Genomic DNA, 72,089 nt, shown 5'->3' with positions numbered 1-72,089 from the left:
AAAATATTAACATCATTTTAAGAATAATTTGGGACAAACACTTATACACATAACAAATAGGAATTAAGTAAACTACTGGGATCTGTTTTCTTTTGGCTCTACAAGAATTTGTCGATATTACTAATTTATATTATTATTCATAGATGGGTTATAGGGAGAAATTAATATTTCCTTCTTCTACAAAGAAAGGATTATTCCAATAGGAATAATGGCACCAAAAATAATATTGTTTACGTAAAATAGAGATCCAGAAACAGGTTCACGAATACCATCAATATTCACTGGAAGATCGGACTTACTAGCTAAGTTAGATCTAACAAATAGTCAATTTTGTAAGAAATTATTGTAAACCTCCTTTAGATATGAATTTATCTGATTCAGTGGGGAGAACTTACAGCAATATCTCGCCTGCCCGTTCCACTTTTGTGCCGAAGGAAATGGAATTCGAACGCATGATACAATCTTCTTGTATGTCGATTTAGCATACTAAGCATCTACTATATGGAGATATTTATACTTCTTTTCACATACAAAAATATGAAACTCAGACTTATGTGACAAGCTACAACCTAAAAGAATCACTAATGAAATACCACATCTCAAAGCCTACCTACTTTGAAATTTAGACAAAAATAGAATTGTGATGCAGTTTCATTTACTATTTTCATTTTTCCCTTAATAAATAAATAAATCATAAAATTGTATAAATTCATGTGACTAGTTAAATTTTTAGTGAAACTCACTATTCATATGAGAGGGGGAATACACATTTATTCTGCTCCCAAAACACTGAATTATTACACCTTGTTTAGGGTAAAAACCATCTTTTATTTTCAAAAGGGATAATATTACAAACATTTGATTCTTTTTTTTTTTTTTTTTTTTTTGATAATTTAATAGTTGGGGTGGATGAATTTGAATCCTAGAGGTCTCCATTAGATACACTAGGGAATATCATATGAGTTACAAGGCTTTTGAAATTACTAACATTTTATTCCATGCAAGATTTACACATCTCTAAAATTGAGTAACAATTCAGGGCTTGGTCCAAAAAATCTCAAAATGACGGTCTTCATACATTCAAAAGCACTAATTGAAACTAGTATGTAACTTGTGCTACTGCATGGGAATGGTTAATTGTAGTGATGCTATTGGTATTTTTTTTTGGGGGGGGGGGGGTGATAGAATTAGATAAAACAATGAAAAAAATATTGCATTTTATTATTTAAGTGATGCTGTTAGAATTTTTTTTTGGTTTATCACTTGAAGGATGGCATTAGATAAAACAATGAATAAAAAAAACAAAATATTGCATTTTATTATTTAAGTCATGCTACAATGAAAAAAAAGAGAGAGAGAGAGAGAGAGAGAGAGAATTAAAAGAACCTATTAACCAACTTAAACATTTTAAGGTCGATTGAGCATCTGCTTACGCACAGGAATGGTCAATTGTAGTAGTATTATTGATATTAGCCTGGGTTATTAAACATACAGGAGAGAGAGAGAGAGAGAGAGAGAGAGAGAGAGAGAGAGAGAGAGAGAGAGAGAGAGAGTATTAATGTCCACGTTACTTATTAAATCATAGCAACCCAACTACCCTTCTTAGCAACCAAACATTAAGCTAAATTAGATACCTTAAACCTTTAATTCATTATTTTGATGAATTAGTTGATTTATCACTCAAGAATCATATACAATCAGTTCAAAACAATATAAAACACCAAAAAGAAAAGAAAAAAAATACAAAATTGCACATATACAAAGCTACCCACCAGGCTAGAGATGGTAGCAAATCTAGACACCAAAGGAGGAAAAAAAAAAGGATTTGTACAACATAAACACAACTCTAAATTGTGAGATATACTTTCAAAAATACAACTATACAAAAATTCAATTCTTTGAAGGGCCTGAAACAACACAACACTAAACACCACAAAAAAAAAAATCCATCACTTATTCACTTGAAATTGGAATTCCCCATAGATAGTAAACTATCGTGTTGCAAAGGTACGTGCGCAAGATTTTAAAAATATATTTCAATTTAACCAAAAAAAAAAAAGACCATGTTATAAGAGTAAAATCATGTTGCCAAGGTACATGCACAATATTTTAAAAATATATTTCACATTTAACAATAACAAAAATAAATCTCAATGAATGGTGACTTTCATTTTAACCACATGTAAATGAAAGTATGAGTTAACAACACAATATTTTTGCATGGAGAAAAATATTTAACAAATTTTTGAGTTTGTTTGCTGTTCAGAAATGTGGAAAGGAAAATGCAAAACGATCGATATCCATTACTATATATCCTTTAATAGTGATAGTTGCCAAAAAAAATTTTATGGCATGTTTGGATCTAAAAAATTTTCAATTTCAAACACTTTTGAGAACAAAAGAAATCTAATACTCAAGCATGACACTTTCTTCCCCCTTCTGGGTTATGTCGCCTTACATAAAATGATTAGATTTTAGATATCATTTCAAATTCATAATATCGCAAGTGTTTTTGGCTGAACAAAATCACCTAACAATTATTCAAACAACTATTCTTAAAACCCTTGTTTTAAATCCTCAAACCTAAATGCAACCTAAATAATGCAAATTTAACACCCACAAGAATCATTTGTTCCGTAAAAAATAGTGAAAATACATTACAATAACAGAAACCACCAAGAAATGAACTCTCTACTTTCTCAAAAAGAGGCACATACCCAATTCCCTCAATTTATTCACCTGAGTCACTAACTTAAGAATCATTGCATTCATATACCATCATTAAACACCAAAAACAAATACATCAAAAATCACATTTTTTATTAAAAAAAAAAAAAAACACAAATCAAAAGCAAATGCCAATCTAAGCAATATATCTGTAGAATTTGGCAAAACATAAACTAATTACTGACCTTAATTATTTTTCAAATTTAATTAAACTCCTTCCCACATGGAATGATTGAAATGCCTCAACAAATTCAACAAAACAGTAAGGTTCATTTTGACATGCCCAATATTGCTTTTGGTCTTTATGTGATGTCACCTATAAACATTTTATTATGCATATGGATTAATGAGAGTCTCCATGTGATGCTCACCTTTCAGAGATCAAGCATTTCTATTGGAACATATTAAAGAAAAAGACCTATATCTACACTTGCATCTTAAAAAAAGTTGGCCAAACTTTTCCTTGCAAGACATTTAAAGCCCATGGATTCAAAAAATCAAGCTCGAGTTTGCAAGGAACTTGGTTCACAATCTGGCCATCAAAGGCAAGAATAATATCATCAAAAACATCAAAGTCTATTGTACTGTTGGCTGAAGGAGGTGAGATGACAGGAGTTCAATGGAGAATGTGAATACATTATTTAAGCAAATTCACTATTAGAAAAGTTATCAAGCAATCCAAATCAATAGATATCTCATCCATAAATAGTGCTTTTACTGGTCCAACCAGCATCTCAACTTTCACTTTTTTTTTTTTTTATTAGCAATAGACCTCGTCTTTCATTTAATTATCAAAGACATAATTATTGCAATTAACAAAAGTTAAGGTAAATTGGTGTTCTTAATCTAATTTACCTGCTATAACACACTTTCTTTGTCCTCCTGAGGTTGAGATACCCTTTAACATTTGATCTCCAACTATGGTAACAGTGTATACTTCAAATCCCAATACCTTTAATGAAGTGAACTCAAATAAATGATAAATCGGGCAAAACTGTTATGGAACTTTGACCCAAGAAATATCCTGCAGGAAGCTAAAATCAGGTAATTATTTTATATAATGGGCTTTTTCTTTGAAAACAATTCTTACCCGTTGTTACTCTTACAAAATACTATCAAAATGAGATCACCTGCAAGAATTGCACCCAAAAAAAAAAAAAAAAATCACCAATTCAACTATAAAATATTCATCCTATTTTAATTTCTCCATTTTTTAGGCAACAAATAGGAATTTAACCAAAATAAGAAAGCACAAATATCACCCAAATAAAAAAAATATAAAAGTTCCATTTTTATTTCATCCTATTTTCTCGACAACCAAACAATGTTTAAACAAAAGAAAATTCTTTGGTTCTTGGCAACCAAACAAAACTTAAGCAAAAAAAAATAGCCAAGAAAGAGTGTACCTTCCATGGAAGCGGAGCAGTGGAGAGATTGAACTGTAGAGGAGAAGTTAAGAGGTCGGTAACTGAACATAGGAGGAGGAGTGGAAGAAGAAGCAGGAAAGGTTCTAGAAAGATACGGCGAAGAATAAAAAATCCTAGACCTAAGAGAAGAAGAAGCTTTGGAACTCTGTTGGTGGTGTTGTTTATGGGGGAAGGGGAATTTTTTTCGTTCTTGATACTGAAGTCGATTTCATCTTCCTTCTTCTGCTTCTTTTTTTGGGAAAAAATAAAAAAGAGAGAACTCTAACCTGAGATTTAGCGAAGGTGAGAGGCTCGTTCTAGAGTGATTGAGATTAATGTGAAAAAAGAAAAAACAGAAACGTGAAGAGCCAAGAGACAAAGAGAGTCGTCAAAGACTCATTCTTGATTTGAGGAAATCTTAACATGTATTTATGGTGTGGTCCCGGTTTGACACCTAAATTTAGAAAAATTTATTGATACATATGGTGCAAATTTTTTTTTTTTTTTTTTGAGGGGAAACATCGAAATTTTTATTAAAATACGCCTCTTAAATCAGCTTGAACAACTGAATAAAGATGTGGTGGAACATCCTCCATCCATACTAGAAAATTTGGTATGCCAATGGCATGTCTAGCTAGACCATGAGCTAAAGAATTACCTTCTCTTAATGTATGAGAATAAAGCAATTTAACAAATTGTGAGGATAAAATTTTCACCTCATCTATGAATAAACCAAATGGAGCTAAAGAAACCGAATCATCCTTTTGAGCCTTAAAAACTTCCAGTGAGTCTCCTTCTAAAATAGCTTGCTGAACTCCTATGTCTGATGCCAAGGAAAGAGCTGTAACAGCTGCCATTGCTTCAACCTCTCTACTGCTATAGGCTTGATGCAACAGTTTCGAGCAAGCTATTTTAGAACTCCATTTGACGCTTAATTTTGCTATGGTGCAAAATTAGAACTCCATTTGACGCTTAATTTTAGTTTCTTTCGGATTCACCTACTACTACTACTATTATTATTATTATTATTATTATTATTATTATATTATAGGTAATATTATATTTAGAGAAACATTTAAGAGAGAGAGAGAGATGAGCTTAAGAGTCTACATAGAAGTGTTCAGGTGAAATGTTCTTATTTAGGTTATTTTTGTGATCTTCTTGGTTTTTGTATTAGGTGTTAATATATTATCTATTTTGGCACAAAAATTTTAAAATTTTAGATTGGACACATGATGGAAAATTGAGAATCCAATTAACTCACTTGACCCAAGAAAAAAAAGACACATGGCGCAAAATTGAGAATTCAATTGAAATCTAATTGGATTTTCTCTCAGTTTCACATATATATATATATATATATATATATATATATATATTAAATCTCACTTGAAAACTTACATATATATCAATAATACTTGCAAAAATTTAGGAATATTTGTCTACAAACGTATCATCACATGATTTGGCCCTCCTTTGAGGATAGAGCTCTATTCCTTTATGTGTATGTGTGTGTGTTTTCCCCCATAATTTGGTATATGTGCTAATATCTATATATATCTAAAAATTAAAGTGTAACATTTATTGTTGCTATACTCTTATTAGGGAAATTATTGGGGAATTCTAGCCTTTTGCCTTTAATTTTTAAAAAATTTAGCAATATGCCCCTATTTCAAAACTATATAGGGATATGCCCCTGTTTCGATACTCGATTATTCTAAAATCGAGTTTCAATGAAATACTCGATTCATAGAAAATCGAGTTATGCCCAATAAAACTAAAACTATAAAAAAAAAAAAAAAAAAAAAAAAAAAAAAGAAAAAAAGCATGGAACTCGATTTTAGGGAAGTCGAGTTCCAAAACACCGCTATAGGGCTTAAAAACGCCACTATAGGGCAACTTGAAAATGGTATGGGGCGATTACACTTATAAAAAAATTGTCGAAAATGCCGCCATAGGGCTTAAAAAGGTCACTATAGGGTTTAAAAACGCCATTATAGGACTCCCTAAACTTGGTATGGGGCGATCCCACTTATAAAAAAATTTGCAGGAAAACGCCGCTATAGGGCTTTAAAACGTCACTATAGGGCTTAAAAACGTCACTATAAAGCTCCCTAAATATGGGGCAATTGCTCTTATAAAAAAATTTGCAGGAAAAAGCCGCTATAGGTTTTAAAAACGTCACTATATGGCTTAAAAACGCCACTATAGGGCTCCCTGAATATGGGGCGATCACACTTATAAAAATTTTTTTGCATGGAACTCGATTTCAGTAAACTCGAGTTCCATGCAAATTAATTTTTTTTTTTTTTTTTAAGTTTGATCATGCATAACTCGATTTTCTACAAATCGAGTATTTAATTGAACTCGATTTTAGGGTAATCAAGTATTGAAACAGGCGCACGCCCCTATATATTTTGCGAACAGGAGCATATTGACAATTTTTTTAAAAAAAATTGAAAGTTCAAAAACATGTACAAAAACACTTTTGAACGTTTAGACCCCCAAAAACCAACTTAACCAACACAAGCAATATGTCAAACAACTAGTGTGCGGAAACTTAACATATGCTATAATATAAAATTGGTTAAACAACTATCTAAGCCATAACAAAATAAAACCACAGCAGATAATGTAAAGGCAGAGATAGAGAGGAAGGAAGATGCAAACACAGAGATAACACCCGATGTGTTATCGAAGAGGAAACCGAAGACCTCGGCGAAAAACCTCTCCGCCGCCCTCCAAGCGGTAATCAATCCACTAGAAAATACAGTTGGGATACAAGGACAGCAATAGACCCTCCAAGCCTAATCTACCCAGTGCACCTAAGCCCTCCAAGCTTCTTGCTCCAACGAGGTTGCGCCGAACCTTTTTCTTTTCTAGCTTTCCGGATTCCGCTACTAGACCGTAGCATCAACCAATGAAGATTGGCTCCTTCCTAACTGCTTCCCAGAACTCCAAACGACTGTCTCACAGAGATGATAATGGTGAGAACCAGGTTTGGTATAATGCCTCTCAAGGATTTAACAATGGAGAGGAAGAGAGTAAGGGAATTTGAAGAGACTCTAAGGTATAGATTGTGGGTGAAACAATCTGGTTTTTCTTTACGGTTTCTCTCTCAAAATTCTCTCTGGAAGCTCTCTTTCAATCGTAGGTTAAAGGGGTATTTATACTGGAGTGGAGAGGAATGTGAAACGTCAAGTTTTTCCAAAACAGGGGTGGCTCGCGGCTTGACCTCGCGGCTTGACCAAGTCGCGAGATCCAGTCGCGAGTTAACCGTATAGCCAGTTGTCCTGTTTTGTCCTGTAGTGCTCCAGCTAGCATGACTGTTCATCTTCCAGCATGCTTGGCACGTGTGCAGCTTATGGCGGCTTGCAGTCGCGAGTCCACCCGCGAGTCCCAACCGCGACACTCTGTTTTCTTGCACACTCTTGAGCAATCTTCACTCTATCTCACTCACTACCCTTACAACAAACCCACCTAAATACAGGGTTACTAAATGCTGAATTACAAGCAAATTTGGCACGGAATAAAGCCAATTAGATGGTTGAATAAATTCAACCTTACAAAAATTAAGGGTAAAATGCCAGAATCTCGAAAATTATTGTATACTCCCAAAGTACCATAAATGCGTACTCCCTCCTCTCACATGTATGGTGGGTTCCACTAATTAAATTCATAATGAGACCCACCATTCATGTGAGAGGAGGAAGTACGCATTTATGGTACTCCGGGAGTACCTAATAATTTTCCCTCTTATTGAGTCACATCATCCACCCACTTCAAGCATTTTCTCTCTTATTATTAACTCTATTTTTTCCTTATTAATTTCTCAACTTAATATTATACTTTCTCCAACTTTTCCCCTCTCTTTTACCATTTCATCTTCCCACTACTATATATCTTAATATTACTTTTTTTTTTCTTCTATCTCTTCTTCCTTTATTTTTGGTCTTTTTGTATCCCTTCCTCTTACTATAAATTTACAATTCTCTCTCTTTTTCTATACATATTTTTTGACACATAAACGGTTTTTTTTTCCTCAATTTTTTTTAATATTTTGGGGGAATATTTTATTTTTCTTGCATCTCTATTTTGGTTGATGAGTTATTGCATTATTTGGAACTCTACTTTAGGTTGATATGATTAAGGGTTTGTTTGGATACCGCTTATTGCTGAAAACTGAAAACTGAAAACACTATAACACAATAATTTTTAAATGTGTAAATAGTACCATGAGACCTAGTTTTGAAAAAAAAATTGCTGAATTAGACCACTTGTGGGTCCTGTGAATAGTGCACGAGACCCACTGTATTGGTCGCAAATGCACTGAAACTAAGTTTCAACACAATCCAAATGGAGGCTAAGTTATATTTTTAAGATGTTATATTTTTTCTTCTCTTTGATTTTATAGATGTTATACTATTGCATTATAAAGATAGTATATAAAAATATGATGTTATTTTATTACATAATATAACATGACTTGGATAATTTAGTGTTTATAAGTAAATTTTTTATTTTTACTTTTTTCTTCTCATATTATTTTCGATAAATTTCTTACTATCCTCTTTCACATTCTCTCTTTAAAAATTGGTTATTCATCTCTCTCTCTCTCCCCGACCCATATGATCTACTTTGGTCAATTTGGTCATGTTCGGTCCACTTTGTTCTATTACGTCCAATTCACTACAATTTGGTCAATTCCATCCAATTTAGTCAATATGATATACTTCAGTCTATTTGGTCCGCTTAGGTCTATTTGGTCCATTCTATGTACCTACTTAAGAATGGGAAAATACAAATTTGAGTTGAGACTTAAGAGCACTATCAATTATTTGAGTAATATCAATTGTAATTATATGATAAGTTTTAATTATCATAATAATCTCCCTAAGGGAATGAAAATTTGAATAATAATTTTGAAATTTAAAAAATTTAGTTGTACCAAAAGAAACTAGGAAAATATAATACATAATAATAATAGTTAGAAGAATATGGATCATTTCAATATAGCTATATATGTATATATATATATATATATATATCAATCAAAAACACAAAAAATGATAAAATTATATATTTATAAAAATAGAGAGATAGAAATTACTTTTTGAAATTTTTTAATTTTTAGAGAGAACAAATTATCTACAATAAAATTTTGTTTATCATAATAATATCTTTTAAGACAATGAAGAGTTTGAATAATTTATTTAAATAAAAATTATATATATAAATATATATATATATATATATATATATATATATTTATTTTGCTTGAAGGTATAATACACTTTATGCAATTCATTTAAAAGTGATGACTTTAAAACAAATGAGTAACTACCCTAAAGGTTAGATTTGTATATTTATAGTCTTCATGTTTAGAAAAACTTTCACTTAAATTTAATTGGACTGAGTTGGACTGAAATGTTACGTTAATGTTACTCAACAAGAGTGTAGCAACAATAAATATCTATTTTAAGGCTCATATTTCTAATTTCTAATATCTATTTTATTTGTACTATTTTACTCGAAACTAAAGAGTTTAGCCAAATATAATAAAATTTAATACTTTTCAAGAATTTAAAACTAGTTACAGTCTATCACATAAAATAGTGGTAGGAAATATAAAGATTCTAGAATTTAATATGATTGAAATAATTCAGCCTACATGTAAATATTGTATACATGAGATCTATGAATAATTTTGGAAGAAGGGCACCTAGAGCTAGTTGGTTCTCCCTGAAATGCATCAAAATATTGTAGTTAATTGAACATCTAGGTGTAAAGCACTGTTTGAATGCGGGATGCAAAATAATATAAACTTATTTATAATTATTAAAAATAGATCTATAGCAAATTATTTTGTATAATAGCCTATCTTTGAAAATGGCATTTTAAAATGACTTTAAGAATTGTAATTTCAAATTTTGCACTCAAATCTTTTAAAATCATTCTTTGAAAACACGATTTTCAAAGAGAAACTATTCTTAAAAAAAAAAAAAAATCCCCACATCGCTATTTTCTATAATTATAAATAAAATAATACTATTTAAAATAAAAAAATTAGAAGAAAAAAACAAAAAACTAGAATCTATGTTTATGTGAAAGGAGGTATAATACATATGATATATTGAATAATTTCTCCCCGATGGGCTGTCATTAGAGTGATTGCTTTGTAGTTAATGATCTTGTATTGGCTCTTATTATTTCTATAGTTTTATTTCTTATTTTAGATTTATATAGTAATTATTTAATATTTTGAGAGCACAATAAGTAAGTGCTCATTCCTCTCACATAATTGTATGTTTCGAAAATTAAATTTCCGGTGAGACCTACTATTCATATGAGGGGGGGAGAACGCATTTATTATGCTCTTGGAGTATTGAATAATTACACTAATTGATTACTACTTGTAATGTTTATTCCTGTTTATATAATGAATGCTAGTTTCATAAAAAAAAAAAATTTAATGTTGAAGAGTAAGAAATGTTACTTAAAGTTTAAATGTTATAATTTGAGAGTGTAACAAATTATAACATACTAAATCTTAAGGTTTTAAAAAGTACTCAATTAAACCTGTTAGGTTCTAAAGATTTAGGATTAAATATTTAGATTCCTATTTTGTGCATGTTGGCAAACTTAGAACAAAAATATTTCTAGATTAAGTGTTAGACATTGCTTAAGATTGTACAAATCAAGATTCAAGAACATTCAAGCTGCAAAAAGGAGAGCTCAAGTTTTGTGAAGCTCGACGGATCGAAAATTACAAAAAAACAAATTTTGTAGAATTTAAATCAGGCCCAAGCCCGTGAAAACGTTTAGGGTTTCAGTCCAACACTTCTAAGTATAAAAGGAAAACCTTAAATATATTTTGATGACTCTAGGAAAACTTGTGAGTTACTCCTGTAAGTTCTATGAGGTTCTTTAACTTTCTAACTCTACAAGTGTCTACTAAAATGAGATCTACAATCAAGTGCTGGTGGAATCTAGTTGCTACTATAAGATCAACAACTGGTGATCTAAACCTTTTAGTAGGATCTCAAAGTCATATGATTAAGTCGCGTACTAGGATCCGCGCAATTGGTTAGTCACGTACTAGGAGCCATGCATTAAAAATGAGAGATTGTCACTATAAAACAAGTCCAATTAGGTATTAGGGTAAGGGTTCAACTGTAGGTTGGTATAAGGTACTGGGATTCATTTACTTGTAACCGCTTGTTTTGATAAGAGTGGATTCTCGGGAGTAGTGACCTAAAATCATCCAGTAGGGTTTTTGCCGTGTTGGTTTTCCCCATTCGAAAACAAATCACCCGTGTCAAATTTAATTTCTGCTGCATTTAGTTATTTGGTAATTTGTTTGTGCTGCCACGCATATTGTATGTTAATCTAATTAATTAATCAACTTGGCTAATTAATTGGTTAATTCATCACAAGGGGTCAATACATTCTTTGCCTATCATCTTTCATGATGTTTCCTCCTTAGGCCAATCTCCATAGTCAACTCTTGATTCTGATGGGTTAACTTTGCCATGGTGGCTGTCATGGATTGTGTGTTGGACGGTCGACGGTTGCATGTCAGGTGCTGACTGACGATCATGGTGGGGATTACTAGATACGATCATGGTGGGGATTACTAGATGCATCCCTACTCTCTTGGTGGCCTGGACCAGTGGCCTTTGATCTTGTTCGAACCTTGCAGCCTTTTGTTAGAGAAAGATACACTACAAACACAAAATCTTCCCCACAAATGGCGCCAACTGATGATGCACAAAAAATCAATAGGCTGAATGCTCCAGGCTTCAATGATCTAGTAATTGATTTGAAAGCCTGAAAAGGAAAACAAATGATCAAAGGAGACCGAGGCTAACCGACCAAGAACCCTCCGATGCTTAAGTTAGTTTCTCTTGAATTCTAGAGTTCTAACTTTTCGGGAATTGTTTTCACTTACCTTCATTTGTCTTGAATGATTGTTTATATAGCGTGCTCTTGAAGTAGTTACTTGCCATGTAACTTCTCCTATATTTGTGGAAGTTAGAGGGTCCAAGGTTAAATCCCACAATCGCTATAGGAGTAGGAAGTTATAGCGATGAACTAGGATTATACTCATGCCTTGAAATAATAACATGTAGTTCAATTTTACTAGTTCTCGTAAATAAATCTCTATGGAATTTTCCAAGTGTTAGGGGGTCATCCAGGCATTTGCCTCATGGACGACCCATATGCTCTTGGATGACCATTTTGTTGGGTATAGCCATTTTTGCCTTAACTTGCTCGGACAACCCTCATGGATGAATAGGAGTTAAAAACTTTCACTTCACCATCAAAATTAAAATAGAACTTAAAATTCGAGGTTGTCTAGGGTTGTGAGACAAGAAAGCTCAAACACATAATCATGGATTGGAGTCAAAATAGAACTGAAAATCTGTTTTTCATAAACCTCGACAAATACCCTATCTATCGAGCTGTTGTCGAGCCACGGGGCTGAATAGCTCTTTAAGCTCGATAGATGGCTGTCGAGCTAGCTATCGAGTTTTAATGACAGACACTTTTTAGATTGTTTCTTGGATAGACTTGCATAGTTTCAACACTTGATCTTGAAACACAGTTTCTTGAAGTATTAAACACATCCTAGATCTACCCAAATACAAATAAAGTGCGTTTTGTCAAAGGATAAGCCAATTACATAAAATAATGACATATGTTCCTAACAAGTGAATCACATATGTCCTAACAATCTCCCCCTTTGGCAATACATGACAAAACCACAACAAACAAATGAACATATGAGAGAAGTCATAAATCACTCAACTCATATTCACTTGTTAAATACAATAAAATTTATCCTAACACAAACTCTTGACAAACTTTGCAAGAAGAGAGTTTACGACAAGTAGACTTTGACAACCTATACTTCTGAAATACTTTAAACAAAACTCATCAAGGCATCTTTGTGTGAAATAGAAATAATAGATTGCATACAAGTAATAAGAACAATGTGTATAAAAAGAGAAAAGAAACAACCATGTAAGGGTAGGTGAAAGAAAAATACATCAACATATAAATAAAATAAGTACAATGTTTGTCAATAATGGTCACAAGACCCATGTACAAGAATAAATGTATCTAAAATAGAGAAAAGAAAAAAATACATGTAATCCTCACTACATCCCTCAGATAACAACACTCCCTCTAAGAATGACTACTTTTATATCCAAAACTACTCCCCATTTTTGTCACGAGTGACAAAGGGTAAAAGTGTCAAGTACACATCTTATCGGTAGAGCTAGCATCTCCATTATCATCACATCATCGTCATCACCATCATTATCATCCTCATCCTCAAAATCAAAATCCATGGGAGGAGGTGGAGGAGAAGCCTCAAGATCAAAGCCACCAATGATTGCCTGCCGCCATGCAATACGATCGACATGAATGTTCACTTGATACAGCTCTATAGAGAATGTATCAAGGCGAGCATCCATGCGCTGCAGCTGCGCCATAATGTCCCTGAGTGACACATTGCTCGTAGAAGAGGAGGGAGCAGATGTGGATGGAGTAGAATGAGATGGAGCCGAATAGGAGGGAGGAGCTTATGAATCCGACTGCTGTGACCTAAACTGTGCCTCGCTATGTTTAACAATAGCGGCGTCTATGGCACAGAAAAATGGGTGGAAGAGGGAAAAGGAATAGAAAAATGGCATAAAATCTGCATGATAGTTGAAGGGAAAATGAGCTTATCACGGGTAGCCGTATCCCTAAACACATCTATAATAGAAAGAATACAATGTGAAGGAAAATCTATAGTGAGGTGCTCTAACAAAGAAAACAAAACACGATGCTCTGTGATAGAGCTATAGTGAGAGAGAGAGAGAGAGACAATTAGAAAAGTTCCAACACATTTCAAATATAACAAGTATATTGAAAATAGTGCACGTATGCATGGGGAATGCATGAACATGTGACATGCAAAAGAAATTGCATCATGGGCTCAGCCTATGATGCAATTGGCCGGCGCTTCTTTTGGCTTGGTCTAGCCAATCTCTACAGCTTGCCACACTTTCTCATCTAAAGACTACAAGAAAGCTCTCATGTGTACTTTCCAGTATGCATAGTTAGTCCCATCAAATAAATGAGGTATGATTAAAGACTGTCCTCTATCCATGACAAATAGGGGTCAATGGATCAACACAGCAAAGATTAAAACCTAATCAGAGTGTGTCTGCTCTGATACCACTTGATAGGCCAAAAACGTATTGACCCCTTGTGATAAATTAATTTATTAATTAGCCAAATTTATTAATTAATCAAATTAACATGCAAACACATGGTAGCACAAACAAATCACCAATAAACTAAGTATGCAGCGGAAAATAAATTAACACGGTGATTTGTTTACGAATGGGGAAAACCAACACAGCAAAAACCCCACCAAGTGATTTTAAGGCCGCCACTCCTGAAATTCCACTATTATCACAACAAGCGGTTACAAGTAAAGGAATCCCAGTACCTTATATGAACTTATAGTTGAACTCTTACCCCAATACCTAATTGGACTTGTTCTGTAGTGACAATTTCTCCTTTTGATGCATGGCTCTCAGTACGTAACTAACTAATTGTGCAGATCACAGTACACGACTTCAACCAACAACTAAAGAAGGTTATTGACTGCGAAGTTCTTCAGTTCATCCCAATGATGAAGATCCAGAAGATGCTTGGTCACAAAACTCTACGATGCACAAGCACAACAACTTCTTCACAAGAACGATGAACTAGGGCAAATTCTGTCTCTAGTTACAATTTGCTTGAACAAACTTTGCTCAACACTTGTGCAACTTGTGAACACTTTGAGGGCCCTTAAAATAATCCTTTTATATGTCTAGGGTTGTGAGAAAAGAAAACCCAAACACATAATCACGGATTGGAGTCAAAACAGAACTGAAAATCTGTTTTTCATAAACCTCAACAAATTATCTATCTGTCGAGCTGCTATCGAGCCACAGGGCTGAATAGCTCTTTAAGCTCGATAGATGGCTAGCTGTTGAGCTTTAATGATAGGCACTTTTCAGCTTGTTTCTTGGACAGACTTGCATGGTTTCAACAATTGATCTTGAAACACAGTTTCTTGAAGTATTAAACACATCCTAGATCTACCTAAATACAATTAAAGTGCATTTTGTCAAAGGATAAGTCAATTACAAAAAATAATGACATATGTTCTTAACAAGTGAATCACATATGTTCTTGAAAGTTCAAACAGTGTATAAAACACCCTTGAACGTTTAGACCCCTAACAACAAAAATACCAATTCAAGCTTTATGACAAACAATAAGTGTGCGGAAAATGAACATAAGCTATAAACAGAATTGGTAAACAATCTAAGCCAATTAAAATCACATCTACAACAGAAAATAGAAGGCAAAGATTAATGGGAGAGAGATGCAAACATAAGGACAACACAACGATGTATTGTCGAAGAGGAAACCGAAACCCTCGGCATAAAACCTCTCTGCCGCCCTCTAAGCGGTAAGTAATCCATTAGAAAATTTAGTTGGGATAGATGAACAGCAATAGACCCTCCAAGCCTAATCTACCCAGTGTACCTAAACCCTTCAAGCTTCTTGCTCCAACGAGGTTGCGCCGAACCTATTTCTTTTCTAGCTTCCCAGATTCCGCTACTTGACCATAGTATCAACCAATGTGAAATTAGTTCCTTCCCAACTGCTTCCCAAAACACCAAACAACCCTCTCACAGTAATGGATATGGTGAGAAAAGGTTTTGGTAAAAAGGCCTCTCAAGGATTTAACAATGGAGAGGAAGAGAGTAGAGGAATTTGAAGAGTCTCTTATGTGAAGATTGTGGATGAATCAATCTTGTTTTACTCTAGGGTTTCTCTCTCAAAATTCTCTCTGGAAGCTCTCTTTCTTTCGTGGATATAAGGGGTATTTATACTTAAGTGAGAATGGAATGTGAAGAGTCAGGTTTTTCAAAATAGAGTTGGCTCGGGGCTTGGCCTTACGGCTTGATTAAGTCACGAGATTCAACCGCGAGATAACTAAACGGCCAATTGTCCTATTTTGTCCTGTAGTGCTCCAGCTAGCATGACTCTTTAACTTTTGGCATGCCTGGCACGTGTGCAGCTTCTAGCGGCTTGCAGCCGTGAGTCACTCGTGAGGTCCAGTCGTGAGTCTCTGTTTTTCTTGCACACTCTTGAGCATTTCTTCACACTATCTCACTTATTACCCTTACAAAAATCCCATTTAAATACAAGGTTACTAATTTCCAAAATACAAGCAAAATTGGCATGAAATAAAGCCAACAAGATGGTTGATTAAATTCAACCTCACAATCTCCCCCTTTAGCTATTTCGTGACAAAACCCTAAAACAGACTCTAGACTTAACATGTGAGTTAGGAACAGTTGAACATAACTCACTCACACCTAACTCTAGAAACTGTGAAGCTCTTGAATCATATGAACATGAATCTCCTGAAACACAACAATACACCATGATCATTGTATGCAGAAAAGCATGAAATGCATATGAAGCAAGCATGATGTGATCAAGCAAAGATGGAGTTAAGAAACAAATCATGGCTTGATCAAACAATTAATCACTACAAGGTAGTGACCACAATGCTCATTCACACTTGGAATGAACACTTAGACATACAAGCTAACAAGAACAATGTAAGTCACTTGTATGCCTAACACTCAACTAATGCATAATACACTAAGTATATGTATCTAGGAACAATCCTACAAGGGCACAAGAGTGATAGTACTTAACAAGAAAATGCAAAACATTTAGTTAGAAGTATTGATTTAACAAAGTATAAAGGCTGCATAAAGCATGGTACAGACCATAAAACCTACAGATAATGAAAACAAACCCTAAAAGCTTACAAAAACAACATGGGTACAAACATAAAAAGCTGAATAACAACTTAAAGTAAAACATTTAAACCGCTTGCTGAAATCTCCCCCTTAGATAGTTTTCTCCACCTTTGATCAAGCTATCACTCCCCCTTTCATTGTATTCCCCTTATGACATCATCTCCCCCTTTTTGTCATGGAATAGCTACATCTCCTCTTATAGCTTCCTCTGAATCTGATCCAATTGAATTTGTAGGGAGGTAAACTTCATATCCCATCAAGTGCTGTGATGGTGTAAAATAGATGTGAGTCTGGACATCTTGGTACTCAACTCATGGACAGATGTCACAATGTTGTCGAGTTTTTCGCCAAGGGAGAATGTGCTGAAACCACTGTGAGATCTGGAAGTTTCCGGTTTGACTCTCTTCCGACTATGACTAATGCTTGCATTGAATGTACGCAAGTTGATTGGACTCGGTTTTGTGCAGGGAGATTCATCTGCTATTGAGTGAATTCCTTTGAGCTTTAAGATCCTAGAAATGAGACAGCAAAAAGGAACACATATTCGTGACTCAGTTCGTAGAACCGTTTTGCGGAGAACGTGAAAGATATCAGCACAGATGTCAATCTCTACATCAGAGATTAGGTCATGAAGAAACAAGGCACGTCCGAGGTTCATATACCCAGTGCTGGATAAGGGGTACAAGTTGTGAAACATCACTATTATAAGCACTCTCAGTTTCGGAGGAAGAGAGGAAACGCTGACTGAGTTTCCATTGGATGAGAATTCCAAGTCTTGTCCAAGACCATCCTTAAGTAGTTCCTCATCTGGACATAGATCATCATAAACCGGTGAGTTTTTAAGCATTGGCTGGTTGATGTGAAGGATCTCGGCCAAATATGCAGGAAAGACTGAAAAACTTTTTCTCCTAACCCAACACTTGAGTTCTTCGCCTTCCACAATTGCATTGGCATAAAATTCTTTTACCAAATTCTCATAAGCTTCTTCCAGATCGGAGAGAAGGTAATTCCAATCCTTGTGGGCAAACCATTTTGAAATGTCAGTGTCATTAAGTAAGGATTGATCAACAGGTCTTTCCAATAATGGTGTAGCATTTCGGAAATAATTCTCATGAGTCTGAAAGGCAGCATAGGATCCGAACTTGTTGGGATTGAACACCCTTGATGGGGAACGAGTCCTTTTTGTTTTAGGTGAGTAGTCATCGACATCAATGATAGGCTCCTTTCCTTTGGAACTACCTCCTTTCACAGTTGCTTTCTTGAATGGAGACATTTCCAGTCTGCATCATGTAATAGAGGAAAGGAAAGAACACAATCCAAGAGACATTATTAGCAATGGGTTAGTTTCAAAATATGGATAATGAAGAAAACCCTAAAAACTAGATGGGAATGTCCAGAAAATGACAATGAGAGACAATAATGACCCAATGTTGTCACAATATAGAGTAGATCAGAATATAACCACCGAAAAATACACAATGAAGACACCAGACAATCAGATACCCCAACACAGTCAAGAGATATACAAATATCATAGAGAGCATAAAATCCATGAGGAAAAGGAAATAATTGTGAAAAATAAAGAGTAGAGGACAAAACCCATACCTTTCCTTGAAGATTGAGAAAATGGTGACAAAATAGTGAAAGATTTTGGAGTTGACCACGGTGGAGTTGAAATATTGAAAGTGAGACCAGAAAATGAACAGTCACAGGATGCAAGAAAAACACATTAAGGCCCTTTTTGAGAATAGTGTTGAAAAAGAGCTTTTTTTTGCAAACCCTGCGATTTTCGCGACTGAGGTAAGTCGCTAGACAGTTGCCAGTTTCACCCGCCAAAACACTTCAAGCCAAAAGTTTTGAAAAATTTGCTAAGTGTTTTTCGCAACTGGAAGTCTCACTCGCAAGGGAGTCGCGAGCTGAGCTGCGAAAATCTCTGTGTATCCCTCGTGACTGGACTTTCCACTCGCGAACAAGTCGCCAAAACTGACCTGCGAGCTTGCGATTGTGGCATGTGACTTATCTAACCCACAACTGAGTTGCCAAAATAGGGCAATACTGTTTTTGAAATTTTCAGTTTTTGAGAGAACAAAATACTTTCCAAAAACAACTAAAACACTCAAAAATCTTTTTGTGTTTGAATCAACAAAGATTGAGCATGTGAAAACACATTTTATGAAGTACAATCACACAAATGAATATGGCATTCATTGAACATAAACTTGTGTGTTGTGTGTGGATATCAACAATGAGATAGTCCTTAATCTAATGTGAAACTTCAATGATCAATTCAACCAAGGCATACACAATTAGCACTAGATCATGTGATCCATCTCAATTATAGAAGTATGCATATATGACCTCTCACAAGACTTGATTACATAATTTGGAGCTTTACATTTGACTCCGCTTTCAATCATAACATTTAATCTTTTTGATCCTTTTGAAACAATCACCTCTCATTGTGAGAATGATATTTGATATTTCACCTCAATGAGATAGCCTTTGGCATTTTGGAAAAATTATACATCTTATTTTTTGGTCGCTTTCCCTTTTTCCTAGTCGAATTCTAGTATGTGCGACAAGCTTTTGCAGCTCAATATCTCTTTACATTTGGAGATTTACATTTGGTGAGCTCTTTTTAGTAAAAGAAAATAAAGAGTGGGAAGATATATAGATACAAGTCTATGCATGTCTCAAGATCAACATAACCATTCACTAATCATTCATGACAAGTTTGAAGATCTATTTACAATAGTCACATAGATTTCAAGATTTCTTCCACAGTGATAAGAGTGCAAAGGAACAAGCTACGCTCGTAAATGCACAAAGCCATTAGCACAAAGGTACAAGGCAAAACATGTTTTGAGACAAGACTCAACAATGTCAATCAAACTTTTTGATTTTCTACTTTTTACATAGTTTTTGGATTTTTGACATAAAAGAAGAAAAAGATTGATCAAAAGCGACAATGTAAAAACAACAAAAGCAGACAAAGCAATTAACAATCAATAAAATCATGCTATATAGATAGCCAACAAAGTAGTGTGTGCCCCAACAAACAAAATAACACAATATAAATAGGTGAAGCACAAATCACACAAGAGATTCAAGGAATTGTACCAACACCAATGGTCTTACGGAGGGATTAAAACCGTGGACTATCGAGAGGCTTGGTGAAGATGTCCGCCTTTTGATTGTCTGTGTGTATGAATTCAAGACACACAACTTTTTCTTCTACCAAATCTCGAATGAAATGGTAACGTATCTCTATGTGTTTAGATTTTGAATGTTGGATCGGGTTCTTAAAAAGATTGATGGCACTGGTGTTATCATAGAAGACACACATTGTCTCTTGAGGAATTCCATAGTTATGGAGTAACTTCTTCATCCAAAGAAGTTGTGTGCAGCAACTTCCAACGGCTATGTACTCTACTTCAGCAGTAGAGAGAGACACGAAATTTTGTTTCTTGCTCATCCACGAGACAAGATTATTACCAAGGTAGAAGCAGCCTCCTGAAGTACTCTTTCGATCGTCCACACTACCAGCCCAGTCAGCATCTGAATACTCGGCAAGGCAAGCATTTTAGTCTTTTGAATACCACAAACCATAATTTGGAGTTCCATTGATATATCAAATAAGTTGCTTAATCGCAGTTAGGTGTGATTCCTTTGGAGCAGCTTGATATCTAGCACAAACACCAATGCTGAATGCAATGTCCGATCTACTATCTGTAAGATAGAGTAGACTCCCAATGATACTCCTATACAAGGTAGGACTCACTTCCACTCCAAAAGAATCAACATTCAGTTTAGTAGATGAGCTCATGGGAGTGGAAGCATGTTTTTTGGAGTCTAATCCAAACTTCTTGACAATGTTTCTAGCATACTTTTCTTGTGAAATGAATATGCCTTCCTTTTTTTGTTTGGCTTGAAGGCCCAAGAAAAATATGAGTTCCTCTACCATACTCACCTCAAATTCTTTCTTCATATCCTCAGAGAATTCTATAGCCCGATCTTCAATGGTAGCCCCAAACACTATGTCATCAACATATACTTGAGCCACAAGGAGGTAATCTTCATCATTTTTGACAAACAAAGTCTGTCGGCATATCCCCTTTTGAATCATTTATCCAGGAGGTAATGTGTAAGCCGATCATACCAAGCTCTAAGAGCTTGTTTTAAGCCATAAAAGGCTTTCTTGAATCTCAACACATGATCAGGAAAGTGAGGATCCTCAAAGCCTTTGGGTTGTTCAACAAACACTTCTTCATTCAGATATCCATTTAGAAATGCACATTTTACATCCATTTGATAGAGTTTGAAGTTCATAGTGCATGCAATGGACATGAGAATTTGAATAGACTCAATTCTTGCCACAGGAGCGAAGGATTCATCAAAGTCTACTCCTTCTACTTGAGTATATCCTTGAGCTACTAACCGAGATTTATTCCGTATTATCTTTCCATCTTCATCGGTTTTGTTTTTGAATATCCATATTTAGTGCCTATGACATGAACATTTTTAGGCCTTGGAGCAAGTTCTCACAAATCATTTCTCACAAATTGATTCAGCTCTTCATTCGTTGACTCAACCTAATTCTCATCTTGTAGAGCTTCTTCTACCCTTTTTGGCTCAAATTGAGAAAGGTAGCAATGGTATGTTATATGATTGGCCAAAAGGATGTTTCCTTTTCCGAGGCGAAGACCTTCATCTAGAGACCCTATAATGTTGCTATCTGGATGGTTCTTAATCACTCTTGATGATGGCTTCTTTGATGTGGAGACCTCATCATTCCATGAGATGGGAGGATGAACTTCCGGAGGAGTAAGAGGACTTGATGTTTTAGACATTGATTTTGTTTCCATTCTTGGGTTCATGGGAGTTGATTCTTCTTCCGATGTAGATCCTTCAACTTCTATATCTAGAGCTTCGACCTCAACATCGGGTTCTTTGGTGCTTGGCTCTTCTCCATCATCAATCATCTCTACCTTTGTTAAGGCATCATCAATCTTAACATTGATGGACTCCATCACTGTCTTAGTTCTCTTGTTGAAAACCCTATACGCCCGGCTAGTAGTAGAGTACCCAAGGAAAATACCTTCATCACTTTTTGCATTAAATTTCCCAAGGTTCTCCCGATCATTTAGAGTATAACACTTGCTTCTAAACATTTGGAAGTACTTTACTCTGGGCTTCTTTCCATTCCAAATCTCATAGGCGGTCTTCTTTGTTCCCACTCGAAAGAATATTCTATTGCCAATGTGACACGAGGTGTTCACGGCTTCTCCCCAAAACTTTTGAGGTATTTGCTTGTTTAGTAGCATAACTCTTGCCATTTCCTGAATCACCCGATTCTTTCTCTCTACCACTCCATTTTGTTGAGGAGTTTTGGGAGCTGAAAATTCCCTTTTGATTCCATTCTTTTCACAAAATGACTCAAATCTTGCATTCTCAAATTCCTTCCCATGATCACTTCTTATCTTGACAATAGGAACCCCTTTCTCGTTTTGTAGTTTCTTGCAAAGGATTTCCAACTTTTCACATGCTTATGATTTTTCTTTAAGAAATTCAACCTAAGTGTATCTTGAGAAATCATCAACAATGACCATAATGTACCTCTTTCCTCCTAGACTTTCAGTTCTTGTAGGCCCCATTAGATCAACACGAAGTAGCTCTAAACACCGTGAAGTAGCAATCACATACCTTGTGATGGCTTACCTTTGTTTGCTTTCCCATTTGGCATGCATCACAAATAGTCTTCTTCATCTTTCCAAACTTTGGAAGTCCCTTAACTACTTCAAGTTTAGACACTTTAGCTACTTGTTTGAAATTCGCATGCCCAAATCTGTGATGCCAAAGTTCCAACATGTCAACATGAGCACTTCTACACGAAATGGGTGACGTAGGAACTACTCCATAGCAATTATCTGTAGTCCTATTACCCTCCAAGACTTGAATCCCTTCTTCATTGATGATTATGCATCCCTTCTTTGAGAATTGGACCAGGAAATCCTCATCACATATTTGAGTGATGCTCAAAAGATTTTCCTTCAGCCCTTTGATGTATAATACATCTTTCAATAGAGGTAATCCAGGTATCTCAATAGTCCCTTTGCCGAGATCTTAAGCATGACTTCCATCACCAAAAGTCACACAGTCACCAACCTTCTCTTTGAGTGTCTTAAATTGTAATTTATCTCCTGTCATATGACGAGAACACCCATTGTCAAGATACCATAAGCATGAATTGAATACCTTCAATGAGGTATGCACAAATAAGCTCGCATGAGACAAACATTCTTAACCTTCAAACAGAATTTTATCTTCAATTTTCATGCTTCTGTTAGATTGACATTTCTTTTTCAGATTATCAATCTTCTCACACAATATTCTATTTTTTCTTTTGTACTTCTTAATCAAAGATTTAGATTTAGATATGCTATTGTGTAAGATGTGATTCTTATTTTCAAAATATTTCAGCATGTGACCAAATATCTTAGCATGTTTCTTTGTTTTTAATAACTCTAAGAGTTCATTGTTAGGACACCCTTCAGACATACTCATAGAGTCATTATCACAAACGCTTAAACCACAATTCAGCATGGCTTTTTCCATATCAGCATCCATAACAAAGGGGTCTAGGATCGTACTTAGGTAATTAAACCACAGTAAGTGTGCCCGCTCTGATACCAATTGAAAGTTCAAATAGTGTATAAAACATCCTTAAACGTTTAGACCCCCAACAACAAAAATACCAATTCAAGCTTTATGACAAATAATAAGTGTGCGGAAAATGAACACAAGCTATAAACAGAATTAGTAAACAATCTAAAACAATTAAAATCACATCCACAGCAGAAAATAAAAGGCAAAGATTAAGGGAAGAGAGATGCAAACACAAGGACAACACAATAATGTATTATCCAAGAGGAAATCGAAGCCCTCGGCATAAAACCACTCCGCTGCCCTTTAAGCGGTAAGTAATCCACTAGAAAATGTAGTTAGGATACATAAACAACAATAGACCCTCCAAGCCTAATCTACCCAGTGTACCTAAGCCCTCAAAACTTCTTGCTCCAACAAGGTTGCGTCGAACCTATTTCTTTTCTAACTTCCTGGATTTTGCTACTTGACCATAGCATCAACTAATGTGAAATTGGTTCCTTCTCAACTGCTTCCCAGAACACCAAACAGCCCTTTCACAGTAATGGATATGGTGAGAAAAAGTTTTGGTAAAAAAGCCTTTCAAGGATTTAACAATGGAGAAGAAGAGAGTAGAGGAATTTGAAGAGTATCTTATGTGAAGATTTTGGATGAATCAATCTTGTTTTGCTCTAGGGTTTCTCTCTCAAAATTCTCTCTGGAAGCTCTCTTTTTTTCGCGGGTATAAGGGGTATTTATACTTAGGTGAGAATGGAATGTGAAGAGTCAGGTTTTTCAAAACAGGGCTATCTCGTGGCTTGGCCTCGCGGCTTGACTGAGTCGCGAGATCCAGCTGTGAGATAACTGAACGGCCAGTTGTCCTATTTTGTCCTGTAGTGCTCCAGCTAGCATGACTTCTCAACATCTGGCATGCCTGGCATGTGTGCAGCTTCTGGCGGCTTGCAGTCGCGAGTCACCTGCGAGATCCAGTCGCAAGTCTCTGTTTTTCTTGCACACTCTTGAGCATTTCTTCACACTATCTCACTCACTACCCTTACAAAAATCCCACCTAAATATAGGTTTACTAGTTGCTAAAATACAAGCAAATTTGGTACGGAATAAAGCCAACAAGATGGTTGATTAAATTCAACCTTACAGTCCTAACAGTAATCACTTGGCTAAATAACTAGGTTAAACAACTTGTGTTTTATGGGGTCTAAAAACGTACATACCCATTTAAATTTCTCTCCCTCAAATTCACTCTCTCAACTCTTATTCTTCCTCCAACAATCATTGTTTTTTACCTGAATCCTTATGCTTCTTCAGTTCTTCTTGCCTAGACTGTCATATTGTTATGGTTGATGTTGTTTGCTATTTGAACAAAAAAAATCTCCCTCTATTTTTTCTTCTTCTTTGGCTTAGATTTCTCCACTAGTTTGCTAACATCCTCCTCTATTATTTTCTTTCTTCTACTTCGATTTCTCCACCAGCCCACTGTCTCTTTGTTTTCTCAAGAGGTTTTTTACTTTCCCTATATCTACTTTTGAGCTTTTGGTCAAAAAGGTCAAACACACATGTGATTTTTACTATTGTTTTTTGTCCAAGAGTCCTTCTACTCTACACGTTGGATTCACTTCTCCACATTTTTATTTTTCCTACCTTTTATTTATTTTGTTTTTCATATAAATGAGTTGTGATAGAAATCAAAATGTGTCTTGTGCAATATAATATTAAGTTGGATATATGAATTTATGGCTTAAAAATAGATTATATGAATTTACAATTTTAAAAGCTCTTAAAAAAAAAAAAGTGGGGTTCTAATTTATACACAAATCAAATATAATATATATAAAGCAATAACTCTAAAAGGTACATTAGGATTGATTGGTACCCAAATAGATCACTTTTTTTTTTCTTCTCAACTAAACTTAAATGACCTTAGTATGAAATTGACCCTTTGACTTTGGGCCCCCCCTTAAGTTCAAATCCTAGGTCCATCCCTGTTCTCAGATATAAGCCACATTGCTCGATATATATATATATATATATATATATATATTAATGGTTAATTTATTATTTTTTGAAATCTCAAAGTTTAATTTTTTTTTTTGAAAATATAAGATTTAATATGTTAAATTCAAAATTATAAGGTTCAATTTTTTACACCTTTATATTTTAGATTTTAAAATAAATTTAAATTTTAAGATTCTACTAAAAAAAACCTTGTTAGTGACTAGGAATGTATTGGTTATATATATATATATATATATATATATATATATATTTATACATATAAATTTACCAGAAATTTGATCTATTTCATAATAGATGATTTTATGGAACCAATAGATTCAATTCTACCAAATTTGATAGAATATATTGAATTGAATATTGCTACATGCATAACATTATTTTACAAAAAATAGAATTGACAAGTTTTTATCGGTAATTTCCATTTGGAATATACTATTATTATGGGCTTGCTACTTGATAATTATGAACCATTATATATGAACACAACCAAATTCTATTAAACATTGCTAATTAAACTGAAACAACCAAAAAAGAAAAATTAAACATGATCATTTCTTCTTAGCTTAATTATTGAAACAGTATTGGTTTGTGCCACCAAGAAAAGGGTCAAGTCTTGGTACCAAGAATTTTATGATCTTTGGATACAGCAATATCAATCAACATGTTTCCAGTTAAACGACTGGCATAGATATGCCTTCTTAATTTTAGCTTCTCTAAAGCACTAAGGAGGATATAGCTCAGTAATTGAAGCCTCATTTGCTGAGAGTTGGACATAGCTGCCTTTTGAATAATCTGACTTTGAGATTATAGACTTATAGTTCATATGAATGCCTTTCAAAGCCACCAAATATTTTACAATACTGCCTTTATAATGCTCTAACTCTCATTTTTTATTTTTTATTTTTTTGCTAGATAAGGAATACAACATTACTTTGCTTTACAAGTGCAATAAATTACTTATTTGACAATAGATAATCTTTCCTTATAAGTTGAGAAAAACTCATATAGGTAACTAACTCAAGAAATTTGGGGCACTATCCAACGTTTGTGTATGGTTGCAATTTTGAAAATGATCTAAAAAAATCTTCCTTCATTAATTTGACTCGAACAAAAAAATCATTAATATTTAATGTATTTGTAGTAGCGGCTAAGGTGGTGGTGGTGGTGGCGGCGGCGCCACTACAACAAACTTGACTTGTTTCAACCCACTTTTCTCAAGAGTTGACTAAAAAGTGCCGAAACTATCACTAAAAATTGGGGCGTGCTGTTAAGTTTAATTAGCTTTATTCCAAGGGTCATTAAAATCCTCGAAATAAGCCTATACAAACCTTGGAATAATTTATTAAAATTAGGTGGGCTAGTTTTAACACTTCAACGCTAATTTTAGCTCCAAATTTAAACATTTTTCTACGCATCCTATCACAACCTTTGAAAGAAGATATCTCAAAATTTCCAATCCTTGAAATAAAGTCCAAAATTAAAATACAAAAGGGAAATTTCCAATCCTTGAAATAATCCAAAATTAAAATTCTCTCAAAATCGGAGCTCATCTCAGAAAATTCTCTCAAAATCGATCTGAGCTCATCTCAGAAAACTCAAAGATCTGAGCTCATCTTAGAAAACTCAAAGATCGGAGCTCATCTCATCTCCGAAGGGTTGATTTGCAGTGGTCAGCTATCTCATCTCCGACGACAAGCGAGCTGTTGATAGACTGAGCACTCTTCGCCAACCCATTTTCCGATTATAGGTCTGTCTTTCTCTGTTTGTTTCTCGAGAAATTATGGAAATTACATAGCAGAACTATCCAAACAATTTTTGGTATTCTCTCTCATTTTCTCTCTCTCTCCATCAGTAGATATTTCTCTTCCTCACCATTAGTATAATTTAGGGGTTAGGATTTGGATTACATGTCCTTTGGTATAATTTGGGGGCTAGGGTTTGGATTACATGTCCTTTGGAATCTGAAGTATGGGTTGGATCTAAGAGGCTTGAACATATTATATTGAAGAAATGCTTAAAAAGGAGTTTCTAAGTGTAAATGGTGTGGTATAACAATAGTATCAATTTAAGTATGGGTTGGATCTATGAGGTTATTGGTGGTGCTATGTTTGTTATTTTTTGTTTTCTAGTATTTTATCAGTTTCCAGAGTTTGATGCTGATTTTGAAAATTCTATGTGTATGTTAATTATTGAAAATCAGCTATAATAAAGGTTTCCCCAATGGATATATTGATTTCCCTATTTCGATTTCTAATTGATCATTCGCTTTAGAATCTCACTGTAACGTAATCGTTTTCCTCAAGTTGTAGCACAAAAAGTGAAGGAAGCTGAAATCACTAAGCAGATTTCATTTCTTTTGGTAATCATCATCATAATTCCAATTTTTCTGTCTTTCAACTTCAATTACGGACAATCGCATTTGAATTTCTTTAGCAGAAATTTACATCTGAGCATATTTTCCTTGTTTATGTGATCAGATTCAATTTTCTTTTAGAAAATCCATAGAATTGTTTTTTGTTACTTCAAACTCTGTTTCGAGTACTCCATGTAAAATTTGGTTCAAACAAATGGAAAAATTATTTCTCATTTAATTTTTTGCTAGATCTTAGAGATTTACGAGCGAGAAATTTAATGGTTGTGTTATGCTAATTGAAATTTGAAACAGACGAGGAATCTGCTCCGAATTGCTATATTCAGTATTAGTTACATCAGAGGCCTGTATATTAGAAAAATTTAGTAAGCTTCTTGTATTTTTCAGTTGTCATGTCTATGACCACAAGTTTCATCATTTGCACTGTATGTGTGTGCAGTTTTTGTGTTTAATGTGTGGTGTGTGTGATTGTTACTGTCGGTTGACTGAGGGTGAGGTTGGTTAGGTATGGCAGAGCTGGTTATGTGCTATGGGGGATATTTTTGGTGAGTGGAAGAAAAAGAGGGAAAAAAAATGAAGTCTGAGTTCATATGGCATGAAAAGGAATTTTGAAGGCCTTGGCTTAAATGACGTAGATTGGATTTTGGAGCTTTTGGTTATAGGTTTGCTGGGTTTGTGATTGGGTGTTGCCATGGGATTATGGGAATGTTAGGTTCATGGGTCCCAGCTTTGGGTTATGGAAATTGAGAGGGAGATTACTGATAGTGGAGGTTAGTGGTAAGGGGATGAAACTAGGGGGGTTTATTTGTTTTGGTTAGGTTCATCCACAATGTGAATTGGGTTTATTTGTCTATCAGTCAACACCAACAAAATTGGCCAGGGAGAATTATTTCTTTCATTTTGTGCAAGTGAGTTATCCCTATTCTTGTGATATACAATGTTTTTGTCTCTGTGTGTGTCTTACACTATATCCATAAATACCTATTTTAGGACATGACTGTGGGCTTCTACATAAGTAAATGAATGCACTTTGGATGTTTGTTGTTAGAATCCCCTTGATCTCCCATTATTTGACATTTATTTATACTATTTTTGGGCTGTCCTTGTTGTCTAGTTTCTGACAGTCCTTAGCAGTCACTTCTTGAAAAGTTTCTGCTCAACTTGCCAATGAGTTTCTGATTTGCTGCATTAACACGTATATGCACTAAATAGTAAATACACTTTCTAAATGACCAAATAAAAATTTAACCAAAAAAAAAAACTGTTTCTAGTCATAGAAACAGTAGGCTGGTAGATTGTTTCTGATTCCTCTTTTATCATATCCTTAGAGCTTAAGATCATCAAGTACATTGAAATATTCTTTTATGTAGGCTTTTCCACTGGATTTAATACTCTTTTCCGGTTGAGGACAACTTAAGGTGTGTTCCTCTTTTATCATATCCTTATGTTCTTGCTCACAATGTTATTTAATTATTGTCATGGTTGTTCACATCTGTTAATCTTATGTTCCAAGTTTAAGGGCTATTCATTTGTGTGTGTGTCTGTGCGTATTAATAAATGCATGTATGTATGTGCTTGTTTAGATTTGCAGCAAACTTTGTCAGCTTATGTTGCAATAAAGGGTTGACATGATACTAGTTTTTGTTGAGTGCCTGAATTATTGCATGCTAGTGCCTTCTGTTAAAGGCAATGGTTAAGTGGAAACATTTTTCATGGATTTAAAGTTAATATCTGTTTTCATACTCATTCAACTCATGCAACAGTAGAGTGTTAAGTGTTACTTATACATTAATTACTAAATTTTCATGTGGGATGGTTATTCTTTTCAATATTACCTATGGATTTAAAGTTAATATCTATTATTCTCTTATTGCAGACAAGGAAGTTTTGCTCCTGCATTCAAAGTTGACCTTCTTGTAACCCTTGGTGGGGATGGAACGGTCCCTTGGGTATGTGCATTTACTTTGATTTTAGCAATTATTTTTAAATCAGAATCTATTATAACATTATAATATTATTTTAGAGTACTTACTATACAGTTGCACTTTATCTTGTTTCATCCTAGAACAAGCTAAATTAGATTTAAGTCTATTTTGAGAACAAATTAATAAAGAAGTTTTCTTCTTTTTGGTGAACGACGTTTCTTTAATCAGGATGTTTTATTTAGATATATGAACTTTGTTGTGCCTTTTTTGTTCTTTTTGAAATTGTGGGTATCTTGAATTTGATATTGTGGAAAGGTGTGTAGATATATTTGCTCGGAAATTAACAAACTTTTGGTATAATTCTCTCTTTTTCAAAAACTTGAGGGCACACATAATGGCAGAAATGTTCAATTGTACTAGCTGATAACTTCTTGCTTTGGAGATGATGATGAAGAATAAAATGGATCAAAACTTTTAACTCTTGGATAGATTTGGTCTTTGTACAAAGTGTGGTTGTTGATATCTTTTTTCTTAAACAATAATTGACATATCGGCAGTTTGTACCTCTAATCTGTTAATTTGTAGGTTTGAGTTTAGAAATCAAAAAAAGTGTAGTTGTAGCAATATACCACTTTTGCTATACATCAATATCATAGCATATCATCTCAACAATTGTGAATTTTTGTGTATATATATATATATATATATTTTGTGCTTGATTGTGGCTTTTTTTAAAAAAAATAAAATAAAATCTTATTTTGAGGGTCAAGAGACCCCTTAAATAATATTCTTTATCAAGGGTTGTAAATATAAATCTTTTAAACCTTGGTAAAAGGTTAGTAAAGGGTCTCTTGGCCCTCAAAATAATATTAGAGCACTTGTTTTAAGGTTCATGAAGGCTTTCAAAATTTCCTTTTCGACGGTATATGTTTTGAAGGTTTTCAAGGGTAAGTTGGACTCTTAAAATAACATTTTTCAAGGTTTTTTTAAGGGTTTTGACCCTTGAAAAAAGTCAAATTTGTTGTAGCGTGCTGGTGATGATAATGTCCCAATGGTGGTGCTGGCAGCAGTATTGCTGAGTACTAACATCAATGGGATAGCAAAAGGTGGTGTAGCACTAGTAACAATAATGGTGTAATGTTATTAATAACAATGGCAGTAATGGTAGCAAAGATGATTGAAAGTTCAAGTAGTGTGTAAAACACCCTTGAACGTTTAGATCCCCAATTACAAAATAACTAATTCAAGCTTTATGACAAACAACTAGTGTGCAGAAAATAAACACAAACTATAAACAGAATTGGTAAACAATCTAAGCCAATTAAAATCACATCCACAGCAGAAAATAAAAGGCAAAGATTAAAGGAAGAAAGATGCAAACACAAGGACAACACAACGATCGAAGAGGAAACTGAAGCCTTCGGCGTAAAACCTCTCCGCAGCCCTTTAAGCGGTAAGTAATCCACTAGAAAATGTAGTTGGGATACATGAACAGCAATAGACCCTCCAAGCCTAATCTACCCAGTGTATCTAAGCCTTCCAACCTTCTTGCTCCAACGAGGTTGTGCCGAACCTATTTCTTTTCTAACTTCTCGGATTTCGCTACTTGACCATAGCATCAACCAATGTAAATTGGTTCCTTCCTAACTGCTTCCTAGAACACCAAACAGCCCTCTCACAGTAATGGATATGGTGAGAAAAGGTTTTGGTAAAAGGCCTCTCAAGGATTTAACAATGGAGAGGAAGACAGTAGAGGAATTTGAAGAGTCTCTTATGTGAAGATTGTGGATGAATCAATCTTGTTTTTCGTGGGTATAAGGGGTATTTATACTAGGGTGAGAATGGAATGTGAAGAGTCAGGTTTTTCAAAACAGGGTTGGCGCGCGGCTTAACTGAGTCACGAGTCCCAATCGCGAGGTAATTTAACGGGCAGTTGTCCTATTTTGTCCTGTAGTGATCCAGCTAGCATAACGCTTCAACTTCTAGCATGCTTGGCACGTGTGCTGCTTCTGGCGGCTTGCAGCCGCGAGTCACCCGCAAGATCCAGTCGCGAGTCTCTGTTTTTCTTGCACAATCTTGAGCATTTCTTCACACTAACTCACTCACTCCCCTTACAAAAATCTCACCTAAATACAGGGTTACTAATTGCTCAAATACAAACAAATTTGGCACGGAATAAAGCCAACAAGATGGTTGATTAAATTCAACCTTACAATCTCCCCCTTTGGCTATTCCGTGACAAAACCCTAAAATAGACTCTAGACTTAACATGTGAGTGGGGAACAGTTGAACAAAACTCACTCACACCTAACTCTAGAAACCGTGAAGCTCTTGAATCATATGAACATGAATCTCCTGAAACACAACAATACACCATGATCATTGTATGCAGAAAAGCATGAAATGCATATGAAGCAGGCAATATTTGATCAAGCAAAGATGGAGTTAAGAAACAAACCATGACTTGATCAAACAAGCAATCACTACAAGGTAGTGACCACAGTGCTCATTCACACTTGGAATGAACACTTGGACATATAAGCTAACAAGCTCAATGCAAGTCACTTGCATGCCTTACACTCAACCAATGCATACTACACTAAGTGTATGCATCTAGGAACAATCCTATAAGGACACAAGAGTGACAGTACTTAACAAGAAAATGCATGACATTTAGTTAGAAGTACTAATTTAACAAAGTATAAAGGCTGCATAAAAGTATGGTACAAACCATAAAGCCTACAGATAATAAAATCGAACCCTAAAAGCTTACAAAAGCAACATGGGCACAAACATAAAAAGCTAAAAAACAACTTAAAGTAAAATATTGAAATTGCTTGCTGAAAACTCCCCCTTAGATAATTTCCTCCCCTTTCGATAAAGCTATTACTCCCCTTTTCCTTGTATTCCCCGTATGACATCAACTCCCCCTTTTTGTCATGGAATGGCTACATATCCTCTTCTAGCTTCCTCTGAATCTGATCCAATTGAGTTTGTAGGGAGGTAAACTTCATATCCCACCGAGTGCTGTGATGGTGTAAAGCAGATGTGAGTCCAGACATCTTGGTACTGAACTCGTGGACAAATGTCGCAATGTTGTCGAGTTTTTCATCAAGGGAGAAAGTGCTAAAATGCGAACCACTGTGAGATGTGGAAGTTTCCGGTTTGACTCTCTTCCGACTATGACCAATGCTTGCATTGAATGTACGCATGTTGATTGGACTTGGTTTTGGGCAAGGAGATTCATCTGCTGATGGGTAAATTCCTTTGAGCTTCAAGATCATAGAAATGAGACAACAAAAAGGAACACATATTGGTGACTCAGTTCGTAGAACCGTTTTGCGCAGAACGTGAAAGATATGAGCACAGATGTCAATTTCTACATCAAAGATTAGGTTATGAAGAAACAAGGCACGCTCGAGGTTCATATACCCAGTGTTGGATAGGGGGTACAAGTTGTGAAACATCACTATTGTAAGCACTCTCAGTTTCGGAGGAAGAGAGGAAACGCTGACTGAGTTTCCATTGGATGAGAATTCCAAGTCTTGTCCAAGACCAAACTTAAGAAGTTCCTCATCTAGACATAGATCATCATAAACCGGTGAGTGTTTAAGCATTGGCCGGTTGATGTGAAGGATCTCTGCCAAATATGCAGGAGAGATTGAAAAACTTTTTCTCCTAACCCAGCACTTGAGTTCTTCTCCTTCCACAATTGCATTGGCATAAAATTCCTTTACCAAATTCTTATAAGCTTCATCCAGATCGGAGAGAAGGTAATTCCAATCCTTATGGGCAAACCATTTTGGAATGTCAATGTCATGGAGTGATGATTGGTCAATAGATCTTTCTAGTAATGGTGTAGCATTTCAGAAATAATTCTCATGAGTCTGAAAGGCAGCATAGGATCTAAACTTGTTGGGATCGAACACTTCTGATGAAGAACGAGTCCCTATTGTTTGAGGTGAGTAGTCATCGACATCAATGACAGGTTCCTTTCCTTTGGAACTACCTCCTTTCACAGCTGCTTTCTTGAATGGAGACATTTCTAGTTTGCATCATGTAATAGAGGAAAAGAAAGAACAAAATCCAAGAGACAGTATTAGCAGTAGGTTAGTTTCAAAAAATGGATAATGAAGAAAACCCTAAGAACTAGATGGGAATGTCCAGAAAATGACAATGAGAGACAATAATGACCCAATGTTATCACAATATAGAGTAGATCAGAGTATAACCACCGAAAAACACACAATGAAGACACCAGACAAACAGAGACCCAAACACAGTCAAGAGATATACAAATATCATAGTGAGCACAAAATCCATGAGGAAAAGGCAATAACTGTAAAAAATAAAGAGTAGAGGACAAAACCCATACCTTTCCTTCAAGATTGAGAAAATGGTGACAAAATAGTGGAAGATTTTGGAGTTAACCACGGTGGTGATGAAATATTGAAAGTAAGACTAGACAATGAACAATCACAGGATGCAAGAAAAACAAATTAAGAACCTTTTTGAGCACAGTATTGAAAATGGGCTTCTTTTTGCAAACCACGCGATTTTCGCGACTGAGGTATGTCGCCAGACAGTCGCCAGTTTCACCTGCCAAAACACGTCAAGCCAAAAGTTTTGAAAAATTTGCTAAGTGTTTTTCGCGACATAAAGTCTCACTCGTGAGGAAGTCGCAAGCTGAGCCGCGAAAATCTCTGTGTACCCCACGTGATTGGACCTTCCACTCACAAACAAGTCGCCGAAATTGACCTGCGAGCGCGCAATTGTGCCATGCGACTTGACTAACTCGCGACAGAGTCGCCAAAACAAGGCAATACTGATTTTTTGAAATTTTCAGTTTTTGAGAGAACAAAATACTTTCCAAAAACAACTAAAACACTCAAAAATCTTTTTGTGTTTGAATCAACAAAGATTGAGCATGTGAAAACACATTTTATCAAGTACAATCACACAAATAAATATGGCATTCATTGAACATAAACTTATGTGTTGTGTGTGGATATCAACAATGAGATAGTCCTTAGTCTAATGTGAAACTTCAATGATCAATTCAACCAAGGCATACACAATTAGCACTAGATCATATGACCCATCTCAATTATAGAAGTATGCATATATGACCTCCCACAAGACTTGATTATATAATTTGGAGCTTTACATTTGACTCCACTTTCAATCATAACATTTGATCTTTTTGATCCTTTTGAAACAATCACCTCTCATTGTGAGAGTGATATTTGATATAATCATACACTTTATTTTTGAATTGTACCAACATACACTTTATTTTTGGTCGCTTTCCCTTTTTCCTAGTCGAATACTAGTATATGCGACAGGCTTTTGCAGCTCAATATCTCTTTTCATTTGGAGATTTACATTTGGTAAGCTCTTTTTAGCAAAACAAAAAAAATAATAATAAAGAGTGGGAAGATATATAGGCACAAGTCAATGCATGTCTCAAGATCAACATAACCATTCACTAATCATTCATGACAAGTTTGAAGATCTATTTACAATAGTCACATAGATTTCAAGATTTCTTCCACAGTGATAAGAGTGCAAAGGAACAAGCTACACTCGTATATGTACAAAGCCATTAGCACAAAGGTACAAGGCAAAACAGGTTTTGAGAGAAGACTCAACAATGTCAATCAAACTTTTTGATTTTCTGCTTTTTATGTGGTTTTTGGATTTTTGACATAAAAAAAGAAAATGATTGATAAAAAACAACAATGTAAGAACAACAAAAACAGACAAAGCAATTAAAAATCAACAAAATCATGCTATACAAATAGCCAATAAAGTAGTGTGTGCCCCAACAAGCAAAATAACACAATATAAATAGGTGAAGGACACATCACACAAGAGATTCAAGGAATTGTACCAACACCAATGGTCTTACGGAGGGATTCAAACCGTGGACCATCAAGAGGCTTGGTGAAGATATCCGCCTTTTGATTGTCTATGTGTATGAATTCAAGACACACAACTCTTTCTTCTACCAAATCTCGAATGAAATGGTAACGTATCTCTATGTGTTTAGATTTTGAATGCTGGACCGGGTTCTTAGAAAGATTGATGGTACTGGTGTTATCACAGAAGACACACATTGTCTCTTGAGGAATTCCATAGTCGTAGAGTAACTTCTTCATCCAAAGAAGCTGTGTGCAGCAACTTCCAGCTGCTATGTACTCTGCTTCAGCAGTAGAGAGAGACACGGAACTTTGTTTCTTGCTCATCCACGAAACAAGATTGTTACCAAGGTAGAAGCAGCCTCCTGAAGTACTCTTCCGATCATCCACACTACCAGCCCAGTCAGCATCTGAATACCCGGCAAAGCAAGCATTTGAGTCTTTTGAATACCACAAACCATAGTCTAGAGTTCCATTGATATATCGAATAATTCGCTTAACCGCAGTCAGGTGTGATTCATTTGGAGCAGCTTGATATCTAGCACAAACATCAACGCTGAATGCAATGTCCGGTTTACTAGCTGTAAGATAGAGTAGACTCCCAATGATACTCCTATACAAGGTAGGACTCACTTCCACTCCAAAAGAATCAACATTCAGTTTAGTAGACGAGCTCATGGGAGTGGAGGCATGTTTTTTGGAATCTAGTCCAAACTTCTTGATAATGTTTCTAGCATACTTTTCTTGTGAAACGAATATGCCTTCCTTCTTTTGTTTGACTTGAAGGCCCAAGAAAAATGTGAGTCCCCCACCATACTCATCTCAAATTCTTTCTTCATCTCCTCGGAGAATTCTATAGCCCGATCTTCAATGGTAGCCCTAAACACTATGTCATCAACATATACTTGTGCCACAAGAAGATAATCTTCATCATTTTTGACAAACAAAGTTCGATCGGCATATCCCCTTTTGAATCCTCTATCCATGAGGTAATGTGTAAGCCGATCATACCAAGCTCTAGGAGCTTGTTTTAAGCCATAAAAGGGCTTTCTTCAATCTCAACACATGATCAGGAAAGTGAGGATCCTCAAAGCCTTTTGGTTGTTCAATAAACACTTCTTCATTCAGGTATCCATTTAGAAATACACATTTTACATCCATTTGATAGAGTTTGAAGTTCATAGTGCATGCAATGGACATGAGAATTCGAATAGACTCAATTCTTGCCACAGGAGCGAAGGATTCATCAAAGTCTACTCCTTCTACTTGAGTATATCCTTGAGCTACTAACCGAGATTTATTCCATATTATCTCTCCATCTTCATCGGTTTTGTTTTTGAATATCCATTTAGTGCCTAGGACATGAACATTTTCAGGCCTTGGAGCAAGTTCCCACACATCATTTCTCACAAATTGATTTATCTCTTCATGCATTAATTCAACCCAATTCTCATCTTGAAGAGCTTCTTCTACCCTTTTTGGCTCAAATTGAGCAAGGAAGCAATGGTATGTTACATGATTGGCCAAAAGGATGTTTCCTTTTCTGAGGCGAAGACCTTCATCTAGAGACCCTATAATGTTGCTCTCCGGATGGTTCTTAATCACTCTTGATGATGGCTTCTTTGATGTGGAGACTTCATCATTTCATGAGATGGGAGGATGAACTTCCAGAGGAGTGAGAGGACTTAATGTTCTAGACATTGATCTTATTTCCATTCTTAGGTTCATGGGAGTTGATTCTTCTTCCGGTGTAGATCCTTCAACTTCTATATCAAGAGATTCGACCTCAACATCGGGTTCTTTGGTGCTCGGCCCTTCTCCATCATCAATTATCTCTACCTTTGTTAAGGCATCATCAATCTTGACATTGATGGACTCCATCACTGTCTTAGTTCTCTTGTTGAAAACCCTATATGCCCGGCTAGTAGTAGAATACCCAAGGAAAATACCTTCATCACTTTTTGCATCAAATTTCCCAAGGTTCTCCCGATCATTTAGGATATAACACTTGCTTCCAAACACTTGGAAGTACTTTACTCTAGGCTTCTTTCCATTCCAAATCTCATAGGCAGTCTTCTTTGTTCCCACTCGGAAGAATATTCTATTGGCAATGTGACACAAGGTGTTCACTGCTTCTCCCCAAAACTTTTGAGGTATTTGCTTGTTTAGTAGCATAACTCTTGCCATTTCCTGAATCACCCAATTCTTTCTCTCTACCACTCCATTTTGTTGAGGAGCTTTGGGGGCTGAAAATTCCCTTTTGATTCCATTCTTTTCACAAAAAGACTCAAATCTTGTATTCTCAAATTCCTTCCCATGATCACTTCTTATCTTGACAATAGGAACCCCTTTCTCGTTTTGAAGTTTCTTGCAAAGGATTTCCAACTTTTCACATGCTTCTAATTTTTCTCTAAGAAATTCAACTCAAGTATATCTTGAGTAATCATCCATAATGACCATAATGTACCTCTTTCCTCCTAGACTTTCAATTCTTATAGGCCCTATTAGATAAACATGAAGTAGCTCTAAACACCGTGAAGCAGCAATCACATTCACCTTGTGATGGCTTGCCTTTTTTTGTTTTCCCTTTTGGCATGCACCACAAATAGTCTTCTTCACCTTTCCAAACTTTGGAAGTCCCTCAACTGCTTCAAATTTAGACACTTTAGCTACTTGTTTGAAATTCGCATGCCTAAATCTATGATGCCAAAGTTCCAACATGTCAACACGAGCACTTCTACACGAAATGGGTGTCGTAGGAACTACTCCATAGCAATTATCTGTAGTCCTATTTCCCTCCAAGACTTGAATCCCTTCTTCATTGATGATTAAGCATCCCTTCTTCGAGAATTGGACAAGGAAATCCTCATCACATGTTTGAGTGATGCTCAAAAGATTTGCCTTCAGCCCTTTGATGTATAATACATCTTTCAATAGAGGTAATCCAGGTATATCAATAGTCCCTATACCGAGAACTTGAGCATGACTTCCATCACCAAAAGTCACATAATCACCAACCTTCTCTTTGAGTGTCTTGAACAGTGATTTATCTCCTGTCATATGACGAGAACATCCTCTTGACCTTTAAACAGAATTTTATCTTCAATTTTCATGCTTCTGTTAGATTGACATTTCTTTTTCAGATTCTCAATCTTCTCACACAACATTCTATTTTTTCTTTTGTACTTCTTAATCAAAGATTTAGATCCAGATATGCTATTGTGTAAGATGAGATTCTTATTTTCAAAATATTTCAGCATGTGAACAAATATCCTAGCATTTTTCTTTGTTTTTAATAACTCTAAGAGTTCATTGTTAGGACACCCTTCAAACATACTCATAGAGTCATTATCACAAACACTTAAACCACAATTCAGTATGGCCTTTTCCATAACAGCATCCATAACACAGGGGTCTAGGATCGCACTTAGGTAATTAAACCACAAGTGCACCCGCTCTGATACCAATTGAAAGTTCAAATAGTGTGTAAAACACCCTTGAACGTTTAGACCCTCAATTACAAAATAACCAATTCAAGCTTTATGACAAACAACTAGTGTGCGGAAAATGAACACAAACTATAAACAGAATTGGTAAACAATCTAAGCAAATTAAAATCACATCTACAGCAGAAAATAAAAAGTAAAGATTAAAGGAAGAAAGATGCAAACACAAGGACAACACAACGATATGTTATCGAAGAGGAAACTGAAGCCCTCGGCGTAAAACCTCTTCGCCGCCCTCCAAGTGGTAAGTAATCCACTAGAAAATGTAGTTGGGATACATGAACAGCAATAGACCCTCCAAGCCTAATTTACCCAGTGCATCTAAGCCCTCCAAGCTTCTTGCTCCATCGAGATTGTGTCGAACCTATTTCTTTTCCAGCTTCCCGAATTTCTCTACTTGACCATAGCATCAACCAATGTAAATTGGTTCCTTCCTAACTGCTTCCCAGAACACCAAACAGTCTTCTCACAGTAATGGATATGGTGAGAAAATGTTTTGGTAAAAGGCCTCTAAAGGATTTAACAATGGAGAGGAAGAGAGTAGAGGAATTTGAAGAGTCTCTTATGTGAAGATTGTGGATGAATAAATCTTGTTTTTCTCTAGGGTTTCTCTCTCAAAATTCTCTTTGGAAGCTCTCTTTCTTTCGTGGGTATAAGGGGTATTTATACTAGGGTGAGAATGGAATGTGAAGAGTCAGGTTTTTCAAAACAGGGCTGGCTCGTGGCTTGACTGAGTCGCGAGTCCTAACCGCGAGGTAACTGAATGGCCAGTTGTCCTATTTTGTCCTGTAATGCTCCAGCTAACATAACGCTTCAATTTCTGGCATGCCTAGCGTGCTGCTTCTGGTGGCTTGTAGCCGCAAGTCACCCGCAAAATCCAGTCGCGAGTCTCTGTTTTTCTTACACAATCTTGAGCATTTCTTCACACTAACTCACTCACTCCCCTTACAAAAATCTCACCTATATACAGGGTTACTAATTGCTGAAATAGAAGCAAATTTGGCACGGAATAAAACCAACAAGATGGTTGATTAAATTCAACCTTACAATGATAATTTGGTGGTAGTCTAGGCCTCAAAATTATTCAACGTGGTTACTTCCATAAACAATCTTTTGTCAAAACTCATATGGAGAACTTTAGTTACTTCCATCAAACCTTAGAGAGTTTGTAATATGCAGTAACTGAAGTTATATCTTCAATCAATATATATGTCCAAGTAGTTAAATTGATATATCTACTTTATTTGAATTGACAACTTATGATGAAAGTAGTTAAAATTTCAAAGCCTTGTAGCTCACAATTTCTAGAATTTTCTACAAATATATGTCCAAGTTCAAATTCCCTCGTCCTAAATATCAAATTATCAACATGTTTATGATGGAAACAACATCAGCTTAATAAGGATCCGTTAGTGGATTTAATACATTAGTGAAGCGTGAAATTGGCTGTGCTCGATTAAAAATATAACAAGCATTGGTCACCTAAGAATATAATAAACATTACGAGCTGTGAAAAGATATCAAGTTGGACAATTTGCCAAGTTGCACTCCTCATCACCACATATAACAGCTCACTAGGACAAGTGGGAGGGTCGGTAGGTAGGCCGGTACAAAAATGGGGTTGAACCGTAACGTTTTATTTGCCACAAAATTGAGGCAGAGGTTCGCTATTGCCCACGACTGTATTAAAATTTATCTGAGAATCACATTCAAAAATGACATCCCTAACACCAACGACCCATGCAAAGGAGACACCTTCATTCAAAGCCATGGCTTCAGCTTCAAGCGGTCCAAATGGTCTATGAAAATTTTTGCTCAAAGCTACTTCAACTTGCTCTGCATGATCCCGTATTACAGCCCCCATTCCCGAGGAATGCATGGAGCTAAAAACAACACCGTCAATATTTGCCTTATGCCATGGCTCTCTTGGAAGGGTCCATTGTATCACATCCGAGTACCAGTAGGGTCTATCTTATTGTTATCTGTATCTTGAGCTCAAGTAGTATACAGTTTTTACTTATTATATATAGTGAACTAATACAAAACAATTCCTTCCATAAAAATAATAATATTACAAAATTGTACCCAACAGCCATGGCGATTATAGAAGGAAGACGATGGATTGAAGTTGATGGATCAGAATATTTGAGGCTCAGGAAATAATTGAGATGTTTTTATTTATTATTTATTTGAAAGGGCGTGATTAGATAATGACTCATTAAATTGGACACATAACATTATGTTACGTTTCTCAAAAAAAAAAAAAAAAAAATTATGTTATTGGAGTGGAGAATTACTACGTATTGTTGAATGAATTCCCAGAAGCAAATTTCAAGCTGCCTCCACTAGTTATTGAGAAGGAAGGTGGGTGGAGTTCACGGGCTTAGCACTCAAGTAGGACAAGTGACTGGAGTTCACGGGCTTAGCACTCAAGTAGGACAACTGGACAAGTGACTATGTTATTGAGGATTGAAAATTATTTCCAGGCCCATGATCTCTTGAGTAAGACCATTACTGAGATTAGTATGAAGTATGAACTGGAGGATCCTTTTCTTTCGGCCCATAGATGTTCATTCAAAGATGTCATATTGTCATGTGGATTTACCATTTTGTGGATTTATCATTTCGGCCCAAAGATGTTTATTCAGATTAATAAGAATTTAGACTTTCCTCTATTATTTCACTAGTGGATTTATCATTTTGTGGATTTAATGAACCACTCATAGATTCAATGTTTAATACCAAAAGCTAACGGTTTTCTTTCTATTCCATTTATGAGAGCATCGTGTGTGCTTTTGGCGACGATGGAATAATAGTTTAGATATTGTTGAGTTAAGATAACTTGATCCTGGATAATTAATTCAATTATCCAAGTTGATTAATTAGGTTCAACTGCATATAAATCATGGAGGCACCAACAAATCACTAATTAAAATAAATGCAGTGAAAATTATATTGATATGGTGATTTGTTGACAAATGGGGAATATCGCTTGCAAATCAAAAACCCCACTGAGTGATTTTAAGGCCATCACTCTCAAGAATCTACTAATCAATAATCAATCGGTTACAAGTATAAGTAATCTTACCACTACCCTAGCCTATCTCAAAATACTAACTTACAGTTGAACCCTTGCTCGAATACCCAATTGAACTTGATCTTGTAGTAGCCTTCTTTCCTTTGATGCACAAATCTCCAATCTATAACCAACTTCTTTGCACGGATCCCAGTACGTGATTAACTCCAGTAACTTGAATGAATGTTGTTGACTGCAAAGTTTTTCACTTCATCAACAATGAAGATCAGGAAGCACTTGGTTACAAAATCCTATAGCGTACGAACATAGTAACTTCTCACAAAGAAAATAAAGTTCTAGGTCTCTGTATCCGTTCTATGACGGCTTTTAAAATAAGCCTTATATGTCTAGGGTTGTGAGAAAAGAAACCCTAAACAAATATATCAACATGGGTCGAAATTCAAATCTGGAATTTCTGAATTTGTAAAGCTCTATAGATCAAGCTAGTGTCAAGCTTGCTCAGTAAATCTCGATAGATGCCATCTGTCGAGTTTCAGTAAAACAACTTTTCTTCATTTGTTTCTTGGATCAATCTTCATATCGTTAATACAACCACTTGTTCTGTATCAAACCTAATTTAGATCTACCCAAATTACAAGTCAAATGCGTTTTGACAAAGGATTAGCCAATTACATATAAAATATGAACATAACAGATATGATGGAATAATAACATTTTGTGACAAAATAATTCATCGCCTAATATGGCCAAAAAAAAATTTTGGTTTAGGGGATGAAATATTTTGTTACAAATATTGTAAAATTAAAAAACTAAAATAAAAAAAAAAATTGATTTTGACGACGAAATAGTTCATTGCCAAATATGATTTATTGAAAAAATAAAATAAAATAAAATAAAATTGGCGACAAAACTATTTCATCGCCAAAAGTTCTTTTTTTTTTTTTTTTTTTTAAATTTTCGGACCTTTTTGGAAAATTTTGTCCCCAAGAATTTTGGTGACACGGTATACACGACAAAAACAATCTCATTGCCAAAATTTATAGGTGATGAAAATTTTCATCACCAAAAAAACATTTTCTTGTAGTGATTTTTAGTGTAATGTTAGTAGGTTGTTGGTAAATTTACATATTTCTTATATATTATTAAAGTCTTGTATTTTTTTTCTTATATAAGTGACAAATTTACTTATATTTACTTTTTATAGGAACACTAGATACAAAGATACAAATTCCAACCACGCATTACATTATTTACAAAATATTTTGCCTTATATAATAATTTTATGTAAAATGCATTGTCTTCCAATTAAAAATAAACTAAAAAAAAAAATTCAAAATTTTAAACACTTTCAAATGAGAAACATAGATAGCTTAATTTAGAAAATCTATTATATTGTATCAACTATACTTTCTTTGAAAATATTAACATCATTTTAAGAATAATTTGGGACTAAAACTTAAACGCATAACAAATTGGAATTAAGTAAACTACTGGGATCTTTTTTCTTTTGGCTCTGCAAGAATTTGTGAATATTACTAATTAAATATTATTATTCATAGATGGGTTATAGGGAGAAATTAATATTTTCCTTCTTCTACAAAGAAAGGATTATTCCAATAGGAATAATGGCACCAAAAATAATATTGTTTACGTAAAGTAGAGATCCAGAAACAGGTTCACAAATACCATCAATATCCATCGGAAGATCGGACTTACTAGCTAAGTTAGATCTAACAAATAGTCAATTTTGAAAGAAATTATTGTAAACCTCCTTTAGATATGAATTTATCTGATTTAGTGGGGAGAACTTATAGCAATATCTCGCCTGCCCGTTCCACTTTTGTGCCGAAGGAAATGGAATTCAAACGTATGATACAATCTTCTTGTATGTCGATTTAGCATACTAAGTGTCTACTATATGGAGATATTTATACTTCTTTTCATATACAGAAATATGAAACTCAGACTCATGTGACAAGCTACAGCCTAAAAGAATCACTAATGAAATACCGCATCTTAAAGCCTACTTTGAAATTTAGACAAAAATGGAATTGTGATGCAGTTTCATTTACTATTTTCATTTTTCCCTTAATAAATAAATAAATCAATCCGACTAGTTAAATTTTTAGTGAAACTCACTATTCATATGAGAGGTGGAATACACATTTATATAAAGCAATGGAAAAAAAATATTGCATTTTATTATTTAAGTCGTGCTACAATGAAAAAAAAAAAAGAATTAAAAAAACCTATTAACCAACTTAAACATTTTAAGGTCGATTGAGCATCTACTTACACACAGGAATGGTCAATAGTAGTAGTATTATTGATATTAGCTTGGGTTATTAAACATACATGAGAGAGAGACAGAGACAGAGAGAGAGTATTGAAAGTTCAAAAACGTGTACAAAAACACTTTTGAACGTTTAGACCCCCAAAAACCAACTTAACCAACCCAAGCAATATGTCAAACAACTAGTGTGCGGAAACTTAACATATGCTATAATATGGAATTGATTAAACAACTATCTAAGCCACAACAAAATAAACCACAGCAGATAATGTAAAGGCAGAGATAGAGAGGAAGGAAGATGCAAACACAGAGATAACACCAGATATGTTATCGAAGAGGAAACCGAAGACCTCGGCGAAAAACCTCTCCGCCGCCCTCCAAGCGGTAATCAATCCACTAGAAAATACAGTTGGGATACAAGGACAGCAATAGACCCTCCAAGCCTAATCTACCCAATGCACCTAAGCCCTCCAAGCTTCTTGCTCCAACGAGGTTGCGCCGAACCTTTTTCTTTTCTAGCTTTCCGGATTCTGCTACTACACCATAGCATCAACCAATGAAGATTGGCTCCTTCCTAACTGCTTCCCAGAACTCCAAACGTCTGTCTCACAGAGATGATAATGGTGAGAACCAGGTTTGGTATAACGCCTCTCAAGGATTTGACAATGGAGAGGAAGAGAGTGAGGGAATTTGATGAGACTCTAAGGTAGAAATTGTGGGTGAAACAATCTGGTTTTTCTTTAGGGTTTCTCTCTCAAAATTCTCTCTGGAAGCTCTCTTTCAATCGTGGGTTAAAAGGGTATTTATACTGGAGTGAAGAGGAATGCGAAACGTCAGGTTTTTCCAAAACAGGGGTGGCTCGCGGCTTGACCAAGTCGCGAGATCCAGTCGCGAGTTAACCGTATGGCCAGTTGTCCTGTTTTGTCCTGTAGTGCTCCAGCTAGCATGACTGTTCATCTTCCAGCATGCTTGGCACGTGTGCATCTTCTGGCGGGTTGAAGCCGCGAGTCCACCCGCGAGTCCCAGCCGCGACACTCTGTTTTCTTGCACACTCTTGAGCAAACTTCACTCTATCTCACTCACTACCCTTACAACAATCCCACCTAAATACAGGGTTACTAAATGCTGAATTACAAGCAAATTTGGCACGGAATAAAGCCAATTAGATGGTTGAATAAATTCAACCTTACAAGTATTAATGTCCACGTTACTTATTAAATCATAGCAACCCAACTACCCTTCTTAGCAACCAAACATTAAGCTAAATTAGATACTTTAAACCTTTAATTCTTTTGATGAATTAGTTGATTTATCACTCAAGAATCATATACAATCAGTTCAAAACAATATAAAACACCAAAAAGAAAAAAAAAAAACAAAGTTGCACATATACAAAGCTACACACCAGGCTAGAGATGGTAGTAAATCTAGACACCAAAGGAGAAAAAAAGAAAAAGAAAAAGGATTTGTACAACAAAAACACAACTCTAAATTGTGAGATACACAATCAAAACTACAACTATACAAAAATTCAATTCTTTGAAGGGCCTGAAACAACACAACACTGAACACCACCAAAAAAAAAATAAATCCATCACTTATTCACTTGAAATTGGAATTCCCCATAGATAGTAAACTATCATGTTGCAAAGGTACATGCGCAAGACTTTAAAAATATATTTCAATTTAACCAAAAAAAAAAAAAACAGAGAGAGAGATCATGTCATAAGAGTAAAATCATGTTGCCAAGGTACATGCACAAAATTTTAAAAATATGTTTCACATTTAACAAAAACAAAAACAAATCTCAATGAATAGTGACTTTCATTTTAACCACATGTAGATGAAAGTATGAGTTAACAACACAATATTTTTGCATGGAGAAAAATAATTAACTAAGTTTTTGAGTTTGTTTGCTGTTCAGAAATGTAGAAAGGAAAATGCAAAACGATATCCATTACTATATATCCTTTAATAGTGATAGTTGCCAAAATCACCTAAAAATTATTCAAACAACTATTCTTAAAACCCTTGTTTAAAATCCTCAAACCTAAATGCAACCTAACAAATGCAAATTTAACATCCACAAGAATCATTCGTTCCATACAAAATAGTGAAAATACATTACAATAACAAAAACCACCAAGAAATGAACTCTCTACTTTCTCCAAAAGAGGCGCATACCCAATTCCCTCAATTTATTCACTTGAGTCACTAACATAAGAATCACTGCATTCATATACCATCATTAAACACCAAAAACAAATACATCAAAAACCACATTTTTTATAAAAAATAAAAAACACAAATCAAAAGCAAATGCCAATCTAAGCAATATATGTGTACAATTTAGCAAAACATAAACTAATTACTGACCTTAATTATTTTTCAAATTTAATTAAACTCCTTCCCACATGGAATGATTGAAATGCCTCGACAAATTCAACAAAATAGTAAGGTTCATTTTGACATGCCCAATATTGCTTTTGGTCTTTAGGTGATGTCACCTATAAACATTTTATTATGCATATGGATTAATGAGAGTCTCCATGTGATGCTCACCTTTCAGAGATCAAGCATTTCTATTGGAACATATTAAATAGAAAGACCTATATCTACACTTGCTTCTTAAAAAAAGTTAGCCACACTTTTCCATGCAAGACGTTTAAAGCCCATGGATTCAAAAAATCAAGCTTGAGTTTACAAGGACCTTGGTTCACAATCTGGCCATCAAAGGGGAGAATAATACTCCCTCCGTCCCACTTTTTTTGTCCTATTTGAAAAGTCAAATATTTTAAGGGAACATCATTTATTGTCTTGTCTATCTTATAAAAATGCATAAGTTTACAAAACTACCCTTAAATAAATTTATCATCTTTTTTTAAAAAGAGTTATTCTTAATGAGGCTTAGGGGTATAATAGGAATATTAGTAAACTAATAATTTTTATTTTAAAAAACAGGACAATATTTTGGGGCATCTTAAAATGAATTAGAGGACAAACAAAGTGGGACGGAGGGAGTATCATCAAAAAGATCAAAGTCTATTGTACTGTTGGCTAAAGGAGGTGAGATGACAAGAGTTCCATGGAGAATGTGAATACATTATTTAAGCAAATTCACTATTAGAAAAGTTGTCAAGCAATCCAAATCAATAGATATCTCATCCAAAAACAATGCTTTTACTAGTCCAACCAACATCTCAACTTTCACTTTTTTTTTGCAAGAGACCTTGTCTTTCATTTAATTATCAAAGACATAATTATTTCAATTAACAAAATTTAAGGTAAATTGCTATTCTTAATCTAGTTTACCTTCTATAACACACATTTTTTGTCCTCTTGAGGCTAAGATACCCCTTTAACATTTGATCTCCAAACATGGTAACAGTATACACTTCATCTACCTTTTTCGATTCAAATTGGGATAGATAGCATGAGTGTGTAATTACACTTAAGGCTTTTGACCTTAATCTCATGTTATCATTCAGACTTCCCAATATATTTGAGGAGGGATGATTAAGTCTTACTCTAGAGGAAGGACCTTTAACTAGAGATGTGGATGTACCTTTCTGTTTTGATGAAAGACTAAACTCATGTTGAGCCTGTTGAGTCTCATGAACCGGAGTGGATGGTTCAAGACTTGATGGCACAGAAACTGCATCATTCAACACCATCAAATCCTTATCACTATGTTTCCCAACATAATCAACAAGAAGTGAGTCATTAACCTCCATAGGCTTATCTTGAATCGGAGCAGTACTTTCTGAATGTGCTACTAGACATACTTCATCATTGATCACAACATTTGACGATTCCATGACTGTTTTGGTTCTTAGATTATATACTCTATATGCTCTACTAGTAGAGGAGTACCCTAGAAAATATCCCTTGTCACTCTTTGCATCAAATTTTTCTAAGTTCTCTCTATCACGTAGAATGTAACAATCACTACCAAATATCCTGAAATACTTAACAACCGGCTTCTTTCTTCTCCAGAGTTCATAAGGAGTCTTCTTGGAATCAGGTCTGAAATACACCCGGTTGAGTGTATGACAAGCAGTGTTAACTGCTTCTCCCCAGAAAGATTTTGGCAACTTTTTATTGTGTAGCATGACACATGTCATCTTCTGAACAACCCTATTTTTCCGTTCAACTATTCCATTTTGTTGTGGTGTCTTGGGTGAGGAGAACTCTTGATGTGTGCCTTGTTCATTGTAGAAGGTAGCTAGCTTGGTATTCTCAAATTCTCTTCCATGGTCACTTCTAATCCTGGCTATCACAGTATCTTTTTCAACCTGCAATTTCTTACACAGATTTATCATCTTCTCAGGAGCCTCAGCTTTATCTTTCAAAAGCACAACCCAAGTATATCTGGTAAAGTTATCCACAACCACTAGAATATATTTCTTTCCTCCTAAACTCTGAACTCGAGCAGGACCCATAAGATCAATGTGCAGTAACTCCAAAGGTCTTGAAGTTTGAACACTAGCTACAGACGGATGTTTAGATTTTATCTATTTACCTATCTGATATGGTCCACATATGCACTTATCTATCTTCTCAAACATAGGTAAACCAACAACTGCATTACATTTGGAAATCTTTTCTAACTACTTATGACTTGCATGCCCCAACCGTTGATGCTACAAATCAACTTGATCAATCTTTGCACTAAAACACTTGTTGCTTATGCTTGGGGTCAATCCATAACAGTTGTTCGCTATCCTTACACCAACACACATACAGTCACCTCCTCCATCAAGTATCTCATATTCATACTTAGTGAAGAGAACATTCAGTCCATTGTCGTAAATTTGACTGATGCTGAGTAAATTTGCCTTCAGTCCATCAACATACCAAACATCTTCAAAGACAGGTAACCCTGGAATCTCCACAGTTCCAATGCCTCTGATCACAGATTTGCTTCCATCTCCAAAAGTGACTGTCCCAATCTTTCCTTCAAAGAGGGTCTTGAATAATCCTTTGTTTCCTGTCATATGCTTGGAACAACGACTATCCAAATACCAAAGACAAGAATCACGTGCCTTTAAGGCGGTTAAGGCAGTATAACAAAAATAATTATTATCACATATGATATGACCAAGACGTCCAAGGAAAGATTTAACAAAAACAACAAGAGACAAATACACAAAGTAAGCAAGTTGATAAATAAGCAAAAAGAATTTCCAAGAACCCATAACAACAGGGGTCAAAGATCAGCTCAGTGATTAAAAGATCAACAATAAGAGAGCAACCCCCTCTAATACCACTTGATAGTTTTTAGACCCCTTAAAGACACAATTGGATTAACCTAGGTAATTAGCCAAGTTGTTACTTAGTCCAATTTAACAAATACTAGGTTATCACAATCAAAACAATCATATCATGCAAAGCAGCAGAAAGATAAATAACACAAAGATATGATCACCCAGGAAACCAAACCGGTAAAAACCTGGGGAGGATTTGACCTATCTATCCTCAAGGTAAACTTGAATCCACTATCTTGAAAGAATCGAAGTTCATACAATAACACTTACAAGCCCCACGCTCGACTTCTTATTGCTACTCACCAGTAGAACTTACTGACACGACCACGTGCAAACTTCGAATCCATGGATTCCTTCTTTCTTGGATTCACCACCAGATACAAGCACACCCGCTTGTGTTTCTTTAAGCTTCAATGGTAGCAACCGAGTTGATCATCAAGGTGTAGATAAAATCTCCTCCTTGCAAACCCTAAGTTTGTGTAAAGGAAAGCTCTTCTAGATCTCACAAGAGATTTACACAAACAACAATATGAGCAACTCTAAAACGTGGCTAGGGTTTACCTTTTATACTTAGGACAAATTAGAAAACCCTAAACGTTTTAAACAACTAGGGCTGAGTTGGAAATCTGTAGAAAAACGCATTCTGCCCGAGATTCGATCGATCGAGCCTAAGCTTCGATTGATCGAGCCAGGCCAAAATGCACAGTAACTTCTGCATTAGCTCGATTCCAACTTTACAGAAACGATACAACTTTGAGCAAGACTAAAACACTTCTAAACACATTGTTTTAATCATGGTTTGCCAACAATACACATTAGAGTTCTAAATACATAAATACCTAAGTCCTTAGAACCTAACAAAAAGAATGATGACGGTTTGCCTATTTTTGATGAAAGTATTGGTTGTGGTATTCCTTATGGTGTTAATACCTTGATCTATACTATTCTCAAACATTTTGTTGGTACTCCATCCAATATTTCATCTCGTGTTTCTGACTATTTAAATAATTTGAGTTGTCCTACTATGTCTGATTACAGATGGTATCAAGATGTTTTTACTTCTAGAGTGATGCTCCGGAAAGATTGTCATAAGCCTTATTGGAAAGAAAAGTTTATTGACGGTCTGCCTCCTATCTTTGCTCATAAGGTAAAACAAGAGTTAATGGGTAAAAATAATTCTATTGATTATGATAATTTAACCTATGGTGATATTTTTAGTACTATTAAAATACTTGGTATCAATATGTGTAATGATGAAAAATTGTTAAAACACCAATTAAAGAATAAAAGAAAAGCTAAATATGAAATGGGTAATTTCTGTGAACAATATGGTTTGCCTTCTATTGCTCCTTCCAGGCAAAAGATTAGGAAACATGATAAAAGCCATAAAAAATATAAAAAATACAAAAACAACTTTGTTAAACCTAATGATTTCTATGCTAAGAAGAAAAATATTTCTAAAAGATATGATAAACAACAATCCGATAAAGGTAAATGCTTTAACTGTGGTAAACCTGGACACTTTAGTAAAGATTGTAAGGAAAAACCTGGTAAGTTGAAAAACAAGTTCAACATGTTAAATATTGATGATAAAGAGCAAGAAGAATTATTCAGAATCCTTGAATCAAACAACTCCTCTGATTCTTTGGAAGATGATTTTTCTTTATTTGATTCTTGCTATCAATCTATTGATGATTCTTCTGATTCTCCCAATATTAAAATTGGTTGTAGAGATTCTTGTTGTAATGTTGTTAAAACTATTAATGCTCTCACTAAAAGTGAAGAAGATGAAAAATTAATAATTTAACTAATAAATCAAATTCAAAATCCTGAATTGCAAAAAGAATATTTGGATAAGTTTAAGAAAAATTTGATAAGAGATGAAATTGGTAAAAAACCAAAATCAACCATAAGCTTTGAAGAAACTTTGGAAAGATTTAATAAAAAGAAATACAAAGAATTAACTGTTAATGATCTCCAACATGAAATTAATATTGTTAAACACGAGATAAATGAATTAAAACATGAATTTAAAAGCATGAAAAGTGATAACAATAATCTCAAACAAGAATTGATAATGTTAAAAATTGATAAAAATCTTAATAAATCTGATAATGAACAAGATAAACAAGATGAGCACAATGATGGAGCTGAATCTAGTCAACAGGCTCTTCTTTCTGATAAAGGTATTGTTGATGATCCTCAACTTGCTCTTGTTAATAAAATACTTCCTCCAAAATGGTTTACAACAGTTAAAATTGTTGTTTCTCCTAATTATCATTTCACTATTATTGCTATGATTGATTCTGGTGCGAATATGAATTGTATCCAAGAAGGATTGATTCCTTCAAAATATTTTGAAAAAGCTACTGAAAGATTGGTTTCTACTAATGGTTCCCAAATGAAGATCAAATATGAATTGAATAATGCTCATGTTTGCCATGATAATGTCTGTTTCAAGATTCCTTCTGTTCTTGTTAAAAATATGACTAATAAAGTGATTCTTGGTCTGCCATTTATTAATGCTTTGTATCCCTTTCTTGTTGAACATGATGGAATTACTATTGACCCTTTTGGACAAAAAGTAAAATTCAAATTTGCTTCAAAGTTTGAAATTGACATTGATAATCTGTCTTATAAGAAAGACTCCCCTATGAATGACCTTATTCAAGAACTAGTGATGAGTTCTTGCCAATATTTTGCTGATGATTATAAAGGTAATATTCATAATACCAAAATGTTAAGTACTATCAACTATTCTAATATTATCAATGTTTCTTCACAGGAATCAGAGAATGTTTCCTGGATAAATACTACTAATAAGTGGAATAATACTAATACTTATACCACAAGTAAGTGGATTATTATGGCTTCCTCAGCAGAGAGGAAGAACAAGGGAAAAGCACCAGCACAGGGTTATTCTCAAGACAAAAGGCTCCCAACGGGACAACCTTTTAAAATACTTGAAGGCGCATCTTCTGGGGTAAAACCTAGTGGATCAACATCCCTTCAAGGAGATGTCCCGGTAGAGGTGACATACTCTAGTGGTGATATGGTAATTGCTTTACAAGAAGTTTTGTCTCGAAATTTACAATTCCACAATGGAATCTATTTAGAGTTACCAGATTCTATTAAATTCATTCTTGACAACCTTCAATTTGCTTTTACTAAAATTCAGCATAATGTTTTCCAAAAAACCCTTAGAGCCCTTGACATCCACCTCGTTAACCTTACTGCTCAAAATGAGGCCCTTACTGCTCCAAATGAGGCTTATATTAGCCACCATGATAACCTTGCTCCAGAAAATTATCTTACTCTAGAAAACGATTTTGTTTAGAAAATAACCCTGTTGTAGAAAATGAGGCTCTTTGAAGTCGTCTTAACATTAGTCAACTCTTTGGCAAAGAGGAAATCCATTCAATAGATAATGAGCCTATAATGGGCACTGATTATGCTAGATTGAGTCTTAAGACCCAATCTCTGTTAAGAAGTGCTGTTGCCAACTTGCCGACGGATATACAATTTCTATCTTTGGTCCCAGACCATATTCTGATGCCATTGCTCATTTGCAGATTGCTGATCATTGTAATCCAAGAAGTCTTCTCATCCCGAGGAAAACTCCAACGTTTGAGCCAATTTTATATTGTGCATTCTGTAATGAGTATGCTATTTACCATGAGCATGAATGTGATTCTCCATAAGGTCCTTTTGATCCTTTTGATGGTTACCCATCCGATGCTCCTTCTACTGATTGATGAGTTTATTCCTGAGGTTACTACTGTTTCAAGACTGCTGCTACTTTATTTGTCTGGCTTGCACAAAAGCCAAAATATTTCAATGTCCTTGAGGAATATGTTGCTAAAAATCGGGAACTGTTTCATGATACTCCGGATTCGGCGGAAGATTTTGATTCTCCTATTTGTCTGGCCTACACAATGGCCAAAACATTTCAATATTTACCATTGCTAAAAGCTTGTTTCCCACCAATATGATGCTTCTGAAGATTCCTAAAGACTAGTACTCATGTGAAGACAACGGAAGAATATGCTTATTGGTTTCTTTTATTAGTTTCTTTCTTTTATTGGTTTCTTTTGTCACCAAAGGTCACCAATTATGTGGCCTTGCCCCTAAATTTATAGGCCTATTGTTGATCTCTACGGTGGATTCCCCACAATCTTGAGCCAAAAAGAAGAGAAATTTTATTTTACTATTCATCTGTCACTATTCACCTGTCACTGTTCACCCGACACTGTTCATCCATCACTATTCATGACACTGTTCACTCCGATTTTGCATTTTTAAGGGGGGTTGTCCCTTAAGTTTAAAAATAAGTTTTACTTCATAATTTTCCTTCCTTAGAACTTCTTCCCTTAGAAGCCTTCTTTGAAGAGAAAGTTCCTTGCTTCTACTACTACTACTACCTTGTTCACTACAAACCTTGTAACTCTACAAACCTTGTAACGAGGACTAGTTCAAGCTTTGTAATTGTCAACCTGTTCTGAAATCTTGTATTAACTACTACTACTCCTGTAAGTGTTTTGTACTATTTTCAATAACAAGTATTTTCAGTTTTATGTTCATTATACTACTTGTTGCTACCGCCACCATGGACGGATTACCGCCATATTGGACGGTTCTAAATTGCTTTCATTTACTTTGAACAATTGCTTTCATTTACTTTGAATTATTTTGATATACACTGCTTGGCTGCTTCTACCGCCTTATTGTTCTAACTTATTTATATATATATGTGTGTGTGTGTGTGTGTGTGTGTGTGTGTGTGTGTGTGTGTTTGTTTTTTCAATGGCCCTAGATGGATGCTCCCTCAAATCCAAATCCACCGGCACCAAATGGCCCTAATGACCCTTTGATTATGGATGATGAACCCCTACCAGAAAAAACTAGAGTTAATGAGAATCGGTCCACTAGAGAACCATCAGATGTTTGGGAGCATTTTGTTAAGTTACAAAATCGTGAAAAGTTAGAATGCAAATATTGTAAGAAGCAATACAATGCTGCAAGGAGGAATGGGACCTCATCCATGTGGGCTCATATACTAAAATGTAAGAAGATTCTGGGTGTCATTGACACGAGCCAAACCACTTTGATTTTCCAAGCAAAAAAAACTGGTGGTGTTGAGGGAGAGTTTAGTAATGAGCTTGTTGTTGCTAAATTTTCTACTGAGACAATTCAGATGGCACTTGCGAGGATGATTATAGTGGATAAGCTACCTTTTAGATTTGTTGAGCATGATGGTTTTATATACTTTATGGGGGTGGTTGAGCCTAGGTTTCCTGCGCCTTCTCGTCTCTTGATTATCAAGTGCTAGTAGCAATGGGTAGGCCACTAATGTTGGTTCTTCAATAGAATCAAGTGCTAGTTTTCCATATGATCCATGGAAGATTGCTTCACATGAGTTTGATGAACACATAGCTAAAGAAGATGATAATGAATGCACTACTGATGTGGACAAATATCTTAATGAAGCTAGTGAAAAAAATAGGGAGCATTTTGATATTTTGGCTTGGTGGAAGGTGAATTCTACTAGATATGTAATCCTTTCCGAGGTAGCACGAGATGTCATGGCTATTCCTATGTCTACTGTTGCTTCTAAGTCAGCCTTCAGCTCCTAAAACTGTGAAGGCCCTTATCTGTGCTCAAAATTGGTTAAAAAGCCCATCTAAACCAATCAATCTTCGAGAAGCAATGAATGAAGTGGAAAGTCTTGAGCAAGATGTTGAAGTAGGTAATTTTGTAAAACTATATATAGTTTATTGTTCTTTGTTTATTTGTTTACTAACATTTTCTGTATTTATTTTCATAGAATTGATGAAATTGGCAATAGAGAAAGAAGATTAAGTGAAGACTTGGAGTGTGAGCTACAAAATAGAATTGGGAGGGGGAGAACTGGAGAAGTATAGCATTTGATGGACAGACCTTTTTTTTTTGTTGCGTTCATGTTCATTTAAACAATTTCTTGTTGGGTTTACAAATAATACTTTTTTTGGATTTGTAATTCATTTCATGCTTTTCTTTAGACTTGTTTACATTATGGTTTTGATAATTGAAACTTGAAATTAGTAGGCATGACTAGAATTGCTTTGAGTATGGGTAAATCCTTTTTGCTTTGTACCTGGTGTTTCACATAAACTCTTTACTTCATATTCTTGATCTAAAGTGAGGACTGAAGAGCATTAGATTTTGATAGTTAAAACATTTAAGTTGCTTGCCACTCTACCTCATTCAAAGTACTTGACTTCACTACATGTTTGACGTATACTTGAGAATTTGAGCTAGTGATATTACTGATACATTTTGAATTGTATGGTGATATATATGTTGAATTTTTATATAGCAAGTGAATTTTTATACACCACACCGCACCGCACCGCACATGTGACCGCAAAAATGAGGTGCGGTGCAGTTATGGTTTTGGCTAAACTATACACCGCACCGCACTACACCACACTGCACATGTGACTGCAAAATGAGGTGCAGTGTAGTTATGATTTTGGCTAAACCACATTGCAAAGTGCAGTGCTAAAAATGACCTAAAACCGCATTGCACCGCACCGCGAACACCCCTAGATATCGCTTATTGCTGAAAATTGAAAACTGAACACACTATAACAAAATATTTTTTTAAATATGTAAATAGTACCATGAGACCCAATTTTGAAAAAAAATTGTTGAATTAGACAACTTGTGGGTCCCGTGAACAATGCATGGGACCCACTATATTGGATGCAAACATGCTAAAACTTAGTCTCAACGTAATCCAAACGGAGGCTAAGTTATGTTTTTAAGATGTTATATTTTTTCTTCTCTTTGATTTTATAGATGTTATACTATTGCATTATAAAGATAGTATATAAGAATATAATGTTATTTTATTACATAATATAAAATAACTTGGATAATTTAGTGTTTATAAGTATATTTTTTATTTTTACTTTTTTCTTCTCATATTGTTTTCGATAAATTTCTTACTATCCTCTTTCACATTCTCTCTTTAAAAATTGGTTATTCATCTCTCTCTCTCTCTCTCTCTCTCCTCGACCCATTCGGTCTACTTCAGTCAATTTGGTCTTGTTCGGTCCACTTTGTTCTATTACGTCCAATTCGGTACAATTTGGTCCATTCCATCCAATTCGGTATACTTCAGTCTATTTGGTCCGCTTAGGTCTATTTGGTCCATTCTATGTACCTACTTAAGAATGGGAAAATACAAATTTGAGTTGAGACTTGAGAGCACTATCAATTATTTGAGTAATATCAATTGTAATTATATGATAAGTTTTAATTATCATAATAATCTCCCTAAGGGAATGAAAATTTGAATAATAATTTTGAAATTTAAAAAATTTAATTGTACCAAAAGAAACTAGGAAAATATAATACATAATAATAATAGTTAGAAAAGTATGGATCATTTCAATATCTCTCTCTCTCTCTCTCTCTCTCTCTCTCTATATATATATATATATATCAATCAAAAACATAAAAAATTATAAAATAATATATTTGTAAATGAATGTTCAAATAGTGTGTAAAACACCTTGAACGTTTAGACCCCCAAAATACAAATTACCAATTCAAGCTTATTATCAAACAATATATGTGCGGAATATGAAAATACGCTAAACCAGAATTGATAAAACAATCTACACCAAATAAAATCACAACCACAACAGAAATTAAATGGCAAAGATTAAGGGAAGACAAATGCAAACATAAAGACAATACAACGATGTACCTAAGCCCTCTAAGCTTCTTGCTCCAACGAGGTTACGCTGAACCTTTGTCTTCTCTAGCTTACTGGATCCCGCTATAGCCCATGGCATCAACCAATATCAATTGGTCCCTTCCTAACTGCTTCCCAAGCACCAAATAGCCTTCTCACAGATATGGGTATGGTGAGAAAATGTTTTGGTTAAATGTACCTCTCAAGGATGTATCAATGGAGAGGGTGAGAGTAGAGGAATTTGGAGAATCAAAGGATGAAGATTGTGGATGAGTCAATCTTGTTTTTCTCTAGGATTTTTTCTCTCAAAATTCTCTCTAGAAGCTCTCTACAATACGTGGATATAAGGGGTATTTATACTGGTGTGTATTTGGAATGCGAAAGGTCAGTTTTTCCCAAACAGAGTGGTCTAGCAACTTGACCTCGCGACTTGACTGAGTTGCGAGCTAACTACCTGGCTAGACTGGAAGTTTTGTCCTATAATGCTCCAGCTGGCGTGACTCTTCAGCTCGTCTGCATTCTTCACATGTATGCCAGCTTTGGCAACTTGCTAGCCACGAGCCAGTCGTGAGATCCAGTCGCGAGGCCCTGCTGAGTGCACACTCTTGAGCATTTCTTCACACTCTCTCACACACTATCCTTACATGAATCCCACCTAAATACAGGATTTCTAAATGCTGAATTACAAGCAAATTTGGCACGAAATAAAGTTAACAAGATGGTTGATTAAATTCAACTTTACAATAAAAATAGAGTGATAGAAATTACTTTTTGAAATTTTTTAATTTTTAGAGAGAACAAATTATCTACAATAAAATTTAGAGAATAAACTATACATATTCAGTTTGATAACTAAAACTTATCATATAATTAGAGAATAAATTTTTTTTTTATCATAATAATATCTTTTAAGAGAATGAAGAATTTGAATAATTTATTTAAATAAAAATTGTATATTTATTTATTTATTTATTTTGCTTGAAGGTATAATACACTTCATGCAATTCATTTAAAAGTGATGACTTTAAAACAAATGAGTAACTACCCTAAAGGTTAGATTTGTATATTTATAGTCTTCATGTTTAGAAAAACTTTCACTTAAATTTAATTGAACTGAGGTGGACTAAAATAATAAAATTTCACGATTTTCAAAGAGAAACTATTCTCAAAAAAAAAAAAAAAAAAAAAATCCCAACAGCACTATTTTCTATAATTATAAATAAAATAATACTATTTAAAATAAAAATTAAAAAAGTTAGAAGAAAAAAAAAAAAAAAAACTAGAATCTATGTTTATGTGAAAGGAGGTATAATACATATGATATATTGAATAATTTCTCCTCGATGGGCTGTCATTAGAGTGATTGCTTTGTAGTTAATGATCTGTATTGGCTCTTATTCAAAGAGAATCTATGTTTTATTTCTTATTTTAGATTTATATAATAATTATTTAATATCTCGAGAGCACAATAAGTAAGTGCTCCTATTTTGAGAGAGCGTAATATTTAGGATTAAATGTTTAGATTCCTATTTTGTGCATGTTGGCAAACTGAGAATAAAAATATTTCTAGATTAAGTGTTAGACATTGCTTAAGATTGTACAAATCCAGATTCAAGAACATTCAAGCTCCAAAAAGGAGAGTTCAAGTTTTGTGAAGCTCGACTGATCAAAAATTGCAAAAAATCAAATTTTGTAGAATTTAAATCAGGCCCAAGCCCGTGAAAACGTTTAGCGTTTTAGTCCAACACTTCTAAGTATAAAAGAAAAACCTCAACTACATTTTGATGACTCTAGGAAAACTTATGAGTTACTCCTGTAAGTTCTATGAGGTTCTGTAACTTTCTAACTGTACAAGTGTCTACTAGAATGAGATCTACAATCAAGTGCTGGTAGAATCTAGTTGCTACTACAAGATCAACAATTGGAGATCTAAACCTTTTAGGAGGATCTCAAAGTCATATGCGTGGGAGTTTGTGTTAAGCAAATCCAAGAGAGAAAAGTTCGTGGAGTCGGAGCTGCATGTGGTCATGTTAATAAGTTCTACTAGAGGTAGCATTAGATTTAGGGTTAAATCTTTTGTAAACTTCAATTCTTTCTAGTGGATTTGTTTACCTTAACATAGCTAGGTCAAATCCTCCCCAAATTTTTACCTTGAAACGGTTTGTTTCATTGGTTTTCCTGAGCAATCATATCGTTGTGTCTCTTTCTTTTCTGCTATGCATGATATGATATTTTGTTGTTTAACTTAGATCTCATAATTAACCTAAGTAACTACTTGGCTAATTCACTAGTTTTAAACAATCTATATTAAGGGGTCTAAACAAACAAACAAAACCCTTTAATCATGAGGTTTTAAAAAAATTAACATATTAAATCTCTACTTATTTTAGTGAAACAATATTGTGTTTGAATTTGATTTGGACTCCCAGGATTTAGTTTGTTAGCTTTGAAACTACAGAAATTAATTTTTTACATTCAAAACCATAAATTTTAATTTGTTACAACCATAAATTTTAGGATTTAAAATATTGTTTTTTACAAAAAATAAAGAAAAGAAAAAAAAAAAAAAACCCTCAACACTAAATAGGATTGTTTTGGTATTTTTTTATTAAAAACAATTAGCTAGAAATTTGTTGTATTTCATAGTAGATGATTATGTGGTACCGCAAGATTCAAAACTATCAGATTTGATATGATTTTTTGAATTGAATGAAACATTAACGTTTCAAAACTATTGAATTGACATGGTTTTTATCGGGTCTCATATGGATTTTGCTATTAAAAACTTGTTATGTTAGTAATTATGATTATTTTTTTGGTAAAAAATTGTGATATTTAAATTAAACTAAAGTACACAACATGTACGGTCAATCCTTTCTCTCAATATAAGTAAAAGAAACTTTTATTCAACAAACAAATATTTCTAGCCGCGAACAGAGACAATGAACTTTTCCAAATTCTAACAAACATTACTAATTAAACCCAAACAACCAAAAGCAAAATGAAACATGACCATACACTTTAAGCATAATTATCAAAACTGTATTGGATTGTCTCACCAAGAAAGAGGATGAGTCTTGGTAACAATGACTTTATTTTCTTGGATACAACAAAATCTATCAACATGTTGCAGGTTAAACGATTGGTGTAAATATGCCTTCTTAATTGTAGCTTCTTGAAGCACTAACGAGGATATTGCTCTGTAATTGAAGCTGTTGTAAAATAGCAGAAGCTCAAATTATCAAGATTGATTGTGAAAATATTTTAGGCTTGTGAAAGATCTCCAAATTAACAATAGGAACGAAGAAAATCAATCCAAAAGATAATAGACACAAAACACCAAGATTTTCGTGATTCGGCAATAGCCTACATCCACGGGCGACGATGAACAAATTTTACTATATCAAATTTGGGATAATACAAATTGGTGTAGAGGCACTCTCACAAACCCAAATCCCAAATACACCCAAATAACTCTCTCCCACAAATATGAGCCAGAGAACCAAATACGAACCAAAGAACCAAAAGTTCACAAATACCAAATACCAATTGTGCACAAACCAAAGAGAGAACCACAAATCAAATCCAAAAGTTGCAACGTACCAAGAGAGAGCAAATCACCAAACTACAGAACCAAGCAACAACAAACCTCTCTCACTATTTCAAATTGCAACCCACAAATATCGAAGAACCAAACAAAGGAGAGCCTCTTTTTCTCACACCCACACACTCTATTTTTCACTCTCTCCAATTGCCGCAACACACTACTTATATAGGATGTGAAGATACAAGTCCTCCAATAAATAGAATTGTATTCCATGCAAATACTAATCCAAGCAACTTTAAGTAGAACTCTAATTCTTATCTATTGAGCACGTGAGGTCCAATATCAATTCCAAGTTGAACTTGGATATCTAAGCTGGTTAGGTATCAGTTTAAGAGTCCTAAAACAATTTGGAAATATAGTTGCACTCGAAATAGGACATCAAGTCTTATACACCACTCCAAAACAAGCATGGATTAGGATAAGTTCAAGCCACTGACATCACAAATCTCCACCTTGGCTTGAATCCAATCAAACCTCACAAACGACATTTGCAAACCACTAAATACAAATCCTTAACAAAAGCCTCATTTGTTGAGTGTTGGATATAGCCGCCTTCGGAATGATCTGATCTTGTCAACTCCAAATTATGCTCCCATTGTGATGACATGTCCGATTCAATGTTGTCGTGCATAAAGAATACAGGCTATGATGGTATCAGAAGAGTGATAGAGTAGCTATTAAGCATAAGAAAAATCATAGCCATGGTTGGCCTATCAGTTACACTTTCTTGAACACATAGTAAACCAATGTGGATGCATCTCATTATTTCAGTTATTGAGCCGTCTTAATGTGGGATCAATAATATGTGAAGCAGTTCCCTTTCTCCAATTTTTCCATGCCTGTAAGATATAATTCAATGAACAGACATTATATCAAAGGAAACTATTGTATGAGCTAATATTGCTTTTCATCCCACAAAAATGGTTTAGTTGCAATGTCCCCCTAAACAACAAAACTATAAGCAAAAAAAAATAATAATAAAATAAAATAAAAATTCTAATTGAACAATTGATAATAAGAATTTTACCCCATCCTTCCCACATAATTTGACAGAATTTCTAACAAAAAAAGGGGAAAGAGAGAAACATTGCTCAGTTTTAAAATTGAAGGAAGCATTACAACTATATCATATATAAGAGGGGGAAATGTATGTACATACATACCTACGTATCTATGTAGCTGCACTCATAAGAACAGAGAAATGTACTAAAATTGATCATACTTACATAGCTTAGAAGGTCCTCTACATTTGCTCCATTTCAAAGGCAGTTGTTCCTCTGTCCACTCACTATTTCCAACCTTAACACACCAAAAGTAAAGACATTAGATTTTACTGAAAACTGTCCTTGCATTGCATATTCTAGAGCCATATATCCGCTACATAGTACACATTAATAATATTAGTTTGATTTTATTTCTATTAAACAAAACAAATATTAGCTCTCCCCTCTCTAGATACTTACTAGGTCCCCATAATTCTACTTGTATTAGCTTGAGTATGATCCAATAAAAACAATTTTGCCATTCCAAAATCTGAAATTTTAGGATTCATTTCTTCGTCTAAAAGTATGTTGTTAGCTTTAAGATCACGATGGATAATTCAAAGCTGTGAATCTTCATGAAGGTAGAGAAGCCCTCGAGCAATACCCCCTATGATTTTGTAACGCTTTTCTCAATTCAATTGTTCACGCTTGATAGGATCTATGTAACATATCAAGCATTTGATTTTAATGGAGGTATTTTTTGACAAGACATGTAACCCAAAAGAAAATTTATGAGAATGAGTTGATAAAAAGAAGTGTAGACATACCAAAAATAAAGTGGTCAAGGCTAGTATTTAGCACAAACGCCTTTCATTCCTTTCCATGCAAAACCCTATGAATCTGACTAAATTACGGTGCTGAAGTTTGTCAACCAATAGAACCTCATTCTTAAATTCTAAATCTCCTTGTCCAGAATTTGTTGAAAGCCTTTTAACCGCGATAACCTATCCATTATAAAGCATACCCTGACAATATATAAGACCAAAATTTGTGCAATCATACGAGGGAGTTTGAAGATTTTTACTGCAAATAATATAGTTTTCCATAATATTATACTATAAAATTACCTTGTAAATAGCCCGAATCCACCCTATCCTGGCTTATTTGCTTCAGAAAAGTCCTCAGTTGCAACTCTAATAGTGTCAAAGTTGAATTGCAAAGATTCCACGCCTCCAATTTCATCATCAATATCTTTACACGAAGAGCAAGTAAATACTTATATTAATAAATCAAATTCAATATTTAAAGAAGTGTACCACAGTTTAAAATACATATGCAAATAGTACTAATGATAAAAATAAGTCAGTTTTAGATAGAAAATTTTGATTCAACATTAATTTGTTACTACCTATAGCTGATATATACAAAGCCTAGCTAAATTTTTTAATACAGATTCTTAAACCAAATTTTCACTTACTTTCTTCTTTCTTCGTTAGCTGCCTCTTCACTCTTAAATAGATGCAGATGGAGATGATTAGTACCACTAAGGCAACAGATGGTACAACTATAATGATGACAGTCTGTGATGTGCTTAACCCATTCCCGCCTACAGAAACCATAAATCTGTTCTAGTTAGAACATTATAGGTTTAAGATCCTGATCAATTAGCATTACTGAAAGCTTGAATTGTAGGTTGGTATTAGGCACTGGGATTCCTTTTACTTGTAACCGCTTGTTTTTATAATAGTGGATTCTTAGGAGTGGTGACCTTAAATTCACCCGGTGGGGTTTTGCCTCGGTGGTTTTCCCTATTCGTAAACAAATCACCTGTGTCAAATTTATGCTATGCATTTAACTTAGTTGGTGATTTGTTTGTGCTACCACACTTATTGCATGTAATTGAATCTAATTAATTCACTTGGATAACTAATTGATTAATTTACCAAAGGGGTCAATACATTTTTGGCCTATCAATGGCTCCTAAGATTGGTAGGAAGTTTAAGACTAAGGCCAATAGGAACATTGCTTCATCCTCTTCTGGTTTTGCCTTGGTTGATAGGGTTAGGTTTCTATCTGCTAAGTGTGAGGATACCTATGAGACCTTAACCAAATATAGGTCTATTTGGGGAGAAAGGGAGATTGTTTTAAGTGAGTTAGATCCTTCTATCCGTAGGAATTTAGTGTCTAGGAATTCGGTTTCTTTCTATGAGGTATCTGATCCTCCTTCTGCTGCTTTGATTAGACAGTTTTATTCAAATCTCTCTGTCTATTCTGAGGTGATAGGTGGTCATTATTTGACTTCCTAGATTAGAGGTAAACAGTTTACCATTTCAAAACAAACAGTTTCTGAAGCTTTAGGAGCTCCTCTAGTTCGTAAGCCCACATATCCATACACTGATTTTCCTCCTATAGATGACATTATGTCTTTACTCTGTGGTAAGTCTATTTCTTAAGGAACTGAACCAAGAATAAATTCTCGTGACTTTACTGAGCTTAATTATCTGTATTTATAGATATTCTGCCATAACATTTTATCCTATCTCTCATGTTCATACTGTCCCTATAGATAGGTGTGCATTCCTCTATGCTCTCATTACAAATGGTTCTATGTGTTTTCCTTCTCTTTTCATTCAAACTATTGTTGATGTTTATAGGAGTAAGAGTAAATGTCAAAAGTTGTTCTTTCCTATGTACATATATAGGATTTTAAGATTTCTAGGGTTGTCAGATTTTCCTCCTTTAGAGTTAGTTCATCTCACTGCCCCTATATGAGCCACTTTTCTTAGATAGCGATAGGCTCAGATGAAGAGTGATGAACCAAGAACTAGGACTTCAAAGAGATCACAAGGTAAAGCTTCTACTATAGCTACTGTCTCTGATGTTATGCCAGCAGTTGAGGAGGCTTTTGTGGATCCGACTACTGTTGTTTCTAGTGGTGTTGATGATGTTGATTCTACCGTTACCCTTCCTCTCTCACTCTTTGCCATGATGGTGTCTTTCATGACTATTCAGGCAACTCATGGACAACTTCTCGATGAGTTTTTGACTGAGGTGGCTACCTTGAGAGCTGATTTTGTTGAGTATAGGAGTGCATTTCCACCTCCTCCACCCTCTGATGATTGATGGTTGCCATTGGCAATATGTAACAAAAAGGGGGAGTAAGTTTGAGAGTTCTTGTTAGGGTGAGTAAAGAGTTTTTGTACTGAGGGGGAGTTTGATGTTTTTAGTTTGATGTATTTTTTTTTTATATGTATTTGTTTATATTTATTTAGTGTTATTGTTCTTGTTTCACAAACATTGATGGTTTATTGACTATGATAATATATTTGATGTTTATATTTGTAAAGTTGTGATTTACAACTAATTTGTGTTGGCTCTAATTCTGTGCCAAATTTGATTGTAATTTTGTTCAATCTTTTGTACCATGTATTTTATGTGGGATTTCATTGTAAGGGTTGTGCGTGAGAGAGAGTGTGAAGACTCAAGACTCATTGAAGATCAAAGGAATTTTTGCGGGTAGCTCACGAGAAGCCTTCTCGCAAAGTGAAGCATGTGCTTAGTACATAACTGGAATGCGAAGAGTCATGATAAATGGTGACAACTGGTTTTCACGAGTGTCTCGTGGGTAAGGCCTTCTCGCGAGATACCCGCGAAACATTCTATTTTGCCAATTTGTCATATCTGATACACCTGGTCTCTACCTACAGTATATATACCCACATTACCCACATATTGAGAGGAGTGCTTTTCAGAGAGAAAACCCTAGCCATTACACTTAAGAGTGAGAGATTGTCATACCCACAATCTTCTACACAATCCATTATGGTTTTTCTCAACTCCTACCTCTCAATTTCCAAATCCTTGAGAGGTTGATAGGCCAAACACTTACCACACCCATCCTGAGTGTAAACTGAGGTTTTAATGTTGCTGGGAAGCATTGGAAGAAGCCATTTGTTTGGTGGATGCAATTGGGCTGAATTGTGTGATCCGAAGAGTTAGAGAAGGCAAGGTTTCGTTAAGTCAGTTGGTAGCAGGAACTTGGAGGGCTCGAGTACATGGGGTAGGCTAGGCTTGGAGGGTCTTTTGTTATTCATGTACTCCAACTTATTCTCTAGTGGATCGATTTACCGCTTAGAGGGCGGTGGAGAGATTTTTGGCTGAGTTCTTTGGTTTCCTCTTCGATAACACATCGGTGTGTTATCTTGTGTTTGCATTATTCTTTCCTACTCTTTTAGCTTTCATTTTACTACTGTGATTTGATGAATATGGCTTAGAGTAGTTATATTGTTTATCCGCTCGCATTTACTCTATTCCACACTTAATTTAAGTTAGAGTAAAATCAACTGAGCCGTAATTTTAATTTGGGGGTCTAAACATTCTTTGTGCTTTCACACAAATTCGAGCTTTCAATTAGTATCAGAGCGGGTACACTTGCTGTGGTTTCATTACCTAAGTGTGATCCTAGACCCTTTTTGAGATGGATCGATCTCAATCACTTAATGCTCCTCCATACTTTGATGGGAGCAATTATACTTTTTGGAAAGTCTGTATGAGGGCATTTCTATGTTCTATTGATGATAATGTTTGGGATGCTGTCAAGATTGGATGGACTAGGCCGGAGGCCACCAAATCCACATGGGATAAGGCAGCTCTTGCGGCAACTAATACTAATAGCAAGGCTTTAAATGCTATTTTCTGTGGTGTTTCTCCAAGCAAATTTCACAAAATCTCTCATGTTGCAGTTGCCAAAGAGGCGTGGCAAATCTTGGAGACGACCTATGAAAGAACCAAAAAAGTGAAGGACACCAAGTTGCAAATGCTTAGCTTCGAGGAGCTGAAGATAAGTCATTCGACTCATTTTATGGGAAGCTAAATGAAGTGGTAATTAGGAAATTCAACTTGGGGGAAAAGATGGAGGACTCCAAGATTGTGAGGAAGATTCTACGATCATTGCCGGAGAGTTTCCATGCAAAGGTCATTGCCATCGAAGCGAGCAAAGACCTTGATGAGATTAAAATTTAAGAACTCATCGATTCCCTTCAAACCTATGAGCTATCTTTACTCTCAAAGGAAGAGCAAATCTCTTGTTCTCAAGACAGTCAATGAAAGATTGGAAGCTCGAGACAGACAAGCCGCTCCTTCACTATTGCAAAGCGGCGCTCAAGACTCCTCAGATGAGGATGAGGTTGAAAAGGATATGGTGTACCTTGCCAAGAACTTCCGTAAGTTCCCAAAGTTCAAGAGAGATGGAAAATCTTTTGAGAAGGGAAAATTCTCAAAGTTCAAGAAGGACAAAAAAGACTTCAAGAAGAAGGATTCAAGAGATTCCTCACCGCATACTCCGCATTTATGGCCATTACACCTGTGGACTCATCAGAAGATTTGAGCCTTCTAGTGGAAGAACTCAGTGTGCACACCGAAGTAGAGTCTATGGGAATTGGGGAAGAATCCGATGATGAAGATGAAGGAACTAAGGAATTGCAAGAATCTTATAATTCTCCTCTTGAGAAAACTGAAGAGTATGCTAGAATGGCTAAGGCAGCCATCAAAAAAAAATGAAGAAAGCTGAACAAGACTACAAGAGCATACTTGTAAGGCACAAGGAAACAAAGTGTGAAGTTGAGGCACTAAATGGAGAACTAACCGAGGCCTACTCCAAGATCAAGTTTCTTGAGCTTAAAGTGATTCGAGCTAATGCCAAAGTGGAGCATGTTGCCTCCAAGAAACTTGATGAAGTGCTTGCATCAGAAGCCTTTTTTTGACAAAAGTGGATTAGGATATTCTAGAGAAAGTAGTTCAAGTGCTAATGTGTCCAAGGAGATGAAATTTGTTAAAGCTAAGGAACCAATGGTAGTAACTCCAAGTGTTGAGAATGTAAAAGTGGAGAAGAAGTCAAATGGAACTGCTCAAAAGGTTTTAACATAACCTCAAAATCCATTTGTGGCCAAACCTAAGGCTAAAGGGAAGTCTCTCCCAAAGTCTCAAAGAGGTCCCTAAGTTCAACACTTCTGCCACCATTGTGGAGTTTAGGGACACACAAGACCTAATTGTTATAAACTTCACGCATTGAAGAAAGCAAATTCTTAAAGGCTAAGAGGACAAGGAAAGGGGAATTGGAACTCCAAGCAATCAAAAGGGTGAGAAGTTGATTCCAGCTTTGGTGATGTGATAAAGATAATAGATATCATCACTTCCTGTTTGGCAAGCTTTAGTCAAAGGTTTGAGAATCACAACTTTAGTACCCAATCCTCTAAGGATATCACCCCAAACGCACATGCCATGTGGGTGAAGAAGGGAACACATGCATAAGCATTAGACCATGTCCATGCATCAATACTTCCCACATGATGTGACTTTGATTGGTTGTTTGCTTATGTTTCACATTTTGGCATGTTTTTTTTTCAAGTTTGTTTTGTACTTGTTATTTTTGTTGATCTTACTTTACATGTTTTGTTTTTGAGTGTGTTGAAAAATTCAAAAACCCATAAAAATTGAAAAATCTCTAAAAAGTTTGATCACTTGTGTTATGTATATCATATGTGAGTTTGGCCTAGTACCTTTGTACTAATGGCGTAGTGTATTTACGAGCTTAACTTATTATGTATGCACATCTTTCTTTGTGAGAAAAATCTTGAAAACTGTTGTAAATCAATCTCCAAGCTTGTCTTGAATGATTGGTCAATAGTCTTGATGGTTTTGATACATGCATAGACTTGTGCCTATATATCTTCCCACACTTTTTTATTTTTTTGCTTTATAACTCAACAAATGTCAAATCTCAAAAAGAGATAATGAGCTGCAAAAGCCGTCGCACATATTACTATTTGACTAGGAAAAAGGGAAAGTGACTTGTATTGAAATGTATGGTGCCCAAAAAGCCAAAGGCTGACTTTCAAAATTGAAATATCAAAAATTTCAAGCATCGATCTCAAAAAGAGATGTAAAGATAAAAAATGATCAAATGTTATGAATTGTAAAAAATTCAAATGAAAAGCTTCAAAGATATGTAATCATTTTCTTGTGGGAGGTCATATATATTCATTTCTATAATTGAGATAGACCACTTGACTTAGTACTAGTTGTGTATGACTTGATTGAATTGATCATTGAAGCTTCACTCTAGACTAAGGACTATTCCACATTTGATACTCACACACAACACACAAGACTTTAGTTCATTGAATGCCTATTTCATTTGTGTGATTGTACATGTTTAAATGTGATGTGTATGCTCAATTACTTGTCGATCAAACCCAAAAATATTTTTGAGTATTTTATATGTTTTTGAAAGTGTTTTTATGCTTTCGGGTTTTGAGTTTTTGGTTAAATTTCATTTTTCACATTTTTCATCAAAAACTTCTTCAGAGGCATTTCGCGAGAAGCTTGCGACTAAGCTCCTCCTACGAAAATGGGTAAAGGCAAAATATGAAAACACAAAATTTTAGACAGAAACTTTCGCGATTATCTCATGACTGTTTCGCGAGTAAAGTCTACTTGTGAAAATTTTTTGTGCTTCAGAGGAATTTTTCCCGAGTAACCCGCGAAAAACCCGTGTTTTCAATTTTAAAGGGCTGATGTAGACTGTTTTTCAAAAACTCTTGTTTTCCCTCGCTTCATCTCCCTCAAGCCTCAAACAACCCAAAACCTAATTTTACTCAAAAACCCAATCAAATCTCAAAAAAAAAACTTCTTCAAATCATTTCTAAGGCATGTTCATACAATCTTTTCTCTTTATTTCCTTAGATTATGTAGAAAATTTTAGGTTTACTTTAGTTGGGTTTCATTTTTGAAAAAGGGTTGTGAACTTTAAATTTTATGAAAATTCTTTCAATTTCTTGATTAGGCTCTGTCCCATTTGGTTTGTTTGTGTTTGTGTTGGCCAATTATGGCAATTTTAACATGTATTTAGGCAAGTTTCACTCATGATCATGCATTGCCCACTTGTTAGTTCTATAGATGCATACCAAGTGTTTGATAAAATGCCCAAATAGCATTTTGGTGTTGTTTTGGACTCCAATGAGTTCCAAACTTTGGGGATTACCATGACTGGACTTGTTTATCATTTTTTGATCATTGGGTTTGTGTTTTACACACTTTGACCCAAATGTGCTTAGTCATGCCTTGCACATGCATCACATATGCACACCACATGCACACTTGATGCACACACATGCAAACTTGTCATATTTTTGTATTTCAATCATGCTAATTACATGTTTAGCTCTTATAACATGATTGTGTGACAATGTTTATGTTCTTTTTAGGACTTTGTGTTTATTTTATAGACTAACTAGGTTCTAATCAAGTTTGTGTTCTTGTTTTATGTTTTTGCACTTGTTTCTTTGTTCTTTGTGTCTATTTTTACAAATGTCCCCCACTAAGCACTCTGCTTCCAAGAAACCCTCAAAGCATGCACGCATCAACTCAGAGAATTTCAGAACTATTGAGGCAAACATGGCCTACAACGATTGCTATAAAAGGCAATGATCATCATAGAAAGGGTTGTACAAATGGAGACCCTTGAAAACACTTCCATACTTGAAGTGTTCAAGGAGAGAACTTGGACAAAGTTGCTGAATCTAAGTAGAAATGTCTATGCTGAACTCATAATGGAGTTCTTCGCCAATGCCACTGTGGAAGGAGATCACATCAATTGTTGGGTGCAACAAAAAGAATTCATTATCACAAGGGATTCCATTCAAGAATTCTTAGAAGTTCGTCCACCATCTCAACAAATCTCCATAGAACATGATGATAGATTGGACTCTCTTGAGCCAATGGCGGAACTCCTCGGTGGCTCTCTCAAGAAGAAGTCAATGAACACCATCCTTTTCAACGCGGAGATGAGGACATTGGCTTATGTCATGATTCACAACCTCTACTCAGTGACGAACTTGACAACATTGTCCAGACGAAGAACCATTTTTCTATATGATCTCTTCACACATAAGGAGATCGACATATGCCATAATATATACTACCTCCTGACCAAGAGCATCACCAAGAGGAACTCAAGGACAATATTGCCATTCCCTAGTCTCATTATGGATCTCATAGCAAAGACAAAGCTGAAGATTCCAAGCAATCTTACCATTGTGCAAAGAGACTATCCCATTGGTGCTCATACGGTGACCCATAGCAAAGCCCACATCACTGAATCAAAAGCTGGCATTTCTCAAATCCCAAGGGATGATGTTAAGGAAGAAGGTGGAGACACAGAGGAAGAGATTGATAGGTTCACCTCAGCACTAGAGGGTTTTGCACAACCATCTTCCCAAGCACAAGCACGGGGACCCGTTCGTCTTGATCGTCTCATTGCCAAGGTTGAGTAGATGTATGGTATGCTAGAATCCCATGTGCAGCACACCACAGATCAGTTTACATATGTCGAAGGCCAAATTACTGTGCTATTGTCTCAGATTGAAGACATGATGATGGAGCAGCAACAACAACAAGAGGGATCCAACTCAAAATCTGAGCAATTCTTGCTCCTTTGGCCATTCCAGTCAAAAAGGGGGAGAGAATTTTGAGGGGGAGCAAAGCGTAGCATATCTTAGATATTAGTTCATTTTGGTGGCTTAGTGGTTTAATTTTCTACTCACCTTTATAGTCTTTATAACTCTTGGATATTTACATTGCTTTATTTTAAAGCTTTAAGTACTTTGGTTTAAAACTTTCAGTTTATATTCAGTACTTTGATTTTGTATCCTTGCTTTGTAGCATTTTT

The 72,089-nt window shown here is 35.0% G+C and overlaps 1 protein-coding gene and 1 pseudogene across 1 annotated transcript; both read right to left on the bottom strand.

Moving 5' to 3' along the window:
• Positions 1-38,368: 38,368 nt before the first annotated feature.
• On the bottom strand, positions 38,369-49,532 carry LOC126728770 (uncharacterized). Its single transcript, XM_050434554.1, has 4 exons — positions 49,506-49,532; positions 48,327-49,056; positions 38,555-38,978; positions 38,369-38,402 (listed from the first exon to the last, which is right to left on the bottom strand). The coding sequence occupies exons 1-4, from the start codon at positions 49,530-49,532 to the stop codon at positions 38,369-38,371; spliced, it is 1,215 nt and encodes a 404-aa protein (XP_050290511.1).
• A 12,460-nt stretch (positions 49,533-61,992) lies between these two features.
• On the bottom strand, positions 61,993-63,075 carry LOC126727258 (cysteine-rich receptor-like protein kinase 29; annotated as a pseudogene).
• Positions 63,076-72,089: the final 9,014 nt, after the last annotated feature.

The sequence above is a fragment of the Quercus robur genome, chromosome 5 (genome assembly GCF_932294415.1).
Source record: "Quercus robur chromosome 5, dhQueRobu3.1, whole genome shotgun sequence".
In the NCBI taxonomy this organism is placed as follows: Eukaryota; Viridiplantae; Streptophyta; class Magnoliopsida; order Fagales; family Fagaceae; genus Quercus; species Quercus robur.
The sequence above is the reverse complement of the archived record's forward strand: the minus strand, read 5'-3'. Positions and strand labels throughout refer to the sequence as shown.

Bases quoted from the DNA above. Each gene is read 5' to 3' on its own strand.
- LOC126728770 (XM_050434554.1), bottom strand. From the start codon at position 49,532: ATGAGATACTTGATGGAGGAGGTGACT. The intron at 49,057-49,505 runs GTATGTGTGTTG...AAGAAATTGCAG, and splicing joins ACTTGATGGAGGAGGTGACT to GTTGAAAAAGATACTGTGAT. The intron at 38,403-38,554 runs GTTTGGAAAGGT...TTGAAAGTCTAG, and splicing joins GCAGTTGAGGGACTTCCAAA to GAGGAAAGAGGTACATTATG.